Here is a 62,174-nt window from a genome sequence, read left to right as displayed (position 1 = left end):
AGAAGCAGGATAAAGAGTTAGAAGAGCTCCAAGTGCTCTTAGCAGCTGTGTCATATCTTACTGGGCTGACATACAGTAAATCCACAGCCCATCCATATTTTCAGTGTGCACACAGTTTGGGTTTCCTCATCCCAAAAGGACAGAGGGGATCTGCAAAAGGTGCAGGAGGAGACCACAGGGACCCACACGTAGCAGGCTCGGTCTGTGTGAGGTGTGAGTCTTGGATTTGGGAAGGAATGACTGAGGAAAGGCCTGAGAGAGGGCTACAGAATCAAGAGTAGCCTGGAAAAGAAAATGAGGGTCTTCAACAGGAGTGAGCCAGAAGCACAGAAAAAAACTTATGGGCTTTTTTAAACACAGCAGGCACTGGATTTTCTAAACTAAACCTCCCCTGACTCAGCTTCATATCATTTCCCCAATTCCTGTTGATAAATAACATAGAGAATAGAAATTTTCAGTTCGCCTGATGTTGCTGGGCAGAGCCTAAAGACTAACTAGCAAAAAAGATGAAAGAATATAAAGGCATGCATTCAGGATGATAAATGTAGCTGGAAATGTATGTGTGGAGAAACAGATAACAAGGTCTGTAGTGGGTTTCTGGCAAGTTAGGTAACAAGAAGCAACAGTGCATGCCCAAAGAAAAAGCTGAAGGAAAGGCCACCTGTAATATTGAAGGATTCAGTGAGTACAACCACCAGAGACCCCTTTAGATGAACCTCCAGGACCATAAAAGGGCTTCCAGTAGGAGATTGATGCATGCAAATTAGTTCTGGGAAAAGTGATGTTTGTGTATTAGCTAGGAGGCACATTGCAATGAATATGTATAAAGAATGCCAGCTTTCTAATGCTTCAAACTGTGTTGGAAAGTTTATTTTCTGGCCAATTTTGGGATCACTGTCACTGGCCTTGGGAGTGGTGCCCCCAGGGAGGATGCTGAAGACCCCACTGAGGATTCCCCTCAGTCTCCTCTTGTCCAGCCTGATCAGACCAAGTGACCTCAGCTGCTCCTCACACGGCTTCTCCTCCAGACCCTTCACCATCCCGGTGTCCTCCAGCAGAGTCCAACAGACCCCCCCAGCTTGCACTCCCTTTGTGCCACGGACAGGTTTTTATTTGGATCAGTGCCTGCTCGGTGAGGAAGGTTAAGCTGGGTTTCTCTGTGGTCATTGAGCACAAACCCAGCTGGGGATGAGCCACCAGCAAGAGCCTGGGGAGGCCAGCAAGGGCCTGGCAGAGAAACCAGCCTGGGAGAGCAAGGGAAGGTTGGGATTGGAGAGGTTTGAGTGATACAAAGTCTGTATTTTGCTAGAGGGTTTTACAGAGTGGCTGGAAGCAAGGGAGGGCATTAAAAGCAGTTTGAGGTACCCTGACTTCTCCGTGCTGAGGTTTTTTTGATTGTTCCTAAACCCTTCCCTTCTAACCAATGGTGCTGGTGTGTCAGTAGAGCTTAGAGTTGAGACTGCAACTCCTCTATATAAAATTCCTATCTTCTGATTTTACTCTATTAGGCCAAAATGCTGCATAGACAATCCTATTTACAGGCGTGAGGCAGCTGCTTTTCATTAGGATGATTTGCCATAAGCCCAGCTGCCAAATTACTTCTGCATTTAAAGAATGACTGTCTCAGCCCCTGTGCTTCATGGCCAGCAGGCTGCCAGGGCAGGGGTGGCAGCAGGTCAACCATTTCCATCCAAATCAGGGCTGGAGACCTCAAAGCCTTGTACAAATCAGCCCAGCTGAGCACAAATGCCCCAACCAGGAGGGTTTTTGATCTGGGCTGGTGGCTGAGAGTCACCAGTCAGCCTCACCAGGGGATATTAAGGTCCTGTTCCACTGTAGGCAGACCTCTTTGTTGAAAATCCCTATAAATGTGTTACTGGGTGAACTGGGCCCTGCAGAATTATCTAAGGCACGAGATCCTCCCTGGCTCAGCGTGGGTGGCACTCCCCATGGCTGCCCAAGTTACTATTTTACAAATCCCCTTTCCAAGCACACCTCTTACTACCTTTTTAAAGATTTGATGTTGATTTTCAGAGCCATTAAGGGCTGCAATGCTTGCTCAGTCTATTTTTTTTTTTAACCAACAATTATTCTGGCTTGCTCCAGGTGGGATTTTTCTTTCTGGCTGGTGAGCTGCTGTGGCTGCTGGCAGTTGTTCAGCCAATGCAATCTGTTGCTCAGCTGGGTTTTTACTCCTTTCCCAGCCCAGCCAGCCAGGACAGAGGGGAAGTGTCACACACGGACACGGGCCAGCTTTTTGGCCTAACTGCTGTTTTTAACATCTGGATGCCATCATGTGGAGTCATTAACAGAAGTAAAAGAGAGTTCAGGCTGAAGGGGGAGGAAATTCCCCTTCGATAGCTCATTGTTAGGGGATGTTCACGTTTGTGGCACAGTCGCTGGAACGCCCTGCTGGAGGAATTGGATGTGTTTCTGATTCTCTCTCCAAGAGATGATGCTGAGGGTGATGGCAGCTGCCAGCATGGGCCCAGTCATCCTCCCTGCAGGCACGAACAGAGCAGCTGGGATTTAGACCTTTCAGGCTGAGCTCATGTCTGCCTTGAAAACAGGCAGGGCTTTGCCACTGGCTTTGTTGTACAGCCCCAGTACATACAAATGTTTCTGAGTACCCATTCCCCACGGGGTTTCCATCAAAATACCTGACTTTTGTCTGAAGCTGGAGGCACCACAGCTCGTGTCTGGGTGATTTCGAAGGGTGTGCTGCCAGGCACAATATTTGGGAGCCATTTGCTCCCTACACAGAGCAGGAAGAAGAATCCATCTCTTTTACTGCCTTTGCTACTGTAGTCCCCCAGCGGCTTACAGAGCAGCGCCTCCTGCAGCCTTTCAGAGCTGGGTTTTGTCCTCATTTTTATGATTTGTTTGTTGGATTTTCAACATTTGCCTTCACTTCTGCTCTGTGTGAGAGTCTTTAGCAGAAGCAGGAAGTGGAAGCTGTGTTCCAGGAATCTATCGTCATACTCCAGAACCACATGTAATTAACAGCACTGGAGGAAAAACGGAAAAACTGGTGCCATGTTCTCACTTTGAACTTCTACTGTTTCTTAAACCACTTCCTGACTGCAGCGTCATCTTGAAAGCACCAGGTTTTTTCTTTCTGGTTGTTTTTTTTTTTTTTTCCTTTTCCTACTCCAGCAATCCCTGCTGCCTTCCTCCAGCACCTTCCAGTATGGTGGGTGCCCAGTGAAGCCATCGGCCGCACGCTGGAATTGAAGCCTTTTCCCAAGCAGGGAGTTGCAAGGCTCCCGGAGCCCGTGGTGAGCCTCCTCACTGTGGGAGGCCGAAGGAGAGGGGAGGGGGGGTTTATCAGCCCAGATAAGACAAGTTTGAGCGCCCCGGGTCTGGCTCAGTGACTCTGCCTGCCTGCATGTGCAGCAGTGAATCCCCGGCAGAACTCACCAGCAGCAGCCGCTGGTCACAGCCCCCAGCCTGGGCACACACCTGGCCAAGGGTTGGGATCCCAAACAACTCCAAGCGGTGGGATCCCACAGCCACCTCCCCAGAGTGTGTGTAAGAGCCCCTGCTGAGGGGAGGTTGGGTGTTACCCCAGGGAGCTTGTCTGCCCAGGGCTGTGCGGATCCATCCAGGGCCTTTGGGAAAATCCCTCTTCTAGGGCCTCTTGGCACGTTTGCCACGACACCAGGCAGGCTCTCAGCCCCACTAGAGCTGTGCTGGGTCAGTCCCTTTGCAGAGCCAGCCACGCTGGCCTGGAACAGGGACAGCCCGCGGCAAAGAGCAGCTTGCACTGGACCTGTGTCAGCATCAGGACAGGATCCGTGCCACCCCTTGGCACCCCACTCCTGAGCAGGCAGGGAGTAAATCCCATCACTCTGGCCACAGCCTTTGTGGCATCTGTTTCATTTTTAAATAGGATCCCCCCTCCCTCTGCCCCAGCTGTGCAGTAATGAACCAGCACGGAGAGGAACAGCAAAGTGTCGTGGCCGCCTCCCACGCAGGAAAGCGGCGGTGGCGGAGCGGGGATGGCCCTGGTGACAAACCGCGTTCCCCAGCCCCAGGCATCGCAGTCATCCTGAAAGCGTGGGGCGGTGCTGGCCCGTCCCCCGTCCCTTTCCTGTGCATCGCGCCACCACCTTCCCTAGGCCGGGACAGGCTGCTTTGGGGCAGAAGGGTGCAATAGAAGGGAATTTTTTTGCCGGGCTGGGAGAGTCCCTAAGGCGGCACGGGGCTTTTGCCACGGCCGTGCCAGCACAGAGACACGAGGCTGTGTCTCTCCCTCCCCCCGAGGCGGTGGGAGCCAGCATAGCGGCGAGCCAGGTGGGAAATGCTGGGTTTTGTTGCCTGAAATGTGGTCGCCACAGAGGGAATGCTCGGACTGTTATAGAAGGGGTTAGACTTTTTGGTTTTGTTTTGGTTTTGGTTCTCCTTTGGTGCTGCTGCTTTTCGAGGGGAAACAGCTGCGTGCAGATGTGCACGAGAGAGGACGGACCCACCTGAGCAGGGTGAGCTGCCTGGGCAGCAGGGTGGCCCCTTCGGATGGGGATTGGGATGGAAAACTCCTCCGGCACCCCTGCCATCACCTCGGGCCACCCTGAGCAGGTCCCCGGTGCTGCCGATGGCAGCCGAAAACAGCAATTAGCAGCAGAATAACAACCCCGGCTGCCTCCCCGGGGGCTCGTTGCTCCCGAGAGGTTCAATTAGCCCTCGCTCGCATAACGCAGGGAGGATAATGCCACTCTCCCCATGGCCGCATCACTCTCATTTCAGTCCTTACCAGCAGAGCAGCACTGCAGGATCACGGCAAAAGGAGAGGATGCTGGAGCTCCGTCCGGGTGCCCGCTGGTTCGGAGGTGATTTTCCACCGCCGCTGCTGGGAAACACAGCCCCGTGGGGGTTTTGTGCCCAGCCAGCGAGTGAGCGAAGATGTGAGTCGTGGTCTCGCAGCCTGTGAAACTGCTTTGGTCTCTCTGTTGCGGCCAGCCATTATTGATTATTTTTAGCTGTAGAAGGGGGCAGGGAGGAATGAGCTGGGACACAGAGGATTTGTTAGTTTTGCAGCTGACTGTTGAGAGATTAATAGACAAACCCCAAGCACTTCGGTATTGTGTGCTCTTTATTTTTAATATAAATCAGTTCTGCAGTGCTTTGCAGGACACAAAGCTGCCTGCTGCCTGGCTTTGCTCCCACCAGCAGCAGGGGGTGAGGGCCAGTGGCTGGGGCATCCCTGCTGCAGGGTTTGTGTTCTGAATTTTCCTCCTGCTGCAGAAAGTGGTGGATGTTCCAGGAATGGGATGAGCCTGCCCGTGCCCGACTGAATGCCAGCCCTCCCATATCCTCTGGCGTGGGTCCTCCCAAGCCAGCCCTGGCTTTGGAATCTCCTGGTGTTGAAGAGATGGCCATCAGCCCTCTTGCCTGCCACTGTCCCTCTGGTCTGGGGCAGAAGGGCCATGTCTGCCCCTGCCAGGACAGAGCAGAGGGCCTGAATCCCTGGCTGGGGTGATGGCTGCTCTGTCCCTCTCATCATGAGCCACTTCACCAAAGCCATCTCACCGAGTTTCATTTTCTTTTTTTGGGTGCAAGCAGCTTTTCCTGGTTGCTCTGAGTGGCTGCTCTGAGTCCTTATGTTGAAGGACCAATAAAAGTCACCCTGCAAGGAAAAAAAGAAAAAGAAGGGGATGTTTTTCCTGCCTTGCTATTGAGCCAAAGTGGCAAAGAAAGTTGTCAGGGAGATGCTCTCTCTGGCAGCAGGATGCACCTGATGAAATTCCCTCTGCTCTGTGGGATAATCCCATCAGAAAATAAATTCCTGTCAACATCTAAGGATGCCCTCATGGGCTAAAACAGATATTACAACTTGGGTGTTGAACTTGGACTTCTTGGTGGGCTTTATTTTATTTTGTTTGAGAAATACTGGTTTTCAGCTAGATTTCTCCCAGGTGCAGTAGGAGCTGACTCTGAGTGTTGCTGCAATCACTTTTTCTTCTCTGGGGAGCAGGAGCATCCTTCAAGGTGAAGTGGGAGGTCAGAAGTGGATCAGAACCAGCAGCTCTTGTTTATGGATGTAGCAGTGGGTCTGACCTCTCTCACTGAGGTTAAATAATAGTGCCTGAGGATGCCCAGGTCGGGATAAAGAAGAAACAGGTGCCTTGAAAGCCTAGGGAAAAATCACTACTAATCTTTTCACAAATCTTGCAGGTGTACAGTCTGTGCTATTTGTCTATAACAATCCCACAAAACACACTGTTTAAACTATAGATCAGTTATATTAAGAGTACTGCAGTGCACCATCAACACGGGTGAAACACTCATCATGACAAAGCTGAGTGTGATGGCATCACCCATGTAAGACATCCCTGAGCACAGTCCAGAGGATTAGCAGCTGAATCAAGGAAGAGCAACTGGTGATCGAGGAAAGCCAGCTCCCTGTTTAAGGAAAACTTCAGCTCCTGAGAAATCCCTTGCCTTTAATTGTATCTGAGAGTGCAATTGCACCTTTGGCCCCAACAGATGTAAAATCAATCTGGCTGAGGAGTGACACGAAGCAACAGGACTCTAATGAGTGACACAAAGAAATGGGACTTAAACTGATGCTTATCTCTGGTCACTGAATACAGGGATCTCGTTCTACATAATGTACATATAAATAATAGAGCAGCCCCTGCAAGAAGAGCCCTCCCAGCTCACCCTGGAGGGTTGGAGATGAGCACCCTGCATCTGTCCCTGGAATTTCACTGGGCACATTGCTAAGCTCTAAAGAATAACACAGCTTTTGAAACCTATTAAAAAATTACCAGTGATGTTACCATTTTCCCTAAAAAATATTCTCCTCTTTGATTAAAAAAAAAATTGTTTTGCAAACAGCTTTTAGCTGTCACCCTTTGTTTTGGACCCTAGTGATTTCTATTTAGTGAGGTGATGAGTAAAATCTTAATTTCTCATCATACTTTAGCTCTTCCCATTTGCTTTTTGTGCATGAGAGAACTACAAATGTTAGCCCAGTGTGATTTTCACTTTCTCTTTATTCAGCCATGCAATCACTAGAGGGAGGCAGATGGTAAATTTATCCATCCTAAGCTCTCAGACAATCTGTGGTGCCTTACAAATGACAGCACAACAGTTGTAAGTAGGAGCTCCTGGTATATCATGCTGCCTAGGGAGGAGATTTGAACACTTGCTGAAATCAGCTTAATTTTGTTGACTGTCCATGCTGGCAGCCCCCAAGGCAGCTGTGTCCTCCTTAGCAGCTGTGGAGCTGCTTGGCTCCTGAAGGTCATGCTGGATCCCTCAGCTCATCCTGGGGTGACTCAAACCCCTCCTGAGAAATCAGGGGTGCAGGAGCTGGTAGAAAGGCTGTGACATTCCTTTTGGGGATTTTGGCCCCGTGGTGCAGAATTTGTGCAACTTGGCCCAGGCCAGTGTGGACGTGCCCATGAGATCCCAAAGAGATGCTCATGGGCCAGGTGACCCCAAAATAGGTAAGAATCAGCAACCGCTGAACACGAAGATTTAGTCAAAAGGGCCAAACATCCTAATGGGTAATTTATGTTTTTATGGAGATTGGCTGAAAATAAAGACTTGCTACCAAACAAACAAATCAGATTAAGATTCCTCACTCAAATACTGACATATCAGCACATCAAAAATAAACTCGGCCTTATGATTGATTTCACCATCTCTACCACCTGTTAAGCTTAAACTAAGCAACTGCTCCTCTTCTCATGAACTAGAAGATACCTTAAGGACCTCCCTGCTTTGCAGCAGGGTTCTCTTCCAGGGTTTACATCCTGGTAGCACAACAATGTTCAGTGTTCAGGAGGGCAAACCTCACCTACTGGAGTTTACACCACCCGGACACTCACGAGTCTATGGCCTGTGGATAGTGTCTACTTAAACTTTATTAAAGCCTTTGATACCATTTCCCAGAGCATTCCCTTGAAGGAACTGGCTGCTCCTGGTATGGACAGGTGTACTCTTTGCTGGGTAAAAAACTGCATGGCCGGGCCCAAAAGAGGGGTGGAGTCACCATGGAATATCCTGAGTTGGAAGGGACTTATAAAGATCATCAAAGTCCATCTCCTGGCCCTGCACAGAACAGCCTGAAGAATTCCACCAAGTGCCTGTGAGTGTTCTCCAAACGCTTCCTGAACTCCACCAGCTCGGTGCTGTGACCACAACCCTGGAGAGTCTGTTCCAACACCCAACCACCCCCTGGGTAAAGAACCTTTTCCTGATATCCAACCTAAACCTCCCCTGACACAGCTTCAGAGCCATTCCCTCAGGTCCTGTCACTGGTCACCAGAGAGAAGAGATCAGTGCCTGCCTCTCCTCTGCCTCTCCTGAGGAAGCTGTAACTGCAGCGAGGTTTCCCCTCAGTCTTCTCCAGGCTGGACAGACCAAGTGACCTTAGCCACTCCTCACACAGCTTCCCCTCCAGACCTTTCACCTTCCTTGTGGCCTCCCTTGGACACTCTCTAACAGCTTTATGTCTCTTTTATATTGTGGTGTCCAAAGCTGCCCCCAGCACTCGAGGTGAGGCTGCCCCAGTGCAGAGCAGAGCAGGACAATCCCCTCCCTTGCCCGGCTGGGGATGCTGTCCCTGATGCCCTCCAGGACACGGGTGGCCCTCCTGGCTGCCAGGCACTGCTGGCTCATGTTCAACTTGCCATGGACCGGGATCCCCAGGTCCCTTTCCATGGCACTGCTCTCCAGCCTCTCGTTCCCCAGTCTGTACATCCAGGGCTGCACCATCCCAGGTGCAGAATTTGCCACTTGCCCTTGTTGAACTTCTCATGGTTGGTGACTGCCCAGTCCTCTCATTTGCTGAGGTCTCTCTGCAGCATCTCCCTGCCTTGGAGGGAGCTAACAGCTCCTCCCCCTTGTGCATTGTCTGTGAACTGGCCCAGTGTCCCTCCCAGTCCTGTGTCCAAGTCATTTATGGAGATGTTGAAGAGCACAGGGCCAAGGATGGAGCCTGCAGGACCCCAGCAGTGACAGGTCCCCAGTCTGATGTCACCCCGCTCACTGTAACCCTTTGTGGCCCAGCCATGAGCTCACCCATCCCAGGATGAGTTTATCCAGCTGGGGTAGGGACATTTTGTCCAGAAGGTCCTATGAGAGACAGTATCAAAAGCTTGACTGAAATCCAAAAGTGCAACATCAACTGGTTTCTCTTGATCAGCTGGGCGGGTTACCCTGCCAGAAAAGGAAATCAGGTTTGATAAGCAGCACTTTCCTGTCATGAAGCTGTGCTGGCTGTGACCAAGGAGTGCATTGTCCTTCAGGTGCTCATCAATACCTCCCAGAAGAATCTTCTCCATAATTTACCAGCCACTGAAGTGAATGTGACAGGCCTGAAGTTTCCAGGGTCATCCTTCTTGCCCTTCTTGAAAACTGGGACAATGTTTGCCAGCTTCTGGTTAGCTGTGGCCTCTCCAGATTCCCAAGACAATTCAAAAATCATGGAGACGGGCCTCACAGTGTCATCAGCCAGCTCTTGGAGTGTTCTCAGAGGAATCCCAGCAGGTCCCACAGACTCATGGAGGTCCAGCTGGAGCACTGGAATGGCCCTCAGAGCTCAGTTCAGGGCACTGGGAGCCCCTTAGCCCATCATTGGTGTTGAAGACAGAGACAAAGAAAGCATTAAACATCTTTGCTTTATGGCCTGTTTGTGAGGTGACCATCCTCATCCTGTACCAGGCTGATGTTATTTCTGCACTGGTGTTTGATATTAATGTATTGTAAAAACCCTGGTTTAATGGTCTCCCACAGCTCTGGACAGCTTCAGCCCCAGCTGAGCTTTGGCCACACAAAATTTCTCGCTGCAGTGGTGAACAGCAGCTCTGTATTCCTTCCATGTCACCTGAGCTTGCTTCCACTGGGCATACACCTTCCTTTTTTGCCATACTTCCAGAAGAAGATCCCTTCTCAGCCAAGCCATCTTTCTATCTTGTCTGCTTGACTTCTGACATTTGGGGAATTGCCTGTTCCTGTGCCCTTAGGAGGTGATATGCTTAAAAAATGACCAGCACTGATGGACACCAGAACCTGCAAAAACATTTTCCCAGGGAACCTTACCCTCTACTTCCCTGAGCAGCCTGAAGTCATGTCCAGGGTTGAAGTTTGCTGGCACTTTTCCTCCCTGTCAACAGAGATTTTTAAACTTGATGGTTTTGTGATCACTGTGGCCAAGACAGCCACCAATGCCCCTTTCACTCATGAGACCCTCTCTGTGAGCAAGCAGCAAATCAAGGAGGGCATCTCAGTCTGCTCTCTTAGTACCTGTACCATGAAATCATCATCCAGGTGTTGTAGGAATTTTCTGAACCTGTTTGTGCCAGCTGTGCAGTGTTCCCAGCCAACATCTGGCAAGTTGAAGTCCCTCATAAGGACAAAGGCTCCAGAACTGGAGGGATTTCAGTCCTGTAGATGTGGTGCTCAGGGGCATGGCTCCGTGTTGGGCCAGGCAGTGTTTGGTTAATGGTTGGACTCCATCCTCCCAGAGTGATTTTCCAAGATTCTCTCTACCTGTGGTAAGTGGGAAAGGGGTTTTGCAGGTCTGGCCACACCTGGACAGCAGGAGGGGGTTTGGGGTCACATTGAACATGTGTAGTTATGGAGAGATGGCTGTGGAGGAAAATGTTTGTCCTGCTGCAAGAGTTACAGGCTCTCACTGGCCTTTTGGTCATTGGGACTGCAATGGGGTGCATGGAGAAGCTTAAAAATTGTGAGCTGGGAAGCATTTGCTTGCTCCAATACAACTGAAAACCCAGGCAGCTGGGACAGTCTGATGAACTGCTTAATTTGACCCCCAAAAAACCCGTGGGGGTGTTTGTCCCTGAACATCCATCATCCTATCAGGCTACGATGAGCTGGAAAGAAAAAAAAAATATTTTGCTAAATGACGATTGACATTTTAAAAGCAATATTGTCAAAGCTGCATGTCAAACAGCCTAATTGCCTAATCTGTGTGGCTCCTAATGACAAGTTAGACTCTTACAGCTGAAAGAATTTTAAGCATCTAATAATTTATACATCATCACCTGGGCTATTTGCTTTCCACACTTCAGTAAATGTAGATGAGGAGGGAAATTCGAGGCAATTTCACCTGTTTCACGCAGTCCTGTCTCAGGATGGTGCAACCCCAGGGGAAATCATAGCCTTCAGCAGAAGCTGGTTAAAATGTTGTGATGAAAACACTCATTTTTACATCAGGACTCTTTTTTTCCCCCACTCTTTCTTTTATAAGACAACAAACAACTTGGGCTCTGCTTCTGTGTCAGACTGGGGTATCAGCACCACTTTAATTTCAGGTCAGAATATTATGTGTTATAAATGGAAAAATGTATTTTACCCAAATACCCAGCACAGAAACAACACTTGGGCAGCAAACTGAAAGAGCAAGTCTGTCCCTAACAAGCTATAGCTGGCCTCATTTCATTGATTAGCTAATTGCTATTAGCTAATTGCTGGCACTGGTGAAGCTGGGTCCTATATGAGTGAGTGGGCTGCTAGGCCAGCCCCTTTGCTGGAGGGATGTGTTTTGGGGAGGGTCTGGGCAAGGTGGTGACCCCACATTTGCTCTGCCTGAGGGATTATTTTGGGGAGAGACAGGGAAGGTTTTTTTTTTTTTGTATGTTCTGTTGTGTGTGGGTTTTCTTTGTTGTTGGTGTTTTTTTTTTTTTTTTTTTTTTTTTTGTCTTATTTAATGCTGTGCCTCTGGTAAACCTTTGCCATGAGGCCTTTGCCCTCCCCATTTATTCTGGCCCTGCTCATGATGCCTTGGGTGCTGGGGCCAGCTCCTGCTGGGCAGGGTCCTGGGGTGATGCTGGGGCCCTGCTGTGATGCTGCTGGTGCTGCTGCAGGGGTGAGTGAGGGGAAGTGGGGACTTGGTTCCCTGTAGGAAGCTCCCCTCTTGGGTGTGGTGTCCTGCCTGCTTGCAGATCCTTCTCCCTTCTGCCTGGCCCTGAGTGATTAAAGCCTGGCTGGCTTTGCTTGCTGTGTTTTGGGGTTGGATTTTGTATTGGCTGTGGTCCAACAGCACAAATCAGGCAGTGCTTCTGGATGTAGGGAGGGGAGAAGATTTATAATCACAGGGAGAAATGATGTGACCTTGGGACTCGGTCCAGGTGCAGGCAAAACCCCAATCCACCAGGCTGGGTTTGGTTCTCCCTTCCCACAGGGCTGGTGTTGGCGTTTCTCTGAGCAATGTTATAAATACTGGGAATTGGCATTTGGGCCTGCAATTGAATTTTTTTTTTTTTTTTTTTGGTAGTCAAGGGGATCCCCTCAGGAATACTGGAAGGTTAAACCAGGTAAGAATTAGTTTTCAGATCAGCCTCCGTGGTGTTTTTGGTGGCTTTTTTTTGAGGTTAGTGGTAGTTTTTTGGGGTTTTTTTTGGGTTTTTCCCAGCCCCCTCTAGAATTTGTTGGGTACTTCAAGGCACCAAGTAGTGTGGAAAGCCAGGAGTGACAATCTGGCTGTGGGATGGTATGGAGAGGGAGTGGGGTGTGGTTGATCCACCTGAGTGCTGGGGTAGGGAAAAATCAGTGCTGGTGTGGGAGATAACCTGTGCCACTGTCCTGTGGCTGCCACAGAGCAAGTCCTGCAGGCAGGAGCAAAGCACTGCAGCAATTAAAAGCAAAAGTTCAACCCAAGCTTCAAGTGTGCCCCTGTAGGGTAAGCCTGTCCTGAACTTGCCACCCTTCTGGCTTTGAGGAAAGTGGTTTTGGAAAACACTGCTTTTCCCTGCCTCAGGAAAGCTGCTTTCCACTTTGAGTGCTGTGGGGAGATACTAATGTTGGGGCTCTAATGGCTTCTGGCTTGGCTGAGCCCTCTAAACCCAAGAGATTGAAAATGCCTTCAGGAGAGCTTTTTCTCCCAGCTCTGCAGGTGTATAAGCAACCAACCTGAAACCAAACGTAGCAGGGCTCTCTTTGCTTTTGTAACTCTCCTAGCTGGGGCAACTCCCTGAGCCTTTAGCCTTGGTCCCTAAACAGCCTGACCCTGCAGAGGAGAAACTGCCTCCCTGGGACAAGTGGCACCCACTGTGTGGCTGTCCTGAGCCCTCTGTGCTCCTGCATGGCCATGGGGGGCTTAAAGCATGACTGTGCCCTGCAGTGGGGGCACAGCCTGGCTCTCCATGGGGCAGGAGGTGGTGGTGGCCAGGGCTTCTCCAGCTTTCCAAGGGTTTACTCCCACATTTTCCCACTGAAGGGTTTCTGCATTGGTTGGCAAACAGGAGCAGGAGGTACCAAAATGGGGAGAAGAGGGATCCTGAAGGTAATTTCTGGAAATAAAGATGGTAACTATTTGTTTGGAAGTGGAAATGGGGGAAAATTTGGTTGTTGCTTCTTGTCTTCCAGAGCTGGAATCTCCTTGGTTATTGGCCTATGTGCCTATAAGAAGGTGCCACAGAGTGCTGAAGGACAAATATGGGGATTTTTCTCCTCCAGCATTCCATGCTGATTTCCCTGTAAGCTTTTGGTGCAACTGGACAATCTGGGCAGGCTCCAGGAAGCACATAATAATTTATATCCAGGGATTCATCGCCAAGGATGCTTGCAACAAAAATGAGGACAAAATTCTGTTTGAAGGAGTCTCCTCCCTGGTGGAGAACAGTGTTGTTTATGCCTGCTGGAAAAAGGAGATGCATGTTTTTGCCACCTTTGCTCAGGCTGTCCATGTTGTGCTGCTGAAGAGGTACTTGCCAAACCAGAGAGATGCACAATTTAAAGGGAAGTACTACATCTTCCAAGACCAGCAAGGTGCCTCTTCCTCCAAAGATGATGCGGTTTCTGGAACTTCTGCTTCAAAACTGCCAAAGAAAGGTGGTGTTTCTGGCTGGGTTGAAAACCTTCGAGATGCACTGGGCTTTGCGGCCGCACGTGGCAGCCCCACCGTGCTAAGCAGCGAGTGGATGCAGGGAAGAGGGATCAATCTGGACACTGCGGCTGTGGGAAGCCCTACAGAGCTTATCTCATGTGGCCATGCAAGGACACAGGCTCTGGAAACAAAAGCTCCTTGTGGGCTGGGGTCTGAGCTGCTGGAGGCTCCAGGCATAGGAACACCTGAGGGAATAATCCCCACTGCAGCTCAGGACATTTGGGGGCAGAACCCCTCCCTGAGTGAGGACAGTGCTGTGAGTTCTGCTCCTGTGCACAGTGTGCTTTTGCAAACTCCTTTGCTTGGTGCCTTCCAGGGAGCAGACCCTTTTTGGCAGCCAGCAGGTGTGAGTCTGGAGAGCAGCCAGCCTGTCCTGAGCCCTACCCTGAGGCCAAAAGTCCTGGGCCATGTGCAGTTTACCATTAAACCAACAGGCACGGGTTGCCTGGACTTGGCTGCGCCTTCTGAGCCTCTGTCCCTGGGCACAGGACAAGGCCAGGAGGGCACAGGTGCCACCAGGGACAGCCAGCTCAGCACAGCCAGCCTGGAGAAGGATGGAAGCCGTGCCCTGCTGAGTGTCCCAGCTGATGGCCTTGCCAAGGGCCTGATGCCCAGCCTGAGGAGCCCCTCTGATGTGATCACCAGGGACCACTTGCAGCTGCTTCCTGAGAGAAGCCAAAGCAGTTTGGGGCTTTTGTCCATGCCTAAACCTGAGCTAGGCACAACTGGCCTCCATTATACAGAGTTCATGGATATTTTCCCACTGGGAAGTTTTGGGGGAGCTGTCAGGAGGAGAACAGCGCTGCATCCCACAGCACCAGGGCTGGCTGTACCTGCTTTGTCAACAGGGCTGGAGCATCCCCTCACACCTGTGCCTGCCCTGGGGCCAGAAAGCATCCCTGTGCTGCTGACCTCCTCCACAGCACCTGTCCCTGCAGACTCTGGCTCTCTGGATTTAGTCCCTGAAGCACCTCTTCCCCCACAAGTGGAGTCTCTGTCCATGGTGGCCTCTCCACCAGCTGCTCTGGATTGGGACCCTGTCAGTCTCAGGCAAAGGGACATCTCCTCAGCTAGCTCAGGAGGACAGGAGATGGTCTCCCCTTCACCACCCTGCTATCCACCAGTAACCTCTGAAGTGGGCACAGATAGGTCCTCCAGATGCCTTGGCCCTGGGATGCAAAAGTTGGTGGCGGGACAGGCAGGTGGCCAGAGAGGTGGAAGCACAGCCTCAGTGGGCTTGATGGCCAGGAGTCCCTCCCCAGTCTTTGTCACTGTCCCAGGGCCTGGTGGGAGGCTCGCTCAGCCTGAGGGTCGTGTCGGCAGAGGCTCTGGGGTGACACCAGCTGCCCTGGCTGACACCAGAGAGGTGCATGAGGTGCCTGTGCAGCATCAGGACAGTGACACACCAGCTTCTGTCTCCAACTTCAGGATGTTTAAAATGCAGGGAACCACAGAAGCTGTGCAAGTGGGTGCAGGACAGAGAACTGCCTCCTTCAGCACCACTCCTGCACACCCTGCTCTGCCTGCAGCTCCGTCGGGAGAAACACTGCCAAGAGACCAAAAGCCTTGGGAGCCCTCTGGTGTACCCAGGAACACCCAGGTGCCAGAAGGACAGCAAGGGAAACATGCTGGTAGGTGTCCCAGCACTTTGTGTCTTGGCACGAGTCATCTTTAGAAGCCAAAAGTACTTGGTGGGGGCAAGGACAAGGCTGTGCCTTTCACCTGCAGTCTCCACTTGGCAATCCTAACCTGCTGTCTGGGGAGAATTGGGCTGGGGTGACCCTGGCTGGACACCAGGTGCCCTCCAAAGCTGCTTCTCAGCAGGACAGGGGAGAGAAAATGCGATTAAAGGCTTGTGAGGTGAGATAAGGGCAGGGAGAGATCACTGACTGTCTACCATCATGGGCAAAACAGACTTGGGGAAATCAGTTTAATTTCTTACCAATCAAATCAGTGTAGGATAATGAGAAATCAATCCAAATCTTAAAACCAGCTTCCCCTCAGCCCTCCCCTCTTCCCAGGCTCAACTTCACTCCTGGTTTCTCTACTCCTCCCCTGCCTCTGGAAGGGCAGGGGAATGGCACCTGCAGTCAGTTCATCACACCTTGTCTCAGGCACTCCTTCCTTCTCAGGGGAGGACTCCTCATCGGCCTGCCCAGTGCTGGGCCCGTCTTGGAGCTGGCTGGCACTGGCTCTGCTTCATGCAGCCTCTCACAGAGGCTTAGCTCCAGCTGAAGTGTGGATATGTGGCTCCAGGGGCTGGAACTACAGAAATCTTGTAGCAGCAGAGGGTCTGAAACACTGCCTCTCCCGTGGCAGTTTGTGTAATATAAAATGTAATATGTGACACAATTTGTGAATATGATAACCTTTGCATGTTTCTTTTCTTTGTTCCAGATGTGTCAGAGCTGGGCCCGCCCTGGGTAACTGAGTACTTTCCCATCAGGAGCTGCCACCTCATCTTCCAGGATGGATCTGGCCTGTTTTACCTCCCGCTGCACGCTGACATTAAACCCAACATCTGGTGCAACTGGACCATCTGGGCAGGCCCCCAGAAGCACATTGTCATCTATGTCCAAGGGTTCCAGGGCAGCGATGGCTGTGGCCACAACCAGGACAAGATCATCTTCCAGGGGGTCTCGTCCAGCGTGGAAACCAAAGTGGTGTTTGCCTGCCACAACCGAGGCACTCTGATCTTTGCTGCACGAGCCACTGAGGTCCAGGTGTTGTTTCTGTCAGGGAGTAGTTCCAGAAGCCATGAATACAAGCATTTTAGAGGCCAGTATTATGTATTCAGAGACCCTGAAACTGTGGGCTCTTCAAGTGATACCACAGCAGCTCCCCAGGAGCCTGTCCAGGGGACCTCTAAAAAAGAGAGCTGGAGGACAGTGGTGACCAAAGGTTTATTGTCCAGGCTGACAGCTCCTCCAGGCCCACCAGCTGCACCTCCTGGTGGCAGGATTCAGCCTGACACTGTGAGCCCAGAAGAAGAGGGCCAACATTCTCCTGATCTCATGCAAGATACTCAGTCTGGTAACCGGAGTGAGCATGGCCAGGATGAAACCAGGCTGGAAAAGAATCTTAAGGATGGTGGCAGCAAGGGTAGAGAAACTGGAGATGACATGTTGGTGGAGCCAGCTCCAGCTGGGCAAGACACTGGGGGTAAAGCTGAGCCACCTGCCTTGGAGCTGACCAAGGGGGACACAGAGCCAGGGACTGCTCTGGTCACCATGGTCCCATGTCACCCAGCTGGTTCCCCTTGCTCACAGATGCCCAGCAGCAGTGTAGGTGTCTCTGACACATCACCTACCCTGGGTCAGGCCAGCGGCAGCCCCTCAGAAGTGACAACTGCTGCACATCACACACAGACACCAGAGCTGGCAGAGCCACCACTGAACACCAGCACACAACCACCTCTCTACGCCTCTCCTGGTGTGACTGCTGCTGATGTGGTGTCTCTGGGAGGAAGGACTGAAGAGCTCTTTGGTAAGGTGATTTTTTGGTTATTACTGGCTGAACCGATGCCTGACAATGTGCAATATCCACCTCCAGTGATGCAGCACTCCCGTAGGGGTTTTTTTTGTAGACATGGCTGTTACCTTCAGCACCAACCATGTGGTACCACTCTTGACTCCTGTATCCAGGGAGGGAGGGACTTGAGAAGACATAGGATTATCAATTCGAACGTGGGCATCTATGGGATTATGCTGCTCATAATAGGGACAGGCTGATTTCTAATCCAAGTATTTTGAGTTATCATGGAGGAGCCAGCCTCTCTGCTGTGACTTCACCTCCAAAGCAGACTGGGAGTGCTCATCTTGGTTTTAAACAGCCCTGCCTTGCACCGATTCCTCTGTAGCCTGACACAGTGCTCCCAGGCATGATCACTGAGTCTGAACTCCAGAAGCTGGAGAAAGGTTAGAAAATTCCTTTGTCTCTTAAGAAAGTTGAGGCGTTGATGGTAGATCACTTACACAGGCTACTGATACGCTTTAATTTCTACTAATTTCTATTAATTTCTACTAATATTTAGCTACTGATATGTTTTAATTTCTGCCTGACAGCAGAAGATGTTTTCAAATGGTACTTCCTCACCTCCAAACTATTCTTGCCCCTCTGTTGTAGATTTTATTCAGATTTTTTGCATTTGCTGGCATGTAATGCCCAAGTTGTTTTGCTCCACTGGGATCCAAGGCAGCTCTGGTGACTTCACAGGGATAAGAGTTTGTCTGCTTCCAGAAATAGAAATGAGGTTTATTGGGGTGACTTCTTTCTAAAGAGCACTTTCCATTGTAGAGAAGAGATTGTCTTCAGAGCCTGATATTTACTTTCAGTATGGAGAACAGAGACAGGAGCTGGCACATGGCACTCTTTTTGCAAAGTGACCCAGACCTAGTGTACTTTCCCTCCCCATCAATGGTACATCAGTGATAGCAGTCTGATGCTTTCCCTTGCTTTGGCAGATCTGATGTCATCTGTGGAGAATGACACAGGACTGCAGTCCCAGCACCATCCTGGAGGTGAGCCATGCAGAGTTAAGCCTGCCTTAAAACACTGCCCTAAGCTCAGGGAGCTGCCTGAGGCTGTGCTGGACATCACCTGCTCATTACATTTAGAAAGCAGTGGGAGCTGTTTCTGAGTAGTAACCACCCTGAAGATGTTATTTTTTAAGATGTCACTGCAACCCCACAGTTGTGCTTTGGCCACTTGGTGTGTCTCCCCTGGAGAAACCCAAGCTCAGGTGTTAACCCTGACATATCTGCTGGCTTGTTGGAGTCCAAGCATTACTTTTTTTGCTATCTGAGTAAGGTTTTTCTAAGATGAATGAACATCAGTTCCTCCAGTGTATTCTGATGGATCAGAAATGTGCAGAAATCCTGCTCCTCAGACCAGGGAGAGAAGGAAAACCCTCTTTTGGGAGAGCAACTAAACACTATTAAATGCAGGGTTTGTATGGCCCAGCAAGCCACAGAAACATCTTACACAAAGGAGTCAATACAGAAGGAGCCTGAGCTCCAAACAGGGGAAGTATTGAGGAACAAATAGGTTTTAAACAGCCAACTGGCAAATCTGTGCCAGTGTGGATTCCAAGAGAAACTGGCTTTTAGACTCCATCAATAATTATGACAATCCCTTTGGGAAGCAGAAGGGCTAAAGGCATGTGGATGTGATTGGATATATATTGGATATGTTGCTTTTATCAGTTTTTCACTGAGAGATCAATTCTAGTATTCATCAAAAAGCATTAACTAAGGTTTTTGTTCACCTGTTACTCAACGACTTGTCCTACCTGATGCACAGCCCCTGGAAATACCCTTGTGGCACTGACCTGCACAAGCATGGTGCTGTTCTGGTGTTGATGTTTAAGGACTAACTCATTTGGGGAGCCTGTTTGTATTATGTGCATTTGAACATGCCAGGATCCTTGTGTCTTCTGGCAGATGTGCTGTTTGAAGTCACTGTTGAAATCAAAGCCAAGGACTGGATTCCTCACAGTGGAAGTGAGTTCCAAAAGGATCTCCTTGAATCTCTGAAGAATCACGTAAGTGTGGGCATGGGGAGGTGGAGAAGAACAGATGGGATGTCCCAAATCTTCATGTAGAAGAAGAGACCATTTTGTGCTTTTGTGTTTCGGGAAGATGACCTGGAGCTAAGCAAATGGGAACAACTGGTATTCTTCTAAAGAAAGGGCTCAGAGCAGTGGGCTATGGGGCGTCCTCTGCATCCCAGGGGTTTGTGAAGGGGGAGAGAGATGGGGTGCTACAGTGAGAAAAGAAGCTGTTTGCTGTCATACTCCTGCTGGTTGAACATCAAATCAGCACTGGTCACTCTGTTCCTTTGCAGATCCAGAAGAACCTGAAGCTTTCTGCCAATAGAGTCAGTGAAATAAAGTTAAAGGATGTCAAAAGGTAGGGTTAATGCTGTGCTGCTGGCTTGGCAGGTGACTGCTATAACCTGTAATGTTTCTTGGATTAGCAGTGTCTTGGCTTCTCACTCTCCTTCCCCAGGAAGAGACATGTGTTCTTCCTTGATCTGTAACTTGTCCTGAAATTAGAAAAAAAAAAATTGTTTTCTAGAGGAAAGATGGTGAAAATTGATGTTTAATATTATCTGGGGCGTATATAGGTCTAAGATGGATTTAAACTTTGGAGGAAAAGGAGGATAATCTAACCTGCCACAGTGCTTGCTGGAGAAAGCTGGGAGCTGTCAGCAGAGGCTGATCTGGGACTGCAGATTGCTACTACAATTCACTTTACACAAATATCTGGTCATTTCAGCCTAGGTCCAGAAGAGGAGCCATTCCTGGGCTTTCCTTTTTCCCATGGTCCAAGTGCAAAGCTGCCTCTTGGCATGGATCATCTTTGCAAGAGCCTGCAGCACCACAATCCCATGCCAAGGGTTGAAGGTTTAAATGGGCTGTCAGAGCTGGGCCTGCAGTGATTTTATTTTCCTCCTGCCCACAGGACGAGGGATACCAACCTGCTCCTCACCTTCTGGCTGCACCTGGAGCCGGAGGAGAGGAACGTTTCTCTGCTCCTGCGCTCCCACCTGGAGGAGCTGCTTGGCTCCTCGGTGGGCATGGAGAAGCTGCAGCTTGTTTCACTGTTTGTTGAAGGTGGGTGCTTCACTTTAAATTCTTTTTTTCCTGAAATAAACCCTTTAATGCCAAGCCTGACTTGACTTGGGACATCTATTCCCTGTTATAGATGTGAACGAATGCCAGGCTGGGCTTGGCCTCTGTGGGGAGGAGGCAGAGTGCTTCAATGGCGTGGGCACCTACCTGTGCCGCTGCAAGAAGGACTACGAGGATCATTCTCCCACCAAGTCCGGCACGCTCTGCATCCGCTCTCCCCGGGCAGGTAGAGCATGGAGCTGCGGCTCTGCTTCATCTTGCGGGCTGGTGCTTTCCTGGCCTGAGTGTGGGAGAGTCACTGGAGTGAGTGAGCACACCAGGGCAGGGGGCTCTCTCCTAGCTGGGGGTCCTGCACCTCTGCTGATGTGTGGTGTGAGTGGTGGCTTTAGGTGTCCCTGCCAGGTGTGGCAGGCTTGTGGAATGCCTTTGCAAGGCAATTCCCAGCTGGGAATAGAGCCTCTCCACGAGCCTTAGGCTCTCTTCCTCCAGTCTGCTGTTTTCTGTGCATCAGGGCTACAACCTGGCACATGTGAGCCTACAACCTGGCACATGTGAGCCCTTCAGTGGTAAGCAGAGTGTGGTCAGGGGTGATTTATGAGCTACCTCTGCTGTAGCTGATGTGATCAGCAAACCTGGTGGCTCCTGGGGGTGCCCTTTGTTCTCCTGTCACCCTGTGTAGATCTTGGCGAGAAGCACAGCAATGTTCCTGGTGTTTACCCCAGCTTTGACACAAGGCTGAGCAGATGGCATGTGGTGCTTGACTATAATCGGAGGTGGCTAATCCAATCTTGCAGAGTAATGGAGCCTCACAGGCTGCAAAACAGCAATATTGTGCAATATGTGCTCCAAACACTGCGGCTGCTTTTACCAAAACTACTTCAACATCGCTGCAGTGGCTTAAACCTTAACATGAGCCTATAGCCAAAGATAATTTCTCAGCCATCCTACCAAACCCAAGTTAATTAACAACTTGAGTAGTCTAAGCCTGTACAGATCAGCTGGTTATTGTTATATTCTGATACAGGAAATTTTATAAATCCAGCTTTATCTGTTGGGCCATGGGGAGGGTCTCTGCAGGCCTGGACAGGGGCAGCAGCAGACCTTTTAGTCTCCCTGTAGCTACACGTGGATTTGGCAATGACTTTGCTGTGTCGGGGTTCTTCTGGGATAGCACCATCCATCCTTGTGCTGCTCCGGCCTCTTGGTCGAAGTTATTTCCCGGGGACGGAGGCTTGGGAGACACGCTGCGGCCTGGAGGCAGGCGTGAGTGTTTCTGGAGGGTGGCAGGGGCCATGCAGAACTTCCCAGAGGAGACGTGGGGCGCTTTGTGAGCGCATTGGGGGCACTGGGGTGAGGCCGTGGCTTTTCTCTTGCAGGGACCAGCACCTTCCTCCGCCACGCCGACATGCTGGCGGGGGCAGCCCTTGTGGCCGGCCTGGTGCTGCTGGTGGCCTTTAGTGCCCTCTGCGTCACGGCCCTGTGGGGACAGGCCCTCAGGAGGAGCCCAAGGCCGGAGGAGCCGGCGGCGAGGGCCGTGGAGGAGCCAGCCATGGAGCTGCACGACCTGGGGGAGTGCCTGCAGCTCGACCCCTTCCAGCTGAAGCTGCGGGCCAGGTCCCCCGAGTGGCTCTGGAGTGCCCGTGCCCACCCTGGCCAGGCGGGACGGCTCTTCCCCGAGCAGCCTGCCCCGCTCTGCGGCGGGCCCGGGCCTCGCTGAGCTGTGCAGTCACTCCTGCATGTCCCCAGATTTCTGCCACACCCCCCGGCTGTGCCACCCCTTCTGCGGTGCTTTATGGACCGTGAGTATCCCACAAGTGCTCCTCGTGTTGTAATTTAATTTTTTTTTAATGCTTGCTCAGCTTGGGGAACAAAATGTTTGCTTCATGCCGCTGTACGTCTGCTGATTTATCCTGCTCGAGGTCTGCACAGGAAAATTAAAAACTTTATTTTTTTTTTAAGAGAAAAAGGAAATAATATGTTTTGGTACTTAATATGAAATTAAAAATTATTCTGCATCCTGCTCAGTGCTGCCTGCTTTCCCCTGCCCCCATGGCAGAGCTCTGCGGGAAGCCCTGGCATGACCTGAGGATCTGTGGGGTATTTCTTCCAGCCTGGCTGAGAAACATCTCCAGAACTTGACTTAAAATTTTGGTGAGAAACCCGGTCAGGTTGTGGCAGGTGCGCCCCCACTCACTGAATGATGGAGACAGCATTTTTGGCGCTTGCAGCATTTCTGGATGCAGGCTGCAAAAACCCCACCACCACCACCACCACCTCGTCCCGGCCCGATGTAAAGCCCAGCTGCCTTCCCAGCTTGTCCTGCACCTGGAGCCCGGTATCTCCTCTGTTTGTGGTTTTTTTTTTAAAGGGGGTTTCAAGCGGAATTCCCGCTTTCCCCGGGAAGAAGCGTGCATGGAGCGGTGGCAGATGCCCCGCTGGAGGGAGCCAAAAGCCCGGGAAGGGGCTGCCTGCAGCCGCCCGGGAGGCGCTCCCCGAGCTGGGGCACGGCCGGGGCTGCGGGCCCCGGGCACAAACAGCTCAGCCAGGGCCGCTCGGGAGCGGTGTCCCGGGGCCTCTGGGGCAGCTTTGGGCAGCATGTGCTGTGGAGGTGTGGGCTGGAGGGAGCGGGGTTGCACGTGGATGTGCCCAGCTCAGGGTTTGCTCTGCACGGGTCAGCTTAGAAGGGGCTGGAAATGGCCCTGCTGTGTTTCTGTGCAGGTGAGGATACTGGCGAAGGAGTCCATAAGAGGCAGAGGTCCTGGAGTGTGTTTCCCCAGGAGCCACCCTAGGGATCAAAGGGAGCAAGTCCCTAGGATAACTTGCTTCCGTACTCCTCCCCCCCCCCACCCCCCCCCCCCCCCCCAAAAAAAAACCCAACCAAACAAAAACCAACCAAACAAAAAAAACCTCCCCCCACAAAAAAAAAAAAAAAAAAAAAAAGAAAGGGGCAGTTCCTTTATCTCGGCTGTTGAATTGCTGAAGAAGGAACATTTGCAGTGTGTGGAGGGGGATTTGCCAAAGGATGAGCACAGATTGGGGCGCTGTAAATGCCAGTGTTGTGGGAAGCAGGTGAGAGCGCGTTGTTTGCACTGAGGTGATAAAGGAACAAGCATCCTCCGTGCCCCTCTGGCAAGGTGTGGCTGTGCTGCTCTCCCATAACAGGCTCATCCGAATTAGCTGCTGCTGCTGGGGCTCTCCTGCCTGCGGAGCTGGTGCCTCCCTGCACACACTCCCCCAACAGCAGCTCACTTCAGCACTGGTGCTATCCAGTCTTGGGTAGTGAAACGGAGAAAAATGGATCTCCTGAAGACACCCTGATCATTGCTTCCTTTGACACACGTGGAGCAATCACCTCTTGCCAACCATTTTCTATGCATGGTTTTCAAAGCATTTTGTAAATAGCAGAGAATTAAATGCAAACATATCCCTAGGAGGCAGGTAAGTGGGTGTAATTTTCCATTGTAAAGAGAAGGAAACCATTAATGTGTTTGCACAGAGTGTGCTTGTTTCCTCACTGAGATCAAAGAAAAGCAGCAGGGGCTAAAATAATACTGTCATTATCTTGGCCTTGGATTTGGTCAGTCACTATCTCCCCTTTTCCCTTCTTGGATCCACAAAGGGGGCTTGGGGGGAGTCTTCAGGTTGCTAAGTCTTCTGTCTCCCAGTCAGGTATATGTATGGATCCTAGAGCCAAGCAACTGATAAGCAAATGGATGCTTCTGCTTTCTTCCCAGTTTTTCCAGGAGCAAGGTGAGCCACACACTGAGCTCCTTTGTTGGAAGCCAGCTCCTTTAATACAGCTGCTCTGTAACCCAACCATGAGGATCACCCATGGATGATCCTCCCATTGGATCACCTTTCCCTGCATCTTTCATCCAGACAGAATGTCCTGCTGATGCTCATGCACAGGGCACAGAGGAAAGCCTGGAGGGATGTGCCTGGGCAGGGCTTTCTGCAGCCAAACCCGCAGCAGGTCCACCTGGGCTCTGGGTGCATGCAGGAGGAGGAGATGGCGTGCTGCCCCCTCCTTACCTGGTGTGAAGTGACAGCACCTGCCCCTCATGGCTGTGCCTGGGAGAGATGTCGGGCTTTTACTGGAAGCACCTAAGGTACGTGTGTGATCTGTGTGTGAAACAGCAGGACAGAGCCAGGGACCAAGCCCATTGTGAGCTGTAGTTAGCAGGGGTTTTCCCTGTTATAAAAACCTGCCATTTCAGTCCCAAATAGTATTGATTTTTATTTTCCACTATGTCTAAAGAAACTGTTTTGCCTCGTGAATTCTAGGCTGGCTTTAAGAACAGCCCACCCCTCCTTTCCTGTTCTCCCAGTTGAATTGAGAGGGGCTGACATCCCAGAATCCCAGGATGGGTCAGGCTGGAAAGAACCACCGTGGGTCATCTGCTCCAACCTCCCTGCTCAAGCAGGGCCACCCCAGAGCACATGGCACAGGATGGTGTCCAGATGGTTCTTGACTATCCCCAGCAGGGGGGACTCCACAGCCTCTCTGGGCAATCTGTCCCAGTGCTGGGGCACTGCACAGGGAAGTTCTTCCTCGTGTTCAGCTGGAGCTTCCTGAGCCTCAGCTCCTGCCCCTTGCCTCTTGTCCCACTGCCCGGCGCCCCGAGCAGGGCCTGGGCCGTGCTCTGGCCCCTCCTGCAGACCCTGACAGACATTGATGAGGTTCCTCTCAGTGTCTCTTCTCCAGGCTGAACAGGCCCAGCTCCCCCAGCCTCTCCTCAGAACTGAGGTGCTCCAGTCCCTTCACCATCTTTGTCCCCCTCTGCTGGACCCTGTCCAGGAGCTCCAGGTCTCTCTTGTCCTGAGGGTCCCAGAACTGGACCCAGCACTCCAGACTGGCCTCAGCAGGGCTGAGCAGAGGGGCAGGACCACCTCCCTGACCTGCTGGCAGTGCAGCTCCTAAGGCAGCCCAGGATCCCCTTGGCCTTCTTGTCCCCCAGGGCAGGCCCATGGACAGCTCGTTGTCCAGCAGCACCCCCAGGTCCTTCTGTGCAGAGCTGCTGCCCAGCAGGGTCAGCCCAGCCTGTGCTGGTGCCCGGGGCTGTTCCTGCCCGGGTGCAGGACCCTGCACTTGCCCTTGTTGAGTTCCAGAGGTTCTTCCCTGCCCATCTCTCCAGGCTCCAAGTCCCTCTGAAGGGCTCGCAGCCCTCTGGCACCAGTGAACTTGCTGAGCAGGCAGTCTGTCCCAAACTTCCTTCCCTCTGCTGCAAGTCAGGGTACTGGCATCTGCTTTTCTCTCATCTCTGTGGATTGAATTAATAGGCAATAAAACAAGACAAATCTGCTGGATCTGTAAATCTGAATTTGCTCAGATTGACTGAAAGCTCTGCTGCTTCTGACATCCAAAATGATTTTGTCACCTTGCTGTGCAGTGCTCTGCTTGCTCACAGCACTTGGCCATATGAAATGACACACTCTGATGATTTATGGGCCACCACAAATGATTTTTTTCTTTTCAGATGGAACTGTTCTCTCATGCGTTATTGCTATGTGACTGAGGTGTGTGCAGAGGTTTCAGAGGGTCCAGGATTTACTTGGAGATTGGGACATGCCCTAGGAACTGCAGGCGAAGAACAGTATTTGTACATCAGCTGATTTTTTTTTTTTTTTTTTTTTGTGAAGGCATTTACTAAGCCTGGTTGAACACATTCTCTCCAAATCTTTCAAGTTCCTCTGACTCTTTTTTTTCCCTAGGTTTTGAAGCAGGCAGGGCAAACCTCATCTGGCCCCAGAGCACTTGAACATGAACCATCAACCTGGGACAGAAGATATGGAGGCAGTTCCTTGTGGGAGACCCCTCATTTTTTGCACCTACTTCATCAGAAAAACCAAAAAAAATGGGAGACATCTCATTCAACCTGTGGTGGCCGTGGCTGCTACCTTAACCTGAGTAGTGAAAGCAACAAATAACGTGTGGGGAAAATCACTGTGGAGAGAGATGCTGGACGTGAGTTTGGTTTTCTTACCTACAACAAGCAGAGAGCTGGGAAAGGGATGTGGGTGCTCACAGCCCACTGGGACACCACTCGTGTGTCTTTGCTGCCCATCACTCTCTGCCAGTTGGTAGAGGCTTGGGATATTGCTGAGGTCATTGTCATGCTGAGGGAGATCTCCAGAGGCTCTGATGTCTTTGTGTGAAGGGGTGGATTTGTGAGGACACGCCAGCTGAGTGCTAGCACAGGCTACTGGAGTGAAAATGTGGGAGTGTGGCTTCATGCTGAATGGTTTGAATGGCATTAAGCTGTAATACAACCACAAAACAGGGACAATTACCCCTGGAAAAAGTAGGTTTTGCCACATCAGCTCAAGTGCAGAAGTTGTAGCAGTATTTTGTTGACTGGCTGAGTGATACTCCCTCAAGTGAGTGATTGATTAAGTCGAGATATATCTGCGACAGCTTCAAATTAATGAGGCAAAGCAGAGAAATGAGGCCTAGAGCTGGCATTTTTCTTCTAGCCTGGTCTAAAAGCCTGTTCTCCATCCCAGGGGATGCAGCTGTAGCTCCCTGCCTACCCTGTGGATATCACCTGAGGGTTTGATTTCTCTGTTGGAGCTGCTGCCATGCACACAGTGATCACCTGCAGCTGTCTGTGTGTGCAAGCAGGGATTCTGCAGAGATGGAGGCTTTTGGGGAGTGAGGAGCACTCTCTAAATAGTCATATTTTCTGGAAGGAGGCAGCACAGACTGTGAATTGGGTCTGTTCCCAGAGCATCTTAACTCACAAGTGATTAGCTGTTAATTATTATGCAATAAATTACTTAATAAATGAGTATTCTTCACAGTACCTATTGTGCCACATGACATCAGCTGAACTGTGTGAAATGCATGTAATTACTGTCACAGAAATGTAATTATAGCTCTCCCCCACCTTCAGATTCTTGTGTGTCCATCAGCCATGGTATGGGCACTTGGAGCAGGGTGATGTGCACACAGTGCCACTGTGCACCACCAGACACTTTTCCCCCACTTCCAAATCTGCTTTCACTTTTCCAATGAATGTCAGGATTCAAAGTACAGGAGGCAAAAAAAATCTGTCCTCAGCTGTGCATTAACTCTGTCTCTGTCTCAGTCTCAGGCTTAAAAGCATCCTGAAGGTAATGTTAAGCTCTCGTAGTTAGCCTTAAAAGAGAAAAAAAAATTCCTAGTACACATGCTGATTTCATCCTAGTTTTGTTTATAAGTGTTTTTGCTTTAAAAGGCTTTAACAGTTAAAACCCCAAGGAAGGGTGCATTCTCCTGCTGGAGTACTTCAGTCCAAAATGTTTTTGCGGTGACCTAACTTTGCTTGTGGCCCTGAAGAGGGAGGGAGAGGTGGAGTCTCTTAAATGAGATCATCAAAATATTTGTGCTGGTATGTGCATTTTAGATCTGCCCTTGAAATTATTCAACTTAGCCATGTCTTAATTGTTTTGGGCATTTGAACTTTAATATTTCCCCCTAGCTCTTGTTGGTGTGACTTGTGCCAGTTGGCTGTGGGGGTCTATAATTGTGGATTTGGGTGTTTTCAGCTGCTTTTTGGGAAATGCAGTGGTCTGGCTTTGCTCAGAGGTGGAAGGAGAAATAGGGATGGATAAAAATATCTGCATGTGACTGAATAAGTGCAACAGTTTGAACTTAATCAGCCAAAATGGGTCTCTTAAGGGTGGGTTGCCCATTTGAAAGATATATTGCAGTAAAGATGTGCTTGATTATACAAACAAATGTGGGATAGCATGAAGCTATCAAGGATAATAAGCACTAGATATTACAATGGGGATTTCTCACGTTGCTAGCAAGGGGAAAAGCTGCCCTGCCCCTCTGCTGGCTGGAAACACCAAAGAAGAGATTTCTAATTTATTTTTCCTCTAAAAGGATCCAGGCAACAGCATCCATGTGCATGCTGCTGTCAGCAAAGCTGGTGGCTCCATTTTTCTTAGTTTGCAGCTCCCACTGCTGCAGCGGCAGACAAACCAAACTGTGACACTCCCTGAACACAGCCCTGAAAAAAGCACCATTTACGTGTCTGACCCATCAAAGCCACGCAGAAGGGAGAGCAGGAACAAGCTGTGTGTCAGAAAGCCTAAAGAGTGATAACGATGCGCAGCAAATGGGTGGGAAATAACAGGGCTGTCACTGCAAGGCTGCTGGAGCACTGAGCCAGCAGCGGGTGCCTGTTCTGCATACAAACAGCACCGGGCTTTCTGCAGGGCTGACTCACACGTGCCTGGAAAAGTGCCTGGCTCCCAGAACGTGTGGGAAGGTCTGTGCTCTGGATGTCCTTCGTACAGGATGGAGATCTGATGGCACAGGGTGAGCAGCACCACATTATGTATGGAGAGAGCAGGACTGGCTGGATGCTTTCAGCTTTGGGGGAGAAGGGTCCCTCAGCCTTCAGCCCCGGAACAAGCCTGTTCCTGGCTGATTTCAGCAGTGCTGAAACCAAAAACCAAAGCAGGAAAATGGCTTAAAGCACTGCACAACTTCTCTGGACATCCTGATCTGCCCTCCTCCCCCCAAAGCTGAAGAAGAGTAAGAAATGATTATTTTACTTTTACAAGCCCAGATGGTTTGTTTAGCAGGGCGATGGGCAGAGCTCTTGCCTGAAGGAGGTGAGGTCAGTCCCTTATCCCAGGTAACAGGAGTTAGGACAAGAGGAGGCAGCCTCAAGTGATGCCAGAAGGTGTTCAGATTGGAAATTAGGGCAAATTGTTTCACCAAAAGGGTGGCCAGGCAGTGGAACAGGCTGCCCAGGACAGTGATGGTGTCATTGTCCCTGGGAGTGTTCAAAAACTCTGCAGATGTGGTGCCTAGGGACATGACGTGGGTTAGTGGTGGGCCTGGCAGGGCTGGGTTATCAGCTGGACTCCACGATCTCAGAGGCCTTTTCCAGTCTTTTCCAGTGATTCTATCACTCTTTAATTGAAAGTTGTACTGAGAAATGCAAACACAGGCAAGTCTGTCTCATCCTACTCACACCTGTTGGGTTATTTTGTTGCAGGTGATGTTTAGAAACAAATTACACTTTCAGGGCATCCTGAAAGAACCCTCAGATAATTTTTCTTGGGTTTTTATTCTTATTATCCAGTCTCTGTTATCACTGTAATATTTCATGCTTCTGAAAAAAAAAAAAAAGTCCTATTCAAGAACAAAGAAACCCACAGCTTTTCTTCATTTCAGTCTTTTGTGTCCAAAGGGCTGTCTTTAACTCAATAACTGAGTTTTTATTGTGTCACATTTCACTGTCTCTGACTGCAGCCAGCCTGGCTAATCCTTTTGCTGCTGCCTTATCAGTATTTCCCTAAAAAAAGACATTGTCACATTGTCCTTTTATTATCACCTTGATACCCACTCCTGCGTGCCTGGCAGGGTTTGAGAATTTAAAATTATTTTTTAAATGCAGTTTTACTTAGGAAAATGGAGCAGCTTCAAAATATTTCCCCACCCCATGTTTTTATACATGCTTTGCTAAACATGATAAATCATTTGGAAATGGGAAAAAAAAAGTGATATTTAGGTTCCTCCAGGATTTTCAAAATGAAGGTGTTCAAAGATTTGCCGTTCTCCTACTCCCAGCTGCTTTATAAAAGGAAGATTTGTTACATTTCTGGTTGTGGTAAGAATTTGCTTAAAATTGAGGTGTTTTAAAAGTGAACAACAAAAATCAAAACCAGAGCCCTTTAGCTATATATTTTAATTGTTGACTATGATGTTAACATACTGCAGAAGATACTCAAATATCTTGCTCTTGCAAGCTTTAATCTTGTGATAAATTTTGTATTTCCTGTGCAAAAGGACAAACAAAGAGAGGAGAGAGATTCCCATGCTAAAATCCTTTCTGTAACTGAAACAAGAGCTCAAACACATTGACGGACAGGAATCCCTCTGGATTGACACAGGCAGTGGCTGCATGGGCTGAGAGGCTCTGTGCAAAGCTCCAGCAGTACAGGTGATTATCAACAGGTATCTCTGATATTCTTCTCACCTTCATGAATTCAGCTGATTGTTTTCAATGCAATGAGAGTGGGGTAACTAAAGAGTGCTCAGGCATTTTTTCCTGATTATTTTACTTGGGAACAGTATGGGCCCACCAGTGTGAATATAGAAGGGTCTCTTCTATCCCTTAAAGAGCAACAGTGCCTTATTTCCCAGACTGCAGGAACTCCTGGATGTTCAAGGCAGCTCTCAAGGAAGTCATTAATACTTCCCAAATTCACCAGGGAAGCCTCAGGCCTTGGCTGTTCTTGCAGCTACCTGCCAGATCTGTTCATCTCTGTCTACAGTTCCTCTGTTGCGCTCATGTCTCTTGGCCAGTAAATGCTTCCTAGGGACTATATTACTTTCAAGCCTTGGACCATCTGAAGAAGAAAAGGTGCTTTTTTCCATAAGAAATTGCAAAAGTTGCATGTATTTAATGAATGTGGAACTGAGTGCTCTAGGCTGCTGCTTAGCTGGGGGAATAATATTTCTGCTGAATCCCTGAAGATTTCCAGCTAGTAAATTTTCAGTTTTTTTCTTTTAATAAATTCTCTCCTTCATGTACCCAGGGGCAACTTTGGTGGCACCAATCAGCAACATACACATTTTCTCTCTGTGTTACACTTCTTGAACCTATTTATTCCATTATAGTTTTAATTCTTCTTGCTCTTATCAGCTGACCCTTACGTACAGCTTTGCTTGCCTCCTTTAGCAAACCTCTATTATCCTTGCTTTATTTGAAGCACTGAACAAAGTTATTTTTAATTGTTGCTATCTCACCTTTGTCCTGGAGAAACAAAATTTATATTTCAAAATAATTGATCTCTGCAGCCTTTCCCAGCTATTGGGCATCTTATCAGACTATGTAATGATGCCAATTCTACCTGCTTCATCAACTGTTTAAAGATTCACACTGAATCCAGTCCAGTTAATAAGAGACAAAGGCAAGAGTGAAATGTATGATCTCATTCCACTGGGTGCAATTCTATCAGCAAATGTAAAGAGTGAGCTGTTGATATGGAAAGGTTAATGCTGTACCCTCTTTTTTATCAATTGTCTGTTTTCTATCAAATCTATGTCTTATCTTGTGTCTGCTTTATCAGATCTGCTTAAGCAAGGTACACATTTGAAGCCTCTTCTAAATTTAATTTCTCCTTCTTGAAAGTCCTGCAACTATTAAAAAAAGAGTAATCCTTTTACAAAGTCTATTTTAGACAAGGGACACAGGCCAAGTTCAGGTATTAAACATTTGCCAGCTATGCCCTTGATCACAAAATACTCCTCTCATCTTCAAATTAATCAGTAACCTAAAATAGAGCATTTTAAGATAATGCACCCATTCCTAATTTCTTTTATTCATTTAAAGGAAATACGTTGATACAAATTTCCCTTAAAATTGGCTGTTGGCCTTTCCTGACAGTAAACTTCATGAAGTAAAATAACTGATTTCTGTTCCCAGGCTTTAGCCACTCAAAGATCTTGATTGGGAAAGGAGAGCTGCTGGTAGCAATCTAGAGCATCAAAAAATACTTTTGGGGTGGTGTTCTTGGCACAAACTGCAGTGTGGCAAAAAGCCAGTGTTGTACAGCTTGTGTTCAAAACTGTCTGTGTGCTGCTCAGTGAACTCCCATGTGTTTCCAGTGGTTTTGGGTTCCTTCCTTTCATTTTGGTTTCCATCTATTCTCTAGAAGTGAGGAAATCCACCAACCCCCCTCACTGCCCAAATACTTGCTCTGCTGAATCTTAAATTCTCATGTTCTACTTGTGTATTTTTTTCCTGCTTCCTTGATGTCTCACCAGTTCTTGTGAAATTTGGAAACTGAAGGGAAGTTTCATTGTGAAATTAAAACTGATAATTTTGAAATTAAAAACAGACTAGCAGATCTGTTAGGAAGAGTGTAGGTAGAGATCTTGTGTTTATCAAATATGTTGCTGAAGATTTACCTCACAGGCTGATTTCTCCCTTTACCATTTCCAGACAACTCTAACAGTGTTTTTCTTAATTCCATTTCCCTCTCCTCCTCCCCATCCCCAAAGAACTGTGTGTCCTTGTGTCTTTGGCTCCAGTTGTCTTGCATGGCAATTGGATCTTCCAAATGCATCATTTCTTTTTGACTAAAAGCAAGGATTTTGAGTTATACCTCATGGCCTTAGCCTGGATCCAGTTCCTTGTTGCCAGCATTGGTGTATGCTTGACTTTTTCAGCTTCATGCTGTTTTTCAAGTATTTAGTGTTAAAAACCTTCCTTCAGCCTGTTTTTAGCATTCTCCAGTAGTGTAACTGTTGTTGACATTAAAAATATGCCCAATGTTCCCTTAGCATCAGTTAAGAATACTTTGACAAGGATTTTCTAATGTTGGATAAGTATTTTTGAAATGCTGTAACTTCTGCTTAAACCTCACTGTGTCCCTCTCAGGCTCTGATTACAGGGCTCTAAATGTTTTATATTAACTGTTAAAAGACACTCTTAGAGCCTCTTAGAAATCCTCTCTTTCTGTGCAAAAATCCAAGATGGTAATTTGCTTTAAAACTAAGGGGTACGTGCTCTGATAACATAAGCTTTGTAATAATGAAATGAAGAAGCAAACTTAGTGTAATTCATTGTGCCATTCATTCATGGATTGAAAGGAAAATGAACCATTTTGGTAAAAAACAAAAGCTAATTCCTTTTTCTCACTTGGGGTTCTGTAAGCCTTAAATATTCAACAGCTTTAAGCATAATGTGCCTTTTTCATGTTAGACTCATCTTCCTTCCAATCCTTTGAGCAGTTTGCATGCTTGTGCCAGCTTTCAAAACTGACAACTCTTGCCCTGCTCAAAGGTCTCAAAGGATTATGGTGAAAATTTTATTTTAACGTTTGATCTCCATCACTCCTTGAAAGAAAACGTGAACTTTTAGCCATTACCAAAACTGCAGAAGATAGCCTAAAATTTAATACACATAACAGGAGTGACAGAACCTTGGGATTTGCCCTAGCTTAGGAAAAACTGGTTCTGCCTTTCAGTGACATAAACCTGTTTTTTTAATGGCTATAATTTTGTTACTGTTCTGTCTGGGAAAATTGCACCACTCTGACTTGACAGTCAGGACTGTAACTAAGCCAAAGGAGATGAGCACAAGAGTTTTGTGGCATGAATACCTTTGAAATTACCTGCCTAGTGTAGCAGTGAGGAATTTCTAAGAGCTGGAATTACCTGGAAGACCATCTCTGAAAGTGTAGTCTTTGTTCACTAACTTCCTTTTAAGCCTCAAAATCTCTTGGGGCTTTTGTTTCCAGTTTGGTTTTGGGTTAGGTTTTTTCCCTAACTGAAGCATCAGACACTAAATATGTGCATCATATCTGGAAAACAGACAAAACTGGTGCCAACACAAAAAAGTGTAAAAAAAAATATTTATTGTAAACAAAAGAATTTTGTGCAATCAGTGAGGAAAAACGCTTCTGTTTTTTTTTTTTTTTTAAATGCCACAACTTTGTAACAAGTAAAAACTCTCCAAATCTACTCCACTCAAGTCAGTTATGCAATTGGCATTGATTTTCCTTGCAGAAAGGAGCTCCAGCCTCTCAGGTTGAACGCTGGCTCTTGAGCAAGATCTACTTTTTTGATACCTCCGAGGCAAGAAGACGAAGAATGACCCAACAAAACGTTCACAGAGCTGCGGCCGCCCTGGGCCGGGCTCTGTCACCTCCTGAAGCCCTTGGGGCTCGGCCGGCACTGGGGCCCTAGCAGCCCCGGGAGCCGGTCCCGGCGGCCAGGCTGTGCAGGCCAGGCGCGGGGCGCTGCTCCTCCAGGCGGTGGAACTCGGTCAGGCGGAAGCGAGTGGCCAGAGTGTTCACCATCCTTTTCAGGGTGAAAAACGCCGCGACCACCTGGAAGGAGAGGAAGGCGGCGAAGATGATGTGGACGGCTCGCTCCAGAGAGTGGATTTTCAGACCTTCATTAAATAGCAAGAAGAGAATTATAGGCAACTGCGGGAGGAGAGTCAGGAGCCAAAACCCAGCCAGCTCAGGGACCTATAACAGGGAGACATCACCTATTAAAAACCCGACAGCTGGGATGAAAAAAATCCAAAATCTTGTGAAGAAAACACAGTTCTTTTGAATTTTTCAAAAGCCAGCACGTAACATGGAAAGGCAAAGTGAGGTGGCTTCATATTTCCATATCCTGTGTTTTCAAGTGTACTTATATTTTCTGACAAAACAATTTTAGGGAGTGAGAGAGCTCTCTTCTGAGGGAAAACTACTTGAAATTCACAAAATTAAGTGGAAGCCAATGCCAAGAGAACACAAGATGCAGAGTGCAACTGAGAAATAACCACGTCCTCAACTGAAAATCTCTTAAATAAAATGCTGCCACTTAATGCTCAACTCCCAAAAGCAGGAATTCTTGTAGAAATTACAGTGTGCATCTGGTAACTTACTTTTTCCAGGAGATTGCCCACATATCCCAGGTAGAGTCGAATGAGCTCTGTCAGAGAGACCAGGATCATGATGGTGACCAGGATGAACTTGTAATAATCTGATAAGGCTGGATACTGGAGGGGAAGAAGAAAGTGGAAGTTTCTGCTGTGCTGTCTGTGATTAAATGAAGATATTCTGTGCCATCCTCAGCTGACAGCAGTGGCATTCAAACACTGCTGAACCTCCGTTTTCCATGAATTCCCAAATCAATGTAAAAACCTCAAACTCCAGTGAGCTGCATCCCACACTAGGACGTGTTTGATGTAACATACATTTACAAACCAGAACTTTCCTTCCTTCTCACCTTCAGGTAGAGGATGGCAACTGTGATGAGCCACCAAAACGGGAAGAAGTAAACATTGAAATAGAGGGACATCTGCAGTGGCAAACTGGAAAGGATTTCACAATCTGTACAGAGAGAAAGAAGATCTTATCACTCCAGCTGTAAAAATGACAGGATGCTGCTCCATCTTAGCTTCATGCAGGGCAGTAATTTGACTCTTCCCAGTCAACTTAAATGTTAAGGAAAATATTTTTATTTATCCAGAGGAAATCTTCACACCCTATCTGGAGTTAGATGATTTCCTGGAATCCAAGGCAGTTTTTGGGTCCTGGGACAGAGCATTTTATAATTTAGTCATATATTCAAGCTGAGTGTCCAACTGTTGATTACCTGGGGCTTTTAGCTTACTCCACCATCTCTGACTGAGGCTTATCTCAAGAGAGCTGCTAGAGAGCAGGCTTGCATGGCCCACTCTTCATTTTCATCCTTTTATTTAAACAGGCACTTGGATGGAAGCCAGTAATTTGTCTGATTCTTACAAGGTAAGAGTTTAAAATATGTGTCAAACTAAAGCTCATCCTTTCAGGTCTGTAGAGAATAAGATGCATCACAAAACACAATGTAGAGAAAACCAAGTCTCAAGCTGCAACATGTGGGCAGTAAATTCTGTACCTATGATTTTTATAATAGACCTACAAGGTCAGATTTAAGGAAAAAATTACTTAAAAGCAGAGAAACCAAGAGTCAAAATTTCAATTGTGATCACAACGTTTAGGTATGTTAAAGGTATCCTTGACATGGCATTGCTATTTATAAATTCTGTGCAAGTTCTAGGACTGTGTTTGGATGAATGTTCAAGCAATATAAGCCAATTCCAATTAATGTTTCTATCCCTAAATTAAATTAATGCTTATTTGCTGGGATTGCTAAAATTAATGCAAAAGCAAGACAGTATTGCAATGGCTGTTGCTACAGCAACTCCCCAAGATACGTATGTGTAAAACTGAATTTTTGAAATCCCAATGTTCAGTAATTCGCAATTGGTTTCAGTGGCTTGGATATTAACACAGGAGTGCTCTTCACACAGCAAGCCAAAGCAAAAAAGACTGAAGACAGAAGCTATTGGTGAAATGTTTGATAAACGAAATGAAGAACTAGTAAGTGTTAGCAGTGTTACTACACAAAGGAAGCGGGAACTCCTGTCTTGAAGTAAGAACGTGTGGTTGATTAATTTGATCGGCTCAGAACGGATTTATCGGCTGAACTCACTGCAGCCTCTCTGTGCAGGCGTGCTGCGAGCATTGCCATGGCCACCCTCGCTAGAGGTCTGAACAGGCCGCGAGTTGGCCCGCAAGCTCCACGGGCGGCAGGACGGCCGCAGCCATCGGCCACCACGCCAGGCAGGGTCCACAAAGAGAAAGCCGGCGGCCCAAGCAGCTCCTGCGAGAGCTGCTGCCTCCGGCGGGTCCCGGCGCGGCCTCCCCCGGGCCCGGCCGCGCAGCGGAGCCCGGAGCCCCGGGGCCGCGGCCCCGCGCTGTACCTGCGCGGTAGCCCGGGAAGCCCGGGGGAGCGCGGGGGACGTCGCTGAGCGCCGTGCGGTGGCTGTCGCTGAACACGGAGCTGCTGAAGGAGACGAGCCGCCGCCGCAGGGGCTCCGGCAGCGTCGGGGGCTCCTCAGGCCGCGCCATCGCGCCCAGGCCGCGGCGGGGCCCGCAGCGCAGAAGAGCCGGAATGGGGCGGGAGCGATCCCGGCGTTGGGGCGGGGGGAGCGGAGCCTCCGCCCCGGGGACGGGCCCCGAGCCCACCGGGGCTTTTCCACCGCTCTGCAGCGAGCGCGGTGCCGCGGCCGGGCCCTGGTGCTCGGAGCTGCTCCCCGCAGTTCCGGCTTCGCTGTGCTTCCTTTCGGATCAGTCCGAGGGGATTTTGTTTTTTTTTTTTTTTTCCTTCTGCTCTGTGGTTTTCTGAGAAGGTAACCGGAATGCTGGCCGGAAAGCTGCTGTAGAAAGCGGTGTAGAAGCGTTCTGCTTCCATCTAGATAAATCCGAGAGAATGATGGTCCTCGGTGACGGCCAGAGAGAGAGGGGCAGTAGAAGAATGGTGAACATTCTGTGTTGCCACTTAAAGTGGGTATGAGTGAGTCGTTTTACGAGAGATGCAGGTGTTACTGAGCTAGGAAATACCTTTTCCTCAAGGAAATCTGTGTGTGCCACTCTGAAGTTAAAAGCTGTGGTTTTACCAACACAGCCGTTCTAGCCCAGTCAGCTTTGTCCCTTACTGAGGGTTTCATGGAATCGCAGTAAGTTATTAATAGACACCAAGCTTCTTGTGCTTCTTTTATTTGGAAAAGATAGGTCCTGTAGAAATGAGGTAATTTGCTCTCCAGGTTTTTCGATCACCTTAGGGCCTGATTCCTTCAAGAAAAAAAAGGACTCCATTCTTAGGCGTGCAGGAAATTACTTTCTTCACAACCAGAATGAAAGAGAGCAGCTTGTGTCTTTTACTACAAGAAATTTTGTGCGCCTAATGTGACATAGAATTACAGGATGGTTTGGGTGGGAAGGGAACTTAAAGACCACAGTGTTCCCAGTCCCCTGCTATGGGCAGGGACACCTTCTGTGGGCCAGGCATTGGCAGCTCTCTTCTCCTGCTCCCCCACCCCAAATCATGTTCAGCTTCTTCCCGGGGTGATAATGCTCCAGTATGACTTTCCAAACTCAATTATCTCCAACTAAATAATTTAAAGCCTAATTTAAATTTAATTTCGTTCTATCCCACTGGGAGGACTACAGAGAAAGATGGCTAAACAAGGAGGAGTTCTGAGAAATCCATTTGGCTTTTGAGCTGATGAATGGTGTGGTGTTGACAACAGATACTTTCCTAAGGACTTCTCCAAACATGGGTATGCCATCAGGAATCTGCATTAAAAAACAACTGAAATTACAGAAGAGTTTAAGGATCATTTTTATATTTGAGGAAAATTTATGAAAGCCAGAATTAATGTTTGGGTGGGTTTCTGAATTCTAAAAAGTGCAGTCTGTATCAGTTATTTTGTCAGTTGCCAGTAGGTGCTGGAAATTATTTCCTTTCAGGCTCAACAACTGTAATGGTGACTTTTGCACCGTTTAGCCAATACATTCATAAAGTTCTCTGCTGTAGACAGGGGCAAGGTGAGGAGTCTGTATGAGATTTTCAATGAGATTTACAGAAATTTTGTTTTACTGCTGTTGCCTTGGTCCTGACCTGATTAACCACTCTTCAAGCTAGGGGAACTCATCCCATACTCTCAGCTTCCTAGACATGAGGTTTATGTGAATCAAAAGTATGGCAGAGTTTTGATTAAGTCAGATATTCATGGAAGTCTCAAGGTTTTTTCCGTGGTGTAAGTTGGTGGCGTGTAAAAGTTCAGCTTTTCCTTTTGATTATGTTTTCTGAATGAAAGATGGAAGAATTTTTCCTGAACTACACAATGTTATGCCTTTTCCTGATGCCAGTGGCTTTGAGTGGGGACCCTGATCTTCCTAACACTGCTTGTCTTATGTTCCCCAGTTCTGAAAACCTTCAAGCATGCAGCCAGGTGTCCTGCCAGCAGCTCTGCAGCAGCCAATGGTGCTTTGCAGAATTGGGCTCTGCCCTTGTAAAAACTGAAGCAATCCAGTTTAGCAGCCAGGAAAGTGTAAAACTGAGGAGTAGGTAAAGGAAAGGCTGATGGCATGCAGACACCATAAGAAATGTATGGATTTGCCATGCAGGCTCCGCTTCCAGACTCAAGGTGTGACTCTGTGGTATTTGGCAGACTTCCATTTTCAACAGATGGCCCAACATCCTTCACGCCCCCACAAAATAAAGTTGTGCACACTTTTGTTTAATATTTTTGTCTGTGCAGACACTTAAAATATTCCCTGAAGAGAAAGTCTTTGTTTTTACTAATTCTGTTTGATTTTTGTTATACTACAGCCTCTTATTTTAAAATTTTTATCTTTCAGCAGTTTAATGATCAGAATTCTTTTGATTTTCTGTAGGGAGGGATGGAGAGCATCCCTTCAAGCGGAGGAAAACCTTAAAACTTGAAGGATCAGAATACCTGGGGCATCTCCATTGACACATCAGAGCTTTCTGTAACAGAAGGGCAAGAATCCATGCCATAAGGAGTGGGAGAAGGAAAAACACTTAACTGTTACATGGCTGTAACAGAGACCATGGCCATCTGCAGAAATAGTGTCACATTTCCAGCTTTTGTGACAAAACTCTGTCTGGCCTTTTCCTTTCTTAATGGAGAGGCATTCCCTGACCGAATCTCTGTCCATCCACTAATGGGTGTTTACGTAAAAATAACCAGACTTCCAGTTCTCCGTGCTTCAAAATAAGGTATTGAAAGATGAAACTGGAAGAAATAGGCTCACAGTGGCACAGCATTTTAAATGACTGGTTTATTTCTCTGTGCACATGCTAGCTATAAATAAAACAAAAGTCTCTGAAAAATCTGCCTGAAAGCTTTAAATCAGAGAAATATTGGATCTTTGTGTATCCACAGCAGTCCAACTGACTTGGTAGACACTGGCCTGGCTCCCAGACCAAAGCTCCTGGGGGCTCTCTGGCAACAGCACAAAGCCATAAACACCAGATGCAATATATCCATCGAAATGAAATATCAGCAGTTTTGCACAATTGGCATTTCAGCAATGCAGGGTTCATTTAATTGGTTCCAGTGGTTTACCTTTGCACCTGAATCACAATTTCTGTATTTCTGAAGGTGTTGGTGTGGAATCTCACAAAAGCTGTTTTCCCTGGCATGCCTGTGCTGCTGTCCCCTGATATGTGTGAACAACAGAAATTACTCTCCTCCTTGCTTGCTCCCTAATACCTGCCTGGTATCTTTGCAGAAGTGCTGGAAAAGGTGTGAAAAATGCTGCTGAGCCAAGCTATGTGCAGGCAGGCAGAGTACAGGCTTGTTTCCTCCTCGTGTCCTCAGACTGAAGTGGCAGATTGGGAGTTTTTTAACAAATTACAAATGCCACGAAGACTCTAATGTGTGTGATTGAAAGGATCATGTTATTAGCTGTGCCAGTGTCTGCCAGAATAATTTCACAGTTGTGCTTCTGCCTTGTGAACCCCAGGACAGTGTTTTTTTTTTTTTTTTTTTTTTTTTTCTCTGTGTCACTTATGCAGGTTTTCATTTCATACCTATGGGATATTTGTTTCTGGTAAAGAATGATTGTTGCTGATGAGATTTAGCTCAGGCCCTTTTGTCAAGTATTATCAAGTACATATCACTGCAGGGATCCCATGCATTAAATCTATATTGGCTATTTTAGTCTTGAGCATAAAGACAGCAGGTAAAAAGAAATAAAAAAGAAGAAGAAGAAAGGGCTGTTACTTGCTCCTGCACACTGAATTTCTTCTTGCTGTAATTGGCATTTAGTTAGAGCCACTCCCTAGCTTGTTTTATTTTGTTGATTCATAGTTTTGTCAAGCATGCTGGAAGAGTCTGAAAGCTGGCATGGCTATTAAACAAGTTTTACTGTTTGTGTTGCGAAAGTGTTCAAGATTTTCATGGTACATGAGAAGGTTACTGAGAGTGGATGGATTTTGAGGCAGGTTCTCACTAAAGATCCTTGATGGGGCTTCAGCCTTGGTCTCATCTTTGCATAGATAGGCAAGCTGATCTTTCATGCAGTGATTTTAACTGCATAAGTATTATTTGTACAATCCAAACTAGTTAGAGAGGCTTCACCTCTTCCCTCCTGGTGGGTTCCCCCAGAAGGCTGCTCATGGGAAGGAGCAATGTGCTGAATGTGCTCAATGTGTCTGTCCTTCTCTACTGATTACTGTCAGTCTCTCGTTGTTTTGCTGAATCAAGGTGCACTAAAGGTTTAAAATTTGATTCTTTACAGGGATGTAAGCTCTCCCAGGTGTTGCTTTGTGGGTCTGAGCTCCTCCAGATGGTCAGGCTGTTTGTGTTCCCTGGGTACCACACCAGATGCTTCACCTGCAGTCTGTGTAACTCTTGCAAAAAGGCTTCCTGGGACATGGACCCTGGCAGTTCCAGTGCTTTCTTTCTTTATTGCAGAATCCAAAGATGACTTGGTATTTAAATTATACCTCCAATCTGTATCAGCTGTGCAAAGGCAGGATTGATTTTGCTGTTGCACACTGCTGTCAGGTCCCTGTAACAGTTGTTTTGTATCCTCTGCAATTAGCTCAGGCTTGAATCCTGAATGAGTGATGGAGGATAACATTTGTAATTTGATCATTTAAGGAAAAAAAAAGCTACAAGGCAGAGAGGACTGTTGTTTAGTTAACAAACTGATCTCAGGGTTAAGGCTTTTTTTTTTAGTCTTTATTTTTCTATTTGGACAGTTACATAAATGCCTAATTTCAACAGTTTGAGTATGCCACAGCTTCTGTGGAATTTAAATGGGAGTGGCAGCAGCACTCTAAGTTGAGGTTAGATATTTGGATTCTTTGATATTAATTTGGATGTCTAAATTTGGATTTCTGAACAAGAATAATCTCTCTGTCTGCTTTGAAGTTTTGCTGAATGCAAAGGTAAGTATGAATGTGAGGGTGGTGTGTTATCAGGTCAGCACCACTGTGTTTCCTTTGTTCTTTTCACCCAGGCCAGCTTCATCCTTGTGAGAATGAGAGGTTGAGAGAATGACTGGGAATCCCACAAGTCTTGCTGCCTAAGAACAGAGCTCTGGTTCAGGTCCTTCAGCTTCCACCAACATGGGTTATGCTTTTGGGCCTGTTAGTTCAAAACCACTGCAACCTGGGTTTGGTTCCCTACTTACTTTTATTCCATAATCTGTTGGCTTTAGGCTCTTTGCTGTGTTTCCAGACAAAACAAACTTGGCTCAAGTTCTCACCAAGTAGTAAGAAGAAAGAGTATAGTGACTCTCAGAAGCTCCAAAGAGCCCTTAATTAATTTTTTATTACATTTTCTATTGTTTAAAGCAGGGCCTTGTTATTTGTGGGTATGTGCTGGCTACTTGTGCCATTAGACCTTAGTCTCAGCTGTTATGGTTACTGTCATAGTACAAATGATAATTTTGAACTTCCCAGCCTGCTGTCTTTGAAATGTAAAGTTTCTATATTTCTTCTGTAGATGGAGTTCCTCATGGAACCAGAATCTATAAAGTGGTGCTTAAGACTGGAGAAAGTCTAGAGGAATTCTTACTATAAAGACATTGCTTAAAATCAAGCAATTCCTTTCCTGCATGCTGAATTGTTCCCATTCATAGTGGAGGACGGCACTGAATGATCATATCCAGCTTGCAGGCTTGTCCTCTTTCTCCCTGAAATGCTTTATTACAGAACTCAATTAAGAGCAAATTTCCCCCCAAACTCTGTCTTACGAGGTCACGCCTGCCTTTATGAAATATTGAATCTGCAGCTGCAGGATTTATTACAACAGTGTTTTAAAACACATGATGCTGGTGCAGCAGCTCTAATGAGAAATGCCCTGAGCTCACTGTGCTCACTGTGCCAAGTGTTGCTTCCAAACTGCAGCATCCACATCAAGAGGCAAGTCTGTACATGTTGGAAAGACAGACAGAGATACCTGTGGGAAAAGCTGGAGTCTGCTGAGAAGTGCTGCTGTGCTGTGATTTCTTACTCCTTTAATTTGAATTAGCTCAGTTTGAGCCAGACCTTTGCCTCGGTAGCATTACTGAGTTGCAGCAGTTGAGTGGAGAGGGAAGAGCAGGGCTAGAACACTTTGTGTTACAGTGTGACCAATTACATGCTTTGCCACAGTGGCTAGTAAGAAGTAATTAAAATGGCAGGTGGACTGATGCTGGATGTTTATCACAGTGAGGTTCCCCTTGTGAGGGAATCTAGCAGGCAGACACAGGGAAAGATTCAGATACACCAGAAGAGTTCTGTTGTACACTACAAATTGCCCACTGCTGTACCGGGCAGCCTGTGCTGATCACACCCGAAGAACATCTCCTTTCCTTGGATGTGAAGCATGGCAGCCTGCTGTAGGAGGGCTCAGGATTGACGCTGCTGTCCTGCAGGGATAATGAGGAATTTACCAAAGCAGAGCAACAGATGCCTTGAGAGATGTGAGTATGATTAACTCCATAAACACGTATTATGAAATCATGGGCAGTGTTCTAACTGTAATGAATTTTCCCTGAGGGAAAATATGCTTGAGTAAAGAAATCAGAAAGAACTTGATGCCAAATGCAGAATGGAAGGGAATTACTATAAGGCTGGAGTCTATCCACATTTTTTTCTCAGTAGTCTTTTCCTTTGAAGACTCGGATGAGGAGTTATTTCTCTTCATTTTATTATCCTCTAATCTTCAAAATCTGTATCACTTTCCTAAAACACACTGGCATTTATCACGTGCATATATAGCATTACCTGGGAGCCTAGTTACTGCTTTATAGTCACTGCAGGTGAATTTGTTTATAAAAAGGCAAGCACCTACTTGAGACAGCATAATTCAGTATTTGCTCCTGTGCTGAAAGTGGATTTCTGAATGTTATAATGTAAAGGAGATGATTTTTTTTTTTTCTACAAAATTGTGAGACCAAAGAACCCTGGAAGTGAATTCAAGCAGTCCTCATAAAGACTGTTTATAATAAAGTCTCACTTGTCAGGCATGGAGGGCCTTTAACATCACATCTGGGGTAGCTGCTTGAGTTTGCAAATTAGCCTTAAAGCTGCTGGTATTTCCATGGTGTTCAGCCTTGCCTCAAAAAATCCTAGTGTAAAACCCACTGAAAAAATCACCTAGACAGTCTTGTCTTCTTGTCAGTGTGTCCTGGCAGATGGTGATGAGTTATTCCTGCATCCCAAGGACCCTTGCTTGCAGGAGCATCTGTTGGCAGCAGACATAGCATAGAGGAGCTCATGAATTGCCCCAGTGTGAAATAAGGTTAGAGGAGCACAAAGCTGTTTTAAAACTGCCTTGTGCCAGGAGTGGGTTCTGGTGGCCTCAGAGCCTGGACTGACAGCACTTTATTCTAGCCATTATGTCCAAAAATCTCATTCTGGCAAAGGGGTGGAGTCAGTCAACTGAAAAAAACTGTCCTTCTGTTATGTCCATTCTGATCTCCATGATTCTTTACTATTCCACAGAGAACTTCACTGGTAAATATCTTAGAGCAATTTTTTTTTTATGTGCCTTTCAGAGCAGAGAAAAGGACCAGTGCCCAGTTAAACTGAGCTTCAGAATGCCAGGTTATCTGTGGGAGAAGGCTCATCAGTGACAGTTTTCGGTGCAGTGGGTAAGAAGCTGTAATTCCCTGGGGCTTGCTTGGTTCTGCCAAGAGCAGACAACCAGTGTAGCCCTATCTTCAGTCCTGTGTGCAGCCAGGCTCCTGACAGCACTAGGCACTCTGCTGAAGTGGGTTAAATGTATGGTTTGGGGGTTTTTGGATAAGGAAGAGCTTTAACCTCACATGTGAAACAAGCCATAGAACTTCACCAGGCCCTTCTGCAGTGAGCTTTATAAGGCCTGATGGAATGAGAGCTGCTTTTTTGTCCAGTCTTGATTTGACTGGGTTCAGCACGTGCTTAAGAGTTCTGCTGAGTCTAGGCTGAAAAATAGCTTTTCATGTGGGAATGCTGCAGAAAGGATAATGATCACAAGAGTCTGCATGATAGCAAAGGCTTCATTCAATCTGCTCCCTTTGAGCCTCAGCTCATATTGCTTTGATATTAATAAGATGTTGAGGTGTAGACTTTAGTTGAATTTTCCATCAGATTTCTTTAACTTGGGTTTTGTCCCTTTTTGCCTATGTCTAAGTGTCTTTCTAGACTCAAATACTTCAGAGAAATTGTAATTTAACAATCCTTTTCCAAATGCCCCTGAATTTTCAGTCATGACTTTCATCAGATTTAAATGCTATTTGATTTGTAAATGTTGGCTGATATTTGGGCTGATTAATTTCACATACTGATTTCTGGAAACTGCAATACTCCATTTCCCAGACAAATACTGCCCCAGCATATGGAAAATGGCAAGTGATCCAGCTGCTTTGGGGCTCCCAAGAAGAGATGGATTAAAAAGATCTGGCTTTTCTGCATGTTTCTGCCTTCTGAAATGTCTCTGCAGCTATTAAATTGATAGAAATACAGATTCTCAGATAGTTTGTACAGCTGAGAGTTTGTGACACACTAGGGTATCTCCAGAAGTCAAGACTGCTACATCCATATCTAACATCTGTCAGATATCCATGTCTTTTTTCCCAGGTATCTCTCACAAGGTGCCTTAATACGTCTCTGTCATAGTCAAGCCAAATTAGGAGCAATTGTTTGTTCTAATCTAACATTCTGATCCTGCTGAGAGCAAGAGAAGTTTGGTTGGTGGGAGTCAGGTATTTGGCTGGTTTCTTTCAATTGTTATCTGCAACTTGCTTCTCATTTTGCTTTTTGAATATATCATTGAGCTTCCTCAGTAAGAGGTTGTAATTTATACAGCTGGAGCCTGAATGAGCCTTTGATCACCAGCTGTGCTTCCTATTTCTGTCTATTCTTCATCACTTCAGGCACTACAGGCACTAATAGTCAATGTGCCCCCTGGATCCACAGGGTGCTCACTCTTGTTGTGGCAATATAATTTGGTGGTTAGTGTGCAGTCCTGTGTCTTCCACACACAGGACTGCTTTGTGATTGGCATTTTCTGTGGTAAAGAGGGGAAAAATTGAAAACCTCATTCTGAAATAGAAGTGCATACACAGCCTAGGTGGCTTTTCAACTCAGCCCAATAAAACAGAGTTTATTTCCTCTCTGGTAATTTCAGAAGATATTATTCAAGAATATCGTTTGTTTTAGACAGCTCTGCAACTCTTCCCTCTTATCACCCTAGGAACTGGATATAGGTGGAGGCTTTTTGATTTGTGCAGGTGAATATTTCATTGTCAGAGTTCAAAGACTCTTCAGAATGCTCTGGCCCGTACCAAGACTGGATTCCTCCACTAAAAATTCAGAGTAACTTCACTGACTTAAAAGAAAAAAAATTGCAACTGCAGTTGGCCTGAGGGGTTTTCATTTCAAGCTCCATGACTTTCCTCAGATGTTTTTCTTAGGCTGGGCATTTTAGAATTGTTTAGGCTCATCCCACAGTGATCTTGGCCTTCTTGGCTCCCTCTGCAGTAACAGCTGTGTGAAGATGAATTCCATATTCTTGTCAGGAGCTCAGTTACTTTGTTGGCCAGTGCATTTAGAAAGCTGCTGTCAGTCTGGCTGATTCAATCCCACAGGACATCTCGATTTTTTCCAGTGCTGCTCTTATTACTTTTTTCCTGCATGTCAGGTGGTGTCTCAGCACAGACACTGACCTACATAATAGCTATTTTTCTTCTCAATTTTTCTAACCCCAATCATACTTCAGTGTGAATACTGTTTGCAAAGACATTGCTTGGCTTGGTTGTAACCTCCCTATTTGATTGCTTCCTCTGCTTGCTGGGTCCATCAGAGACCTACTGTTTCTCTAGACATCTCCCTCTTGATATATTTCAGGCATTGTTAAAAATTTCTTCTGGCAATTTATTGTCCTGGATTTTTTTCTTTATTTTATGTTTCTCATTTTTCCTGTCAAAGCCCATTCCATTTGTTAAAGACAGATGAACTGGATTTACAGTGCCTGAAATATTGCTTTGGCCCTAGAACTCACCCTCTGCCACACCATTAGAAATTATTGCAACTTCTCTGTGTCTTTACTGTAAAGAACCCATTGAACTCGGGCAGACATGTGGCACCTTTCTGGCAGGGGAACATTTATTTAATCCCCATGTAGAGAAGCAGAGAGCAAAATCCTAAATCCATTCAAATCAGTGGGGCTTTTCCTGAGCTCCAGCTGAGTTGTGGCTTAATGATCAGGTTTGTGGTCTGTAGTCAGCCTTGCAGCAAGAGGAGAGAGGAAGCAAAAAGCAGGATTTTCACTCCCATGTTCTGGCAGTGTTCTACAGCAAGAGGTGAGGGACTTGACGGACCAAGTTTTCCTCTGGTTCTGCCACCAAGCTTCTAAGAGATACTTTAAAATTCACATTCTCACATTTTGGCTGTAAAAGAAGAGGCAGCAGAGCACAGTTTGAATGCACAGTTGTGCTGGCGTGTTGCAGTTGTATCCAAGGTTCTGGAGATGAATGTTTGGCTGGGACTTGCTAAGGCCACAAAGCAACAGATCACCCTAAATCGGGTGGTTTTTTCAGGTGCTTAAGTGTGTTGCCTGGAGGGGGCCCTAATTTATTCCCTGTGAATTGTGATGATTTGTCCCACTGAAAGTCTTCTGGTTTGATGGCAAGCCTGGCTTGTTCTCCCAGCAGAGAAGTTTGCTGAAATGAGGTGGGTTAAAAGGGCTTTCCCCTGTTGCTGTCCCGTGCTGAAGAGCAGCTCGACCAGTGAAAACTGTTGAGAATGCTCATTCAAAGAAGCAACGTTGGGAGCTGAAGATAAGAGCGCTTATCTCCATGTCAAAACTATTCAGTGTCTTCACTGGACTCCCAACACACCAGTAACAAGGAGCTTAGGCTGGAGCTGCTGGAATGCCAGGAGTCCAGCGGGTGGTGTTTGTGCCACCAAAACATGGCACACATCAAATCAATTACACCGTGCAAGCGTATTCCCCCCGTCACCAGCCAGGGCTGTGAGCTTGGAGAAAATGTGTTCTCCTGGGCACTAGAGGAGTCTCCTCCCTTTGGATGCTGATTTAATTTGAAATGTATATTGGGGAGAGAGAGAAAAAAAGAGGGAGAGGAGACGGAATCTCACGTGCTCTGCAGCAAATTGCCACATCGATCTTGTCACTTGGCAGACACAGTTGGACCTGAGGCTGTGAGTCTGTGGGATGTGCTGTATTTCTGTCGTGAATTGTCAGCCTCAGAGAAGCTCAGGAGAAAGAGACACGTTACCAGAGTAGAAAACCATTAACAAAGGGACCAGAAGCGGTGATGGGACGAGGTGAGACATGAGGGAAGGACTGGTGTTTCCATGGAGACTGCTGTTCTTCATGGCGAATGGCACCTGCAGGTCCCAGGGGAGCCTCAGCCTGCCCTTGTCCCAGTCCCACAGCCCTCCCTGGAGCTGTCTCTGGGACAGCTCATCCATGCAGGTTTTTCCTCTGGGTTTGCTCCCCAAAATGACAACCTGTGTTACACATCACTGATGGCCAGTTTGGGAGCTGACAGGATCACGCTTAGGGTCTGCAGGGATCTAATGCTAGAATCAGAAACTTTCCTGAAATAGCTCTGTCCATCAGGAATGTGGCTTAAAATCCTGGTTTTGCTTAGATCACTGGAGGCACTGCAGGTGGAGGCCACAGCCAGGCAGCTGGAGCAGCTTCCACCAGGAGGTGCAGTCCAACCAGAGCAAACCTGAACGTTGGCAAACTCCTCCGAATGAACAGCAGGCTTTGGGCATCCTTCTGCCTGGATGCTTGTACCATGCTCTGTGGAATGATGTCAGTGCCTTGGGATGCTCGTGTTTCTCCCAGGCAGAACCAAAACACTAGAGAGCGCCATGGATTTGCAGATTTTGGCTTGTGAAGTGCAGTCTGAGGCTGTGAGTGCTCCCTGAGGGGGAGGATGTAGAGGGAGCTGTGCTGGGGATCCAGCCCAGTCTCGCTGCTCGGGAAGTCTTGGCTATGGAGATGTGGCTTCCCTTTGGATATGGGAGCTGCAGGTGCAGAGCAGGATGAAATGTCTCAGGAATGGCCCATGAGGAGCTTCACAGGAGGTTTTTGGTTTTGAGGGAAGAAGGTTTTTGGTTTTGAGCTCCCACTTCCCAGTCCTCCTGAAGAAAACTTTCAATTGTTGAGTCCTTCAATTCATAAACAATGTTTAATATTTCAGTAGGTGTGAATGGCCAAGTCATTTCTTTAAAAGCAGACTGGATCAGATTGTTCTGCTGTCTCTCATTCCCACCCATGCAGAAGTCACAGACTCCACGTGGGCTCTACCCTCTCCTTCCCTGTGGCAGGGTGAGAAGCTCATGAGCATTTTAGCAGTGCCCTTGCTGTTACAGCATGCTCTGTCCTGGATCTTCTCCCATCATCCAAGGCCACCTGAGCTCCCCTCTACCCTGACTTGGGGAAGCTGTCTGCATGGAATCGTGCTTCTCTTAATCACTGATCATGTGATGCTGATGACTAAACTTTCATTATAATGAGCTGTCCTTTTTTTAACTCCCCTGCAGAAAAGGAGGCTTTACTGTAACCTGCATCTTTCAGAAGATGCCCATATCCATGTATTCAGAAGTACTTTTTCACATAAAAATTTAGGTGTTTTTTTTTAAAGGTAGGTGACCTGTAGATATTTTGGGATTTTAAATTCACTATTTTTCTCCTCCTTTTTGTGTGCTACTTAATCTAAGAGGCTAAATGAAGTCTTGCCATTATTTTTCCTCTCTCGTATTTTTTATTGTCTTGTGGATGTTTTATTATCTTGACATTTCTGAAAATATTTCCTGTTGTGAGAGCTCAAAAATAACAAAAGTGAAAGAAAATTGTAGAAAAGGAAAAAGATGCTCAGGAGAAAATATTTCTATTGAAGTTGCTAGCAGGAGGAAAAAGATGAGGGAATACACTCCCCCCCCCCCCCCATCAAAATTCTTAATGATGTAGATGTTTAGAAGTTTAATTGAGGAAAAAATCAGATTCTGGCACGTCTGAATGGATACAGTTTGTCCTGTCCTGCTTTGACCTTCCTCAGTTCTCCCTGGTGTTACTGCTGGCCCTCTCTGCCCTTTAGGCTGTGTCAGGAGCACCTGGGAACAGCAGATAAGAAGGAACCTTGGGGCAGGGCACCCTGGGAGCAGTGCTGGAGGCATCTGTGTGCTTGGGGGAGCCCCATGGATATTAAGAGCTTCTGTCCAGAGGGAAAACATCCAAGGGGGGAGCCTTTCCCCACTGTGCTCTGAGAAGTTCCTCTCCTCCTTGGAAGGGGGATATCACCCATCCAGCACAGATCCAGACTGGAATTTCCAAGCATCATGATGTGCCTGGCAGCAGGCAGAGGATTACTGGCTGCAGAAATAAGTTTTCAGGAAGTGCCTTTTTGAGATTTTTTTTTTTGTTTGTTTGGAGAATGTTGGAGCTTATGCAAGTCCCTGAAGAAAACAACCCTGGACACACAGCTCCTGAAAAAAAAATGAGCACTAAGTTAGAAAAATGGGGCAAAACACCCAGAATACGTTAGAGTTCAGTGGAGGTGTTGGAAGTAGATAATAGGAAGGATCTGGAAGGTTTTGTGATGGGAATATTGCCAAGCTGCAAATATGCTATAAATGTCTTGGGGACTGAGGCACACAGGATATAAACCTTCTGAAAAAGAACAGATTTCATGGCTCTGCTGCTCTGAGAACAATGTGTTTACTGGGAATTTTGGATCAAAACTTAATTTCTCCATCAACAACTGTCATCAGTGTGTGCTGTGTTGTAAGTGGGCAGGGGACTTCTGCCTGCATTAAATTAATGAGTGCAGTGTTAGGAATAGTTTCCTTACTTGGGATGGCGTCACTCCAAGCCTCAAGGTAATTTATATTTCAGGTAGGCACGCTGTAGTTTAACAAGGCTAAATATGGACAAATGGAAGCCTGATGTGGGAGCAGAGGCACTGGAAGCAACAGCAGAGTTTATGGAGAATAGCTGAATATCCTTCATATTGTAGGAACAAGCAGAAGCAAGTTGTTTTGTTGGTTTTTTTTTTAATTGGATTTTGGGACAAAGCACAGCTGGTACAAAGCTTTAGCATGAATTCAAATGCTGCTGCTTATTAGTGCAGTAACTGATTATTTACAAGTCCTAGCCTTTTCTTTGCTGTTTAATACTCTGACAGCCACAGACCTATGTAGCATGTTGCAAACATAAGGTTTTTAGGGAAAATCAGCTGCTTGTTCTTACAGCATTTGGCAAGGCAGGAGAACTTAGTCACAACTTGCTAGAGGTAATCTTGCATCCTCCTTGGCAAAGAACAGGTGGGAAGAAAGAGACAGAGAGGGTGTCAGTATCCTTCTGGTCAGTGTAAAAATAGCAAGCTGGAAAAAAGTCAGACAGATGATTTAACCATTTTTCATCTCTTTGCTTAGAGAACCAGGGAAAAATGTGTTTGACAAATGAGTTATCACGTCAGCCCCTCAGCAAAAGAAAACCTTTCTGAGCAAGAAAAGAACTATCCTTTCCCAGTTACTTTGTAGTTCTTACTTTAGTCTTTTGTGAATAATGGTCATCTGGGGACTTCTTTTAAAGTGTGCATTTGTTTTTGGTTTGTTTTTAGTATTGTTTTTGCTTTTGTTTTAGTTTTTTCCCGGACAAAGAAGAAAGAAGTCAGCCTGTAGAGACATTAATTGTTGTGCCCTCCTTGCTCCAGGAGTGCTGGTGGAAAAAGAAACCCAGTGATCATCCTTAGTGCACATGGGCTTCATAATATTTGGCACCAGGCAGCAGGCGAGATGAAAGCGCGTCTCTTGACAGCCAGCTTCGTACTGGCAGCCTTTACTGCAGGCAACAAATTAATCCACTCAACTGTGTTTGCATAATTGTTGATACTGTCTTAATTGGTGCCATACGTTTCCCCGTGTCGACATGTCCATCATGTTGATGTCTAGGGACTGTTGTTTCCTGCCAGCCCAGGAGCAGCACAGCCTGCTCTGTCCTAGCTGAACTCCCACCTGAAATGCCTTAGTAACAAATTGGATGTTATGGTGAGGGGAAAATGAAGGGCCATGTTGGGGCATGACTCAAAATTCATGGGAATAAGAAGTGGGACTCCTGATTTCAGTAGTGTTTGGAGAGGAGCCAGCTCTTCCAGGGCTCTCTAAAGACAATCCATTTCAGCTGAAGTCATATCTGAGGGCAAAGGAGCTTATTCTCCTGCTCCCAGGAAATCTGTGGCAGGGGCAAACAAATGTTTTCCAAGCTGTGGGGCGTCCAGGTCAAGGCAGCTGCAGAGCTAATTGACCCCAGAGCAGTGGCTTTGTGGGTTGGGATTATCATTCCAAATTTCATCCATTAATAAAGTGGCAGCCCAGGCAGAGCCTGGAGTGCAAGTGCAGCCCACTGTCCCTCCTCTGTGTGCTGTGCTGACAGGGCTGGAAGCTGCTGGGAAGGCAGGGAGCTGGATGCAGCCCAGGCTGAGGTGAGCATGCAGGGCCATGGATGGTGAGCTCCTGGGAGGGAGCAGCCTCTCAGCAGCAGGCAAAGGCATTTCTGATCCCTCTCTCCCTGCCGAGGCAGGCTACAGGCACTGGGTGTCGTTACCTCTGAAGTGGCAGCCTCTGAGAATCCCAAGTTAGGCACTGAAATGAAAAGGCGCTTTGTGGCCAGCTCTGTGGTCAGTTGCACACCTCCTAAATAAGAAGCACCATTCCTTTGGTTCACTGAGGACTTCCATGCTTACAGTCATTGGAGTTTGGGAGCAGGCAAGGTCCTTGTGATGGGCACTCACTGAGGGCTGCATGGGAATCCAATAGTTCTGTGTTCCAAGTGCTGGGACCGTGAACAGTAGGTCAGGACAAGCCGGCAGTGAGGAGGATCAAGTGTTGGATAACATTTTATTCAGTAGGTGACATCCCTGCTAAGCACTGAATTGTCTGGTTTGGGGAAAATGGCACACAGTTTGGCATGTGAAGCTCTGCTGTAGACTAAATGTGCATGGAGGGCAAGTAGTGTTTGCCCAGGTGACCCTGGCCTCTGGGTGCCACTTCTGCAATGAAATTGTTCACTGTAACATTGCCTGTGCACAAAAACACACACACACTCTTTCCCTCTCTCTGCTCCAAAGGTTAATTGGTATGAATGTAGCTTATTTTCATGTGCCATCATTTCTTGTTCAAGCTGTTGGCTGGTTTTAGGCAAAAATATGTATGTAGAGATGAGAGAAAGATTTTCCCCTATCCTTTTGTAAAGCCATCAGGGTGTATTTAGGCTATGGCCAATGCATGGTTGAAAAGCTCATTTAAGAAATGAGCAAAACACTGGGAGACACTTGTTTTGCAAAGGTTGTAAATTCTAATGTTGACATTTGAGTGTGGAACAGAGAGAAGCAGGAGGAGAATAAATGCCAAAATAAATGTGTTACCATAATTTTCATAGGAATTAGGTTGCATGGGTTTTTTCAAGTGTAGCTAGGAAATATAAGTCTGCTGAGCCATAGCATTTTATTTAAAAGTCTTCACATTCTCAGAAACCTGTTTTTGCACGTGGAATGAAGTGGCAGTATTGGTAATCAAAATGCCAAGAGAAATGTTATTTTTTTTTTGAAAGCTGTGGACTCCCTCACCCTTTGTGGGTTTCCAGGAACAGGTATTGGGAAAATTAAAATAAAATAAATAACATGTTGCTTTAGAAGGTTCATATGAGAGACAGATAAAATGGCTGAACTAAAGGAAAACCTTTATGAAAAAGAAAAAAAAAAAAGCTAAGTGAGCCCTCCAAGCTATTTCTGGAGTCTCTTTGTACACCTTTGGTGAGCCAAAGTACATCTGCAGTGCTGAGAATGCTCTGTCTGATGCAATTTCAAGTTTGGAATCACAGCTTCCACCCAAAATCCTGTCTAGCCTCAGAACTCAAAGGATATGGGCACCAGTTGGATGAGCTTTCTTCTTCCCTAAGTGTCTCGAGGAGCCTTCCATCAGTGCAGTCACTGCAGGGAGAGGTGCAGCTGAGAAATGCCGCTTTTCCAGGAAGCAGAGGGAGGAGGTGTTGGCTTTGTGCACCGAGGGATCATAATCCCTGGGCTGTGCTAATGAAAGCAAACAGCCCAAGAGGTGTTTGAGGCCTCCCCCAGAAGCAGAGCAGGCTCAGCACCTTGTCTCTGCTCCCTGGAGCAGGGCAGGATTGGGCCACTGCTGCTGCTGCTTGGGGATTGCTCTGATGGAATCTGGTAGAAAGCAGCTCAAAACAGGGATCCAGCTTGGGATCCCCGAGTTGCTACTAGCAGGTGTTTCTGCAGGGGGAAAAAACCTTACATATTACTTCAACCTGCTAAGAAATCATCTCAGCGAAGCTGTCTGGAGAGCTCCGAAACATTTCCCCGCGCTTCCACTGTAGCAAGAAGTCCTTAAAGAATCCTGAAGTGTGTTTTGTCAGCACTTGAAGTCGAGATTACATCATCTTGTAATATATGTCTATAAAATCAAGGCGTAGCAGCCTTCCCTTGCAGAACGTGTGCTGCTGTGAAGGAGACTGGAACACTGCATCTGCTGGTCAGAGTACAGTACTGCCTCCTTCCCCTGCTGCTTTAATTGCCTCTGGTAGCCTTTTCCAGCACAGGAAGTTTGTATTATCTTTTCCAATTGAAACTTTATTAATGTTGAGTAAGGAGCTGGACTTTAGATACTTTGTGTAATGTAGTTACTTGAGCACTTGGAATTTAGGGACCTAAAATGATAACAAACCGGACTGCCTCATGCTTCAAAATCACATGTTATTTTTCATAATAATTCCACTTTAGAATATATTTCTATTATACAATCATCAGGTGCTGTTGTTCCATACGATTCAGTTTAATCAAGATGCCATTGTTTACTCCTTCTGTGTTTCTAGTAGTATGTTTTGCAGTTTTTTGGGGAAGAAAAGGTCACAAATAGAACTGGCTCAAATGCTGCAGTGGTTTTAGGTTGCTTCTACTTTTGACTAAATAGTTCTTATCTTCCAAAAATGTCACTTCTGGAAGTGGGGATGCTTTGCTGGGGCTAATTCCAGCTCAGGCAGGAACGGTGGTGTTTTGTTACCACTTCTGAGAGGCTGCAGTGCCAGGTGCTGGAGCTGCCAGTGAGCTGAGAGCCTTCAACCCCCCGTCAGCTCCCACCTTGCCCTCCATAAACACCTCCAGCCACTTCAGCCTTGCCCAGCTCCTCAGGGGAACCATTTCAGCCCAAAGCAGAGCCCTTGTAAATCACAAAAGTGTTTTACAAGCCTGTGCACCAAGTGGGGAAGGCGCACACAGGGTACATTGTTCACATGTGCCCGTAACTGAAGGCAGAAAGGGCAAGAAAAGGGGACAGAGGCCACAGAAAGGTCCCAAAGGAAGAGCCCCCAGCTGGGCACCAACACGACCAGGAGCACCCAGGAGGCAGCAAAGACTCAGATCCCCGCTCGGTGAGCAGACAGGCTGCCGATGGCAGAGCAGGGGAGAGGATCAGCTTCCCCTGATCTGACTGGGTTGGCTCTCCTGACAGGGCTGGCTCTCCTGACAGCTGGAGGTGTTGAGAAAGCAGCTGGGCTGCTGTCATTTGTGGCCAGAGACCCTGCACTCTGCAATTTAAATTAAGCTGTATGGACCTCAAGATTTTTGTGGTTTCATCCTGGCTCACCTAAATTCTGTCTACTTGATTTTTTTTTCCCAAGGATGCAGGCAAGACGAAGGGAGAAATAGCCTTACATTTATCGTAATTGTAGTATTTATATTTGAGGGAACAATTTGAAATAGTTCTAATGTTTAGCTGTACAAATGGCTTTAATATTTTAGATGGGTTTTAATCCATCCTCCTAAGTCTTTCCTTTTTCCCCCGGGTTAAATTGAACTTTGTAAGCACTGATGATATGAAAAGATATAATTAAATAATTGTATCTAAAGAAATTAAGTGCATTAGGATTCTGCCAAGCTTTGTGCAGGGCTTACCTCTCTTACCTCTTACTTGGTGTTATATCTGGGCTCTCTTCCAAACTTTGCATGCCTTGTGAGGCTTTCTTGGCCTCACTGAAGCTGCATCCCAGTGTACAGTGCTCCTGGATGTATCCATGGGGGTTGAATGGGTGATTCCCCATGCCAGAGGCTGTGCCCAGCTGTGGTGGGAACATCTCAGAAGACAAGGAGGTGCGGCATAAAGGTGTAATTAAGTTCCAGCTTTCAGGGCTGATGAGAACATCACATTTAAAACCAGAGCAGGGTGAGGCAGGTCTGGGCTGCCTTGGATGTTTTTATCAGCTGCTGGTGGTGCTGCCTGCCTGTGATCTTGCTGCTGGAGGGATGCAAGATCTCACTGTGTTGAGAGCAAGCAGTGATTCTTCTGCCACCTTGGTAGCTCTCAGCTGGGGGCTGCACTGCCCACTGGGAAGGGTCTTTGTGAGGAATTGTGCTGGGAGAGGTGTAACCTGCAGTTCCTGGAAACTCAGTGGTCACAGCCTCAGCTCAGGACTTTTATTGGCCTTATTTCACTAAAGGTGTTTTTTTGGTTGTTACTGCCCTTTGTCCTTCCCCTGCTCTCCTCCGGAGCAGCCCAGCTCCGTCACCACCAAAACTCTGCAGCAGTACAGAGAGAACTGGGCACTTGGCCCGTTTCTCAAAAGCAAGAGGAGATGAGTGAAGAGCTCTGTATTCTCTCTGTGAGGAGAGTGAGGTCATGGTGATGGTGAGGGTGCTTTGTATTGCAGAGTTCATTATTAATTGTGTTATCTCGACTTTCATGCTGTCTTTGTGATGGACCAAATAACCACCCTTCAGCAATGCAAAGCACTCCATCTCTGGGTTACAGAATACCTCTGGGTTCTGGTTTTCATTAGATTTGTTCTGCTGTGTGTGTGCACAGCATTCCTTTCCCCTTAACACAGGCTTTTAAGCAAGCCAGGCCATAAAAATATTTACATTTTTTATAGCATTTGGTCTGTACACAGTCAAACAAGCATGGCACTGAGTAAGAAGTTGAGGGACTGGGACTCAGTGGGAATGTGGCATCCTAAACTGCAACAGGCTGGCTTGCCATGCTCCCATCCCTGCACTGAGGAGACAATCTCACACAGAAATGTCTCTGGGGCCATCAAACTCCTTTACAGGCGCCAGAAAGAGGCACTGTGTTGTACCTATCTAGACACAATTCCAAGCAGCAGATTGTTAACATTATTTTACTCATAGGAAAAGCTCTTTGTTTTGAAGAAAGATCTGGTGTTTGTTCAAGATGTGTTTGATGCATTTGAAACCCCATAGATAGCAAAGAGACTATAGTAGATGCCCTCAGCCCTGCTTAAGGCTTTTAGTTAGAGGTGGCTTCTCTCCTGAGTCAGTCTTGATCCCTCACCTACTCCCCTGTGGGCTGCTGACACCAGCTCTGTGATTGATGGTGCAGGATCTGGGTTTTGGGGCTTATCTTGCAGAGCAAAGGTTTGTTCCGTGCTCCTTGTTCCCTGTTCTTTGTACCCCTCTATGTGGCAGCTGGGGAAAGAGAGCTGGAGAGGGACTTTTGACAAGGCTGATAGGAGAGAATGGCTTTAAACTGGCAGAGGGCAGGGTTAGGTCAGATATTAGGGAGAAATTCCTTACTCACAGGGCAGTGAGGCACTGGAACAGGTTGCCCAGAGAAGCTGTGGATGCCCCATCCCTGGGACTGTTCAAAGCCAGATGGAATGGGTCATTAGCCACCTGGCTGAGTGAGAGGTGTCCCTGCCTGTGGGAGGGGGTGGGAACTAGGTGACCTTCCAATCCAAACCATTCTGTGGCTCTGTGATTCAGGTGAGCTCAGTGGGACCAACCAGGCTGGGGCAAGGACAGAGCCCAGGACAGGTGCTCCAGCCCTCAGCACGGGGAGTGCTTGGTGATGCAGGGGTTTGCTGCAACTTCCTGGATCCAGGTGTCCCAGTTCCACTGAACTTCAGTGGGATTCTGACTCTAGGCACTCTGTCACATGTCCCATGCTGTTACAAGTGAGCCTTAAAGCACAGAGACTTTCCAGCATGCCTGGCCACCCCACTCCTGGTCAACGAAAGGTAGCAGCTTTGGCATGTTTGAAAATCCCACTAAACATTTGGTGCCACCCTCCTTAGCCAAACCCCTCATTCAGGCTCCCTTTCCTTTTGGCTGTACTGGAGTAGCCCTGGAAATGGAGTGAACAGAAATGCAGGAATCAGGCCCCTTGACTGTCCTGAAAGAGATCTTTTCCAGATGTTAAGGCAATTAGCTGTCTTCCTCTGTTATGAGAAAAAATCTTGGGCTGGATTTATATCAATTTACATATTTTTTATTTTTATATAAATATATATATATGTATATTGTTGGGGCTAAGCACAGTACACACTGCATTGTCTGATGTATCCACTGAAAAGTCAAGAAACAGTTTCTGTAAGAGCCACAGTGTATTTCCCTGTTGTACTGGGTGGTGTGAATATGATTTTATGTATCCTTTCACGTCTAAATGTCTGCATAAATACAAAAATATGGCTCTGTATCTATCATTCCATGATTCTCATGTGTCATTTCTCTATGGACTGTATGTATGATCTGTCTATCTCTCTATCTTGGTTTAACCCTATATTAATCTTGGAGATACCATAGCAAAGTGTTTGTGGTTTTTACAGCAGTATTTCTTTTTGCTTTGACACATGAATCAGCTTTGCAGGATGATGCTCTGAGGAGTACACTGAAGAGCTGTGAAGAGCTGGGAGGTGGCAGGTACAGGGGTGGCACACCTGAACTGCTTCTGCCTTCCCAGGAACATCCTCCTGAAGCCAGCATTTATGGTAAATACTCCCTGCTGATGGCATTATTGCAGGAAATACTAAATAGATCTGATGTTGAATACTTAGAGTCTTACCTTTCCTGATAACTCTATGTTAATGTAACATTAATTATTCCTGACTTACAATGCTGTTGAATGTTGATAAAGGCTGAATTGCTACTTGAAATGCTGATCCTGACAGTCTTGTGGCAGGCACTAAAATGTGCTTTCCCAGTCTTAGGGGAAAAAAAGGGAATACATTACTACTCTGATTATAGCACTTCAGAGGAAACATATTCCAGTCACATCTCGTGGAGCACTCACCTGAATCCCTCTTGCCTTCACTAGCCCATGCCTTTGCACAGGACATAAAAGGAATGTACATTTCCCTTTTCTTTATTTAAAATTTTATAGCAATTGCTGATGTGGGTTTAGTTCAGCATGTGTGAACAGACCCCTGCAAGAAGGATGCTGTCTGTCCATGGAGCGGTGGGCATTTCCTTCACCTGACAGCTGGCACATGGGAGTAGAACTTGTGGAGCAAGCAGAGAGAGACCGATTCCCACTGGTATCACCTTCCCTGCAATTTCGAATCTGAGTTTTTTGCCTCCAAACTCTGCCATTGTCCATTTCTGTGTCCCCACTGTTTATCTGTGGTGTAACACTGCCGTTTTCATGGTATAAAGAACATGGGAACTGTAGCAACGTTGAGGACTGGCAGGACTGGGAAACCACAGGGATTAATTTCCAATGATCCTGTCAGCTATGTTCAGCTCTTGTCCTCCAAAATCTTCTCCTCCTCAGTGCTGTAGGAGGAAAAAACCTCCATCCCTCCTCAAAATCCCCACCTGTGTGGCAGGGGAAGGGCTGAGGAAGGGAGGAGAAATGCTTTTAGAGTGGGATTTTGAGGAGCCTTCTGCCACTGTCCTGAACAAGCAACTACTTGTGGCCTTCACTGTAGGAAAAAATGTTCCATCTCTCAGAGGGTGTTTGAGGTTTCTGTTTGTTTGTTTATTTAAAAAGAAAGCATCTGGCATTTGTGTGCAAACATTAATGAGTCATTTAAAATAGACTCAGCACTGCACTTGTGAGGCTGGGATCTTCCAGCTAGAAGAGGAGAGATGAGAGGGAGCTGGCACACCCTGAAGGACTGCTTTCCAACGATGAGGAGGGGACACAAATTTAATTTTCACCTCCCTCCTCTTCCCACCTCACCACCATTCCTGGGGGCACTTCCAGCCTTCTAAAACCCCTTGGTGAGCACTTTGAAACCAGAGCTAAAATGTGTCTCTTTGAGGCTGCTGTGCCCTCTGTGCAGAGCCCAGCACTTGGCTGTGGGTCTCTCCAAGGAAAGCAGTTTATTTCTGGCACTGCACAGGGCCACAAATAGACCTGCTGGTGGGGAGGGACAAGTGTGGGTTGGTCTGGCTCTGTCCTTTCTGCAGTGTCAGCTGGCAGCTGGAACCAGTCGAGACATTAAAATTCAGAAATACATGAGAAGTGAGGCTCTAAGAAGACTCAGCCTTGTTCTCAGAGGTTCCTGAGCAGCACAGCAGGTCAGGAAGCCCTGGCTGGAGCAAGATTTGATTCCAGCAACATTCCAGCAGATGGGGATCCATTGCTGGGGCTATAGGAACTTGTGGAGTTTCTCTACAGGAGAAAATTTCCCAGTATAAATAGAACATTTAAATCTCCAGCAGTGTGACACTCAGAATTCCAGTTTTGGGAGAAAGAAACCTTCCTGCTTTAGATTTATCTCTGGGAAGGAGCTGTAAGCTAAATCTCCCAACAGGAAGAGGTACTTTTGTGTCAGGTTACACTTCCACCATCTGTTCTGTCACTGGCAGCATGATGATGCTGTGCTGGTGTGCCAAGTATTTTCCTTCTGTAAAACCTACACACTCCAAGATTATTGGAAAGAAGCTACTGCATCACATACAAGTACTTGATTTTGTTTCCTGCTTGGTTTTGTCTATTTATGCTTCTCAGGCCTTTACTATAGAGAGGATAACAACTGAACCAACTCCAGCACCTGGGATATGTTTGAGAAATGGAGAGATCTGTGTGATCCAAGCACCTGCTGAAACTTTCCCCATGCACCCAGAGAGATGCTCTCTTGTGTTCTTCCCCTCTGTCATAGTGAACTCATTAATCTTCTGAATTGCTTTTCGTAGATGGCTGCTGAATCATGCACAGAAACTCTTATGGAAGGGAGAACAAAGTCTTCCTCAGGCAGTGCTTAGCAGTGAAGGGTGCTCAAATGCACTTTCCTGGCTGCTGCTGCAGAGAAGGCTCAGGACATGCAGGTCCAACACCCGTGTTCATGGAAGTAGTTTGCATTTGAGGAAAAGCTATAATTAAAAAAAAAAAAATATTAAATAGGTATATCTTAACTCCTTTTGCCTTTGGAAGCAGCTGTGCCTCAGTGTGTGGAACAGCTTTACTTTGTCAAACTGTACCAGCTCCAGAGGCTCCTTGTGCTGCACCAGCATCCATAAACCCTTACAGCTTCCAGGTGGAGATGAACCCTTGCTGTCCCTCTATAGTAAAATGCAGTGAACCCTGGATCCAGGGAAGAAATGATGATGTCTAGCTCCAGATTAGAAGGCTGAAGGATAGCTTTATTAGAACTATACTATATTACATTAATATTCTCTTTAAATATACTCTTCTATTATAATATACTCTTCTACATATGTACTTCTTATTTACCTATCTAACTCAAACTTGTGACTCTGCTGAGAGTCCGAGCCACAGCTGGATCCCATTGGTCACTGACCCCAAACAACGTTCACCAGGATCCAACCCAGCAATCACTGCAGGTGAACAATCTCCACACCACATTCCACAAGGGGAAAAGAAAGGAGCAGAGATAAAGATTGTTTTCTCTTCTTCTCTCTGTGCTTCTCCAAGAAATCCTGAGAGACAGAATTATGTCTCTCTGCCCAGAGAATGTGAATGTCACATCCCTCCATCTCCTGGGGGTGTCACTTCCTGTGGACAGCTGGGCCCAGGCTCTTGAGATGTAAAAGTGTATTTCAGTCTGTCGGGGCTCTTTTGCAGAAGTGATGCAGCTGGTTTGTCTGCTGAGGTGGAGCTTGGATGCCTCCCAGAGATTGCTCTGGTGTTTGGTCACCATCCCACAGGCTTTGCCAGGAAGGTCACTTAACTTTGAGCAGGATGCTTCATACTCCTGAATACTGCATGCTCTAGAGTGCAGTGTGGGTGGAAGGTTAGAGGTGAACCACATAAAAACAGATATGAAGGAGAGAGTAGGCACCTTTCATGGTTAAATTAATTGGAAATCAGGATGCCCAAACAGGGACAATGCTGCAGGTAAGGATTTTGGTGATCCTCTCTTTTAGTGCTGCTTGTGAGGTTGAAAAAGGACCCCTGCTTACACAAGAGAGAGCAGATATCCAGGGCTGGCAATGTGAGTGGTGGGTGAAGGAGGGGAAGAACAGGTGAAGTGGTTGCTGAAGGAATCACAAAACATCACGAGTGTCTGCAGAGGGACTGAGCTTCTGTACCCAGGCTTTTGCAATAATTAATCCTTTGTGATCCTGACAGGTGCCTGCAGAGAA

General features: G+C 47.1%; 2 protein-coding genes and 1 long non-coding RNA gene across 3 annotated transcripts; 1 reads left to right on the top strand and 2 right to left on the bottom strand.

The window, feature by feature from the left end:
* The first annotated feature begins 13,168 nt into the window (after window positions 1-13,168).
* Window positions 13,169-22,244, top strand: LOC137471842 (uncharacterized). Its single transcript, XM_068186445.1, has 8 exons — window positions 13,169-15,492; window positions 16,259-17,347; window positions 18,325-18,381; window positions 19,303-19,403; window positions 19,706-19,770; window positions 20,326-20,477; window positions 20,569-20,721; window positions 21,872-22,244. Exons 1-8 carry the CDS (start codon window positions 13,278-13,280, stop codon window positions 22,210-22,212), a joined length of 4,173 nt encoding a protein of 1,390 aa, XP_068042546.1. The 5' UTR covers window positions 13,169-13,277; the 3' UTR covers window positions 22,213-22,244.
* On the bottom strand, window positions 17,115-18,626 carry LOC137471843 (uncharacterized). The gene is made up of 2 exons (XR_010997889.1): window positions 17,885-18,626; window positions 17,115-17,840 (listed from the first exon to the last, which is right to left on the bottom strand). It is a non-coding gene; the product is annotated as an uncharacterized lncRNA (long non-coding RNA).
* Window positions 22,245-34,190: 11,946 nt separating the features above from the next.
* TMEM17 (transmembrane protein 17) lies at window positions 34,191-36,916 on the bottom strand. The gene is made up of 4 exons (XM_068183032.1): window positions 36,752-36,916; window positions 35,233-35,336; window positions 34,889-35,002; window positions 34,191-34,481 (listed from the first exon to the last, which is right to left on the bottom strand). Exons 1-4 carry the CDS (start codon window positions 36,897-36,899, stop codon window positions 34,191-34,193), a joined length of 657 nt encoding a protein of 218 aa, XP_068039133.1. The 5' UTR covers window positions 36,900-36,916.
* Window positions 36,917-62,174: the final 25,258 nt, after the last annotated feature.

The sequence above is a fragment of the Anomalospiza imberbis genome, chromosome 3, assembly GCF_031753505.1.
Source record: "Anomalospiza imberbis isolate Cuckoo-Finch-1a 21T00152 chromosome 3, ASM3175350v1, whole genome shotgun sequence".
Classification (NCBI taxonomy): Eukaryota; Metazoa; Chordata; class Aves; order Passeriformes; family Viduidae; genus Anomalospiza; species Anomalospiza imberbis.
Note: the sequence above shows the minus strand (reverse complement) of the source record. Positions and strands in the feature narration are given on the sequence as shown.

Bases quoted from the DNA above. Each gene is read 5' to 3' on its own strand.
- LOC137471842 (XM_068186445.1), top strand. From the start codon at position 13,278: ATGGTAACTATTTGTTTGGAAGTGGAAATGGGGGAAAATTTGGTTGTT. The intron at 19,404-19,705 runs GTAAGTGTGGGC...GTTCCTTTGCAG, and splicing joins TTGAATCTCTGAAGAATCAC to ATCCAGAAGAACCTGAAGCT. The intron at 20,478-20,568 runs GTGGGTGCTTCA...TCCCTGTTATAG, and splicing joins TGTTTCACTGTTTGTTGAAG to ATGTGAACGAATGCCAGGCT.
- TMEM17 (XM_068183032.1), bottom strand. From the start codon at position 36,899: ATGGCGCGGCCTGAGGAGCCCCCGACGCTGCCGGAGCCCCTGCGGCGG. The intron at 35,003-35,232 runs GTGAGAAGGAAG...CTTCCCCTCCAG, and splicing joins TTGCCATCCTCTACCTGAAG to TATCCAGCCTTATCAGATTA. The intron at 34,482-34,888 runs GTAAGTTACCAG...TCCCTGTTATAG, and splicing joins TGGGCAATCTCCTGGAAAAA to GTCCCTGAGCTGGCTGGGTT.